This window comes from Drosophila mojavensis, unplaced genomic scaffold (assembly GCF_018153725.1).
Source record: "Drosophila mojavensis isolate 15081-1352.22 unplaced genomic scaffold, ASM1815372v1 contig_231, whole genome shotgun sequence".
Lineage (NCBI taxonomy): Eukaryota > Metazoa > Arthropoda > Insecta > Diptera > Drosophilidae > Drosophila > Drosophila mojavensis.
In genome coordinates this window covers 4,962,442-5,027,059 of record NW_025318772.1, presented here as the reverse complement: position 1 = coordinate 5,027,059, position 64,618 = coordinate 4,962,442, and the positions used below count along the sequence as shown (strand labels likewise).

At 42.2% G+C, this 64,618-nt stretch overlaps 15 protein-coding genes, 1 long non-coding RNA gene and 3 other non-coding genes across 27 annotated transcripts; 12 read left to right on the top strand and 7 right to left on the bottom strand.

Annotated features, from left to right (window-relative positions):
- Positions 1-233: 233 nt before the first annotated feature.
- On the top strand, positions 234-3,972 carry LOC6574996 (tetraspanin-13). 2 transcript variants are annotated; one of them, XM_002000984.4, is made up of 4 exons: positions 234-411; positions 539-706; positions 1,114-1,482; positions 2,760-3,972. In XM_002000984.4, exons 1-4 carry the CDS (start codon positions 352-354, stop codon positions 2,853-2,855), a joined length of 693 nt encoding a protein of 230 aa, XP_002001020.2. In that variant the 5' UTR covers positions 234-351; the 3' UTR covers positions 2,856-3,972. The 2 variants fall into 2 exon arrangements, with proteins under 2 accessions (XP_002001020.2, XP_015023268.1); XM_015167782.3 differs by lacking the exon at positions 2,760-3,972 and adding an exon at positions 1,565-1,802.
- Positions 3,973-7,758: 3,786 nt separating this feature from the next.
- On the top strand, positions 7,759-18,272 carry LOC6574995 (uridine phosphorylase 1). 2 transcript variants are annotated; one of them, XM_015167781.3, is made up of 5 exons: positions 7,759-8,037; positions 9,681-9,746; positions 15,826-15,949; positions 16,293-16,640; positions 16,701-18,272. In XM_015167781.3, the coding sequence occupies exons 2-5, from the start codon at positions 9,694-9,696 to the stop codon at positions 17,214-17,216; spliced, it is 1,041 nt and encodes a 346-aa protein (XP_015023267.1). In that variant the 5' UTR covers positions 7,759-8,037; positions 9,681-9,693; the 3' UTR covers positions 17,217-18,272. The 2 variants fall into 2 exon arrangements, with proteins under 2 accessions (XP_015023267.1, XP_002001019.1); XM_002000983.4 differs by lacking the exons at positions 7,759-8,037; positions 9,681-9,746 and adding an exon at positions 13,728-14,003.
- Positions 18,273-18,758: 486 nt separating this feature from the next.
- LOC6574994 (uridine phosphorylase 1) lies at positions 18,759-20,856 on the top strand. Of its 2 annotated transcripts, XM_032733695.2 has the most exons (7): positions 18,759-18,799; positions 19,180-19,229; positions 19,297-19,417; positions 19,476-19,817; positions 20,127-20,268; positions 20,328-20,521; positions 20,709-20,856. In XM_032733695.2, exons 2-7 carry the CDS (start codon positions 19,222-19,224, stop codon positions 20,793-20,795), a joined length of 894 nt encoding a protein of 297 aa, XP_032589586.1. In that variant the 5' UTR covers positions 18,759-18,799; positions 19,180-19,221; the 3' UTR covers positions 20,796-20,856. The 2 variants fall into 2 exon arrangements, with proteins under 2 accessions (XP_032589586.1, XP_032589587.1); XM_032733696.2 differs by lacking the exon at positions 18,759-18,799 and having other exon boundaries at positions 18,818-19,229.
- A 40-nt stretch (positions 20,857-20,896) lies between these two features.
- LOC6574993 (uridine phosphorylase 2) lies at positions 20,897-22,345 on the top strand. The gene is made up of 4 exons (XM_002000981.4): positions 20,897-21,043; positions 21,095-21,297; positions 21,364-22,047; positions 22,107-22,345. Exons 1-4 carry the CDS (start codon positions 20,992-20,994, stop codon positions 22,248-22,250), a joined length of 1,083 nt encoding a protein of 360 aa, XP_002001017.1. The 5' UTR covers positions 20,897-20,991; the 3' UTR covers positions 22,251-22,345.
- A 430-nt stretch (positions 22,346-22,775) lies between these two features.
- LOC6574992 (sperm-associated antigen 1) lies at positions 22,776-24,842 on the bottom strand. The gene is made up of 5 exons (XM_002000980.4): positions 24,461-24,842; positions 23,971-24,404; positions 23,785-23,912; positions 23,593-23,720; positions 22,776-23,528 (listed from the first exon to the last, which is right to left on the bottom strand). Exons 1-5 carry the CDS (start codon positions 24,725-24,727, stop codon positions 23,040-23,042), a joined length of 1,446 nt encoding a protein of 481 aa, XP_002001016.2. The 5' UTR covers positions 24,728-24,842; the 3' UTR covers positions 22,776-23,039.
- Positions 24,843-25,015: 173 nt separating this feature from the next.
- On the top strand, positions 25,016-25,087 carry Trnaq-uug. Its single transcript has one exon. It is a non-coding gene; the product is annotated as a tRNA-Gln (tRNA).
- A 189-nt stretch (positions 25,088-25,276) lies between these two features.
- On the top strand, positions 25,277-25,348 carry Trnaq-uug. Its single transcript has one exon. It is a non-coding gene; the product is annotated as a tRNA-Gln (tRNA).
- A 124-nt stretch (positions 25,349-25,472) lies between these two features.
- Trnak-cuu lies at positions 25,473-25,545 on the bottom strand. Its single transcript has one exon. It is a non-coding gene; the product is annotated as a tRNA-Lys (tRNA).
- A 101-nt stretch (positions 25,546-25,646) lies between these two features.
- LOC6574988 lies at positions 25,647-28,526 on the bottom strand. The gene is made up of 2 exons (XM_002000979.4): positions 28,352-28,526; positions 25,647-28,283 (listed from the first exon to the last, which is right to left on the bottom strand). The coding sequence occupies exons 1-2, from the start codon at positions 28,430-28,432 to the stop codon at positions 25,875-25,877; spliced, it is 2,490 nt and encodes an 829-aa protein (XP_002001015.1). The 5' UTR covers positions 28,433-28,526; the 3' UTR covers positions 25,647-25,874.
- Positions 28,527-28,704: 178 nt separating this feature from the next.
- On the bottom strand, positions 28,705-31,659 carry LOC6574987 (serine/threonine-protein kinase svkA). Its single transcript, XM_002000978.4, has one exon. It carries the CDS (start codon positions 31,190-31,192, stop codon positions 29,135-29,137), a length of 2,058 nt encoding a protein of 685 aa, XP_002001014.1. The 5' UTR covers positions 31,193-31,659; the 3' UTR covers positions 28,705-29,134.
- A 220-nt stretch (positions 31,660-31,879) lies between these two features.
- LOC6574986 (CDP-diacylglycerol--glycerol-3-phosphate 3-phosphatidyltransferase, mitochondrial) lies at positions 31,880-33,815 on the top strand. Its single transcript, XM_002000977.4, has 2 exons — positions 31,880-33,161; positions 33,223-33,815. Exons 1-2 carry the CDS (start codon positions 32,097-32,099, stop codon positions 33,640-33,642), a joined length of 1,485 nt encoding a protein of 494 aa, XP_002001013.1. The 5' UTR covers positions 31,880-32,096; the 3' UTR covers positions 33,643-33,815.
- A 192-nt stretch (positions 33,816-34,007) lies between these two features.
- On the top strand, positions 34,008-35,574 carry LOC6574985 (inactive non-canonical poly(A) RNA polymerase protein Trf4-2). The gene has a single exon (XM_002000976.4). It carries the CDS (start codon positions 34,199-34,201, stop codon positions 35,390-35,392), a length of 1,194 nt encoding a protein of 397 aa, XP_002001012.1. The 5' UTR covers positions 34,008-34,198; the 3' UTR covers positions 35,393-35,574.
- Positions 35,575-35,692: 118 nt separating this feature from the next.
- LOC6574984 (oligopeptidase A) lies at positions 35,693-38,295 on the top strand. The gene is made up of 2 exons (XM_002000975.4): positions 35,693-35,902; positions 35,958-38,295. Exons 1-2 carry the CDS (start codon positions 35,808-35,810, stop codon positions 38,032-38,034), a joined length of 2,172 nt encoding a protein of 723 aa, XP_002001011.1. The 5' UTR covers positions 35,693-35,807; the 3' UTR covers positions 38,035-38,295.
- On the bottom strand, positions 38,228-40,215 carry LOC6574983 (oxysterol-binding protein 1). Its single transcript, XM_002000974.4, has 2 exons — positions 39,247-40,215; positions 38,228-39,185 (listed from the first exon to the last, which is right to left on the bottom strand). Exons 1-2 carry the CDS (start codon positions 40,213-40,215, stop codon positions 38,436-38,438), a joined length of 1,719 nt encoding a protein of 572 aa, XP_002001010.1. The 3' UTR covers positions 38,228-38,435.
- A 160-nt stretch (positions 40,216-40,375) lies between these two features.
- On the top strand, positions 40,376-45,483 carry LOC116803734. Its single transcript, XR_004363802.2, has 2 exons — positions 40,376-40,464; positions 45,214-45,483. It is a non-coding gene; the product is annotated as an uncharacterized LOC116803734 (long non-coding RNA).
- Positions 41,002-44,290, bottom strand: LOC6574982 (oxysterol-binding protein 1). The gene is made up of 2 exons (XM_002000973.4): positions 42,006-44,290; positions 41,002-41,935 (listed from the first exon to the last, which is right to left on the bottom strand). The coding sequence occupies exons 1-2, from the start codon at positions 43,632-43,634 to the stop codon at positions 41,186-41,188; spliced, it is 2,379 nt and encodes a 792-aa protein (XP_002001009.1). The 5' UTR covers positions 43,635-44,290; the 3' UTR covers positions 41,002-41,185.
- LOC6574981 (protein phosphatase Slingshot) lies at positions 44,663-51,612 on the bottom strand. 3 transcript variants are annotated; one of them, XM_015167776.3, is made up of 8 exons: positions 49,662-49,734; positions 49,324-49,560; positions 48,826-49,259; positions 48,698-48,763; positions 48,429-48,623; positions 48,075-48,344; positions 45,637-48,015; positions 44,663-44,787 (listed from the first exon to the last, which is right to left on the bottom strand). In XM_015167776.3, the coding sequence occupies exons 1-8, from the start codon at positions 49,698-49,700 to the stop codon at positions 44,733-44,735; spliced, it is 3,675 nt and encodes a 1,224-aa protein (XP_015023262.1). In that variant the 5' UTR covers positions 49,701-49,734; the 3' UTR covers positions 44,663-44,732. The 3 variants fall into 3 exon arrangements, with proteins under 3 accessions (XP_015023262.1, XP_015023261.1, XP_043863843.1); XM_015167775.3 differs by lacking the exon at positions 49,662-49,734 and adding an exon at positions 51,127-51,612 and having other exon boundaries at positions 44,664-44,787; XM_044007908.1 differs by lacking the exons at positions 44,663-44,787; positions 49,662-49,734 and adding an exon at positions 51,127-51,612 and having other exon boundaries at positions 46,009-46,077; positions 46,143-48,015.
- Positions 51,613-51,693: 81 nt separating this feature from the next.
- LOC6574980 (nicotinamide/nicotinic acid mononucleotide adenylyltransferase 1) lies at positions 51,694-54,016 on the top strand. 4 transcript variants are annotated; one of them, XM_002000971.4, is made up of 6 exons: positions 51,694-51,930; positions 52,008-52,405; positions 52,462-52,563; positions 52,623-52,774; positions 53,471-53,744; positions 53,802-54,016. In XM_002000971.4, exons 1-6 carry the CDS (start codon positions 51,828-51,830, stop codon positions 53,847-53,849), a joined length of 1,077 nt encoding a protein of 358 aa, XP_002001007.1. In that variant the 5' UTR covers positions 51,694-51,827; the 3' UTR covers positions 53,850-54,016. The 4 variants fall into 4 exon arrangements, 2 of the variants coding, with proteins under 2 accessions (XP_002001007.1, XP_015023260.1); XR_004363801.2 differs by lacking the exons at positions 53,471-53,744; positions 53,802-54,016 and adding exons at positions 53,000-53,181; positions 53,335-53,420 and having other exon boundaries at positions 51,695-51,930; XR_004363800.2 differs by lacking the exons at positions 53,471-53,744; positions 53,802-54,016 and adding exons at positions 53,000-53,181; positions 53,325-53,420 and having other exon boundaries at positions 51,695-51,930.
- Positions 54,017-54,105: 89 nt separating this feature from the next.
- On the top strand, positions 54,106-56,466 carry LOC6574979 (sodium-coupled neutral amino acid transporter 1). Its single transcript, XM_002000970.4, has 5 exons — positions 54,106-54,902; positions 55,018-55,127; positions 55,343-55,483; positions 55,548-55,754; positions 55,818-56,466. Exons 1-5 carry the CDS (start codon positions 54,256-54,258, stop codon positions 56,291-56,293), a joined length of 1,581 nt encoding a protein of 526 aa, XP_002001006.1. The 5' UTR covers positions 54,106-54,255; the 3' UTR covers positions 56,294-56,466.
- Positions 56,467-64,618: the final 8,152 nt, after the last annotated feature.

The following is a 64,618-nucleotide window of genomic DNA, read 5'->3' as shown; positions in this document are numbered from 1 at the left end:
AAATAATATGGCCATGGTGTACTATATCGGAATGAATTAGAATTAGAATTGAAATGGCGTAACATGCCGATTTCAAATTCACAGTGGCTTAACAGTAGTGTTGCCAGATCTTCAAAACACAGTCTACACTTGCTTTGTGTCTCTCTCACCTGATACACTTATCTCTTCCTGGTTCACATTTCTGGCAATATTTAGGACATTTTTCAAATAGCTGCTGCGCATTATTTAGTGTATTTTATATGTGTATTACAGTGAAAGTGAAACCTGCGCCATAGCAAACAGAAAACACCAGCAGTTTTTTTTTAATATTTAAGAATTAAACATAAAGTATAAATTATCAAGCAAAACAAAATGTGTGGGGGCTTTACCTGCTCGAAAAATGCGCTAATTGCGCTTAACATTCTATATGTGGTAAGTAGCAGGAACAACAAAATGAAACTATGCATTTTCAAAGAAAAAAAAAAAACATTTCTTAGTCTCTATGCTGCAACAATATGTATATATATATTTTTTGTTGTTTCGCATAATTTGTGTACAGATGATTGGTTTCTTACTGATTGGCGTTGGGGTCTATGCTCGAGCGGCCTCCGTTGTCACAAATCTACCAATCGTTGGAGGAATCCTCGCCTGCGGCGTTATACTCATCTGCATATCTATGCTGGGCCTTGCTGGCGCCGTCAAGCATCATCAAGTGATGCTCTTCTTCGTATCCTTTTTACCAACAATAAAAACTATAAGTGTGTATGCGAATGTGCAGGATGTATGCAGTGTGCTCCGACAACCACAAACCTGAAGGTCAATGCATGTCGATGGGACTGACATTGTTCTAACAGCACAACAAATCCTCAACAATTCAAATACATGCATGCATATGAGTATGTGTGTGTACTGGCCTGTATGTGTGTGACGTAGCAGCTGCCGTGAATCAAGCAACTTGACTAATTAGCTTGTCTCTGGCTTCCGTATGTTTGGCAATTGCGTCAGCTGCAGCTTATCTTCCAGGCTGTGCATAATACCAGTATTCACTGATTACTTATTTAATATTTGCGTTTATATTGAGATAACAGTTTCACGACTTGGTTTTGACCTTAACCCAATGCTCTCTCTCCTCAGTACATGATCATTCTGTTCATGCTCTTCCTCATTCAGTTCTCCATTGCCAGCTCGTGCCTGGCCGTCAATTCGATGCAGCAGCAGCAGTTCGCTGAGCATGGCTGGAAGACGGTGCCACCTCAGTTGCGCAAACAAGTGCAGGACAGTTTTCTCTGCTGCGGCTTCAATGGCACCACCACCAGCGTCGCCAACATCAATAGCAACACCAATGACGAGGAACCCAGCTGCGAGATAATTAACCGAGAATGCTGCGTGAATTCGAAGGATCCGCTCTGCCATTGCGAACCCTGCGGCCCCTTGTTGGAGGGTAAAATTGATTATGCATTCAAATTGTGCGGCGGTCTGGGCATCTTCTTCAGCTTCACTGAGGTGAGTGTGACTCGTAGCTATCTTACGTTCGGCCTAATTTATAATCTCTTGCAATTGTATTTTCTCAATGACATGCATTCAGTTCGTTGGTGTTTGGCTAACAGTGCGCTATCGCAATCAAAAGGATCCGCGCGGCTTGCCCAGCGCCTTCCTCTAAATTGCACAACTAACCCATACAAACTTAAAAACAAAAAAACACCCACACACACAAAACAGAAAACAAAATAAACAAAAATAGATGTATTTATTAAAATAATACTAGTTGCAGACGCACAAGCGCTCAAATCGCGTGTGTCGCTGCACTAGAAAGTTGATGTCAATGTAAATGTAAATTTCATGTTCATGCAACAATCGTGGGTCTATTAGATCAAATTTATGGTTAACTGTTCTATTAGACAGCCAACATACGTATACACAGACACACACACACACATCTAATATAGACACATATTTATATTTATATACAAGCATCTCTACCTTATACACATACATAACCGCATGCATAACACAGATACATATATACATTTAAATATATTATTAAAAAACTAAGTACGTAATGCATTAGGCCATACATACATATATACTTACATTTACAACTCTAGTAATACTTCATATACATATATACTTCTATATATATACACATATATATACAAATTAACGCAAGTGTTTTTCGAACTAAACATATATACACACACATCCATATTTCCAACACACACACACACACACTTTTTATAAAATACCTTTTGGCGGCGTAAACTTAAATATCTTAAAGAAAATAAGTTCGGCTAACGCATATGGTGAGACATTCATTCATCTTCTATAAGTACATTCTGAGTTTGATTTCTAATTTCGTTTTATTGTAGTTGAATTGCTTGTAGAGGACATTATCAAAAGAAATTTATTTTAATGCTGAGTACATACCTGGGGATTTATTTCGAAAAAAAATCCGAACTAATATCCATAAATCACGAAGCACATGTTAACTGAAATTATTCTTCGAAATTCGTTTCGCGTAAGACTTAACTACAGTACACTCTACTCTGTCACAACATTTTCTTCATTATTCATCACTGAACTGTTCTAAAGGAAAAGTAATGAAATGATTATATTGTATTATGTTTCATACAAGAATAACTGTTTCGGATTAGACCTTTTGTATAATGAGCCTCTGCAGCAATATTGAAACTTTGGCATTTCAAAGATAACTTGGTTTTTTACATTTGTTTTTATTTTTTATCAAGTTTTTAATTCGGTCTTTTTAAAACAATTTTCCACAGGTCCTGGCTGTTTTTCTCGCGCGTCGCTATCGCAACCAGCACGATCCCTGCTATTTGCCCGCACGCGCCGTTTTTCCACACAACTATCAGTACTGAGTGAAGATGGTGAAGGAGCTGCAAAGAGATCAATGAACCGAGGCGCAGGCAACTTTTAGTCAATGGGAGGAAGGCTGATTTATCACATATTTTATAGAAATCTCCTAGCCTAAACTGAAAATAACGAACATTTCAGAGACATCCTAAATAGGCTTTAGTAAAGGTCTTCGAATAGGTGCATTAGGTGCTTGATTAGTTCCTCGCTTAAATTGTTATGGAGAGATTAAGTATCCCACACTTGAGATTATAATTGGTTTGGTGTTCCATATGAATACAATATTTGTAAATTCTTATATAAATTGTACAATTTTTATTTTTATATATTTTAGTTAGCTTATTATACGTATTTTTAATTTGCAACTGGCAACAATCATAAAACTCAACTCAAACTGCTGTACCACAAAAAGATAAACAAATGAAAGGAAAACCAAATTAAAAGAAAAGAAAAACTATAAGTCATTTCGAACCTGATATAAGTGTAGAACCAAGTCAAATGTAACTAGCAACGGTAACTGTGTTTTCAAAAAAGCGTAACATATACATAAATGCAACTTATATACATCTACATATATAGATATATATATATACATATAAAATATACAATTATTCAGATTGACAACTATAAAATCAAACTATAGATGTTAGATGTGTGTTAAAATTTTGAGATTGCGCTAAAATTGCAACAGAAAAAAAAAAAAAAAAAAAAAACTCCAGATACATGTCAACAAATATTAATGTATTAAATTATCAAACACATTTCCGATGAAAATCTATCCTAAGCTTTGCTTTTCCTCTGTTGCTTGCTTTTCTCATTTTCCTTTACTCTCTGAGGAATATATCAATAAATTTTTCAATTACTCAGCGGCGCCTGCTGCTGCCTCCTTTGACTGCACCCACGCAGGCAATCAGAGAGTGTCTTTCTCTTCTTTTTACACTATATGCAACACATACACACACGCACACCCACACACAGACCACAACCAACATGTTGAAATAGTTTTTCCTCTTGCTTTTCGTTTCGTATTTCCTTTCAAAGCTACAAAGAAACCATTAAATAAAATTTCTCTGTATTCTGTGCTGTGATTGAAGTAAATATGATCTTTAAAAACCAAATAAATCCTCGAGTTTCATTCCCCAATTTATCTTGACTTAATTAAGAACAGACCCGTCTGCCGTTAGTGTACTTCGCGCAAAGTTTCAGCTTTCCAAGTGGATGCTGCGACCATCTTAATTGTTGCTAACGGACCGCACAGTGGATGGTAGTGTTGCAAGGACGCAGGCTTTGAGCTTAACAGCTTAAAGGATCTTTATTCACAAATTAAATGTCTCTAGATAAAGTAGAGTCGTTAGAGTTAGGGAGCTGAGCAATTAAAATGCTAGCAAAATCAATTAATCAAACCTGATGGAGCATCTCAGGTGACAGCCTCAATCGGGCTTAGAAAATATGAATAAATTGCTGTGCTTAATAAATTAAATGAACTAAGTACACTTCTTAAACAGATTTACAGGCATTACAGCTTCAATTAAACAAGGTGCAAATGTTTAAAATGATCAGCTCTCAGTTTATTCCTGTTAGTACTTATGGCTAAATCCATTATGGAAAATAGCCCCACGGTGCGCCTAGCCGCATGCCACAGGCCACATGCCGCCCCCAGAAGATTAACGCACGCAGTTTGTTTGACACCTCCCCGGGGAACCAGTCTGGGTGGCTGGGCGACATCTTTGCAGACTTGAAGGGGATGAAGCATTGGTGCTCCAAACAAAGGCCCAACAAATTTTCGGTTGCCAAATTCGTTTCACTCGAACTTTTGAGCCAACTCAGCTCAAACGAGGCCAAGTTCAACGCACTCGCGCTCAATGGAAATGCGAGAGCGCTCTATTAAAAGAGCATAGAGAAATACATACACAGAGCCAGAGAGCAAGAGAGAGAGAGCGAGAGTGGCGGTCAGAGAGAATGCGAACTGAGTGAGCGCAATTTTGGTGGGCCAAGCAGGAACTGTTTGGGTTATGTAACGGATGCGCAGTCAGGTGGCCAACTAGGGTGGTGTAGACCCAGCACACAAAAAGTGGTTGCGGTGGTAGCGAGCCATGGCATGTGCGTCTCCAGACGAATTTGTTGTTGGCCAACGCAGCGGTCGCCGCTGTTTGGGACAACATGCGACCTAGCACAAGTTCTCGGTGTGTTAGTTTAACGGACAGAACACGACATGCACACTTGCAAGTGCGGATAAGATAATGTATTATGTATAGAATATAAATATATAGAATAGATATAAATATATATGTATATTTATACATTGTACGCCAGGAGACTTGCATGTCCTTTGCGAACCCATGTGTCTCGAATTAAATTGTCTTGCGTTAACAGACTTATGGGTATCGGATTATCAACTGCAGCTGCTCAACAGACCACATTATTGATTTCCATTGAATACACTCTATTGTATGACTACAGGAATAACTCAAAATTGGTATACATATATGTATGTCTATGCTATGCATACATGCTATGCATGACAACAAGCCACACGAATTCCTGCACGAATTTCACTTCTTAAATAATAAATGAAATACCATTAGCTGCCACAATGCTCGAGATCCTTAAAGCGTGTTGCTGGTTTATTACCAGCTTATGCGTAAGATGTTGGCAACGCGACGTGTGAGCAATGCTTTACGTTTTTATTTGATGGTGACACAGCTGACTAATAAACGCTCAGTGGGCGTGGCACTTGTCGGAGCTGCTCAACAACAAAAAAAAAACATAGCAAACAAATTAAGCTAGCAAAACAGAAACGAAACTTGTTTAACTGAACGTGGACTCTGTACTCTGCTCATAATTTAATAGCTCTAGAATATTTTAGACAACAAAATTTAATTATAAGATGAGCACAAAATGTAAGAGCTATGCTTTAAAATGCCTGTATCATAATAGAGAATCACAGAATCGATCCAAACCCATCCATTTCTTGAATACTAAATATGTAATCCTCACAGTCTGCAACATAATATATATCAATGCATCCTCAAGCTGAAACATAGTTTACTTATTACTGATAAGTCAATTAATTCATATAAAGAACTAATTTTGGTAGACTGATTAAGTCTAGTCTGACTGTTTACTTGGCTATCGCACATCTTAATACAACGAAATATATATTCCACTACACTGCCTACCGTCTCTGTCTTAGTATTTCGTCTTTACACAGATTCACGTACATGTATATCTATATAATTAACAGATAAATTCACATCAAGCCCATCGCCTCGTAAATCGTATTTACTCTCCATAACGGTGTCGCCGTCTGTCCGGCAACCTTTGAAGCGTGACAAAAGCGTGGGCGTGGATGTGGACATTCGACTGGGGCAAAGGCAAAGTGAAGAGCAGAATAAAATGAGCAATAAATAAAAATGAGTCTAGGAAAAATTTGAATGTCAATGTCAAATCAAAGTCACACAAATAGTTAACCTGACCAATTATTTCCAATGAATTTTTAATGAAACTGAAAACTAAAAGTGGAAGGTAAGCAAACAAACGAAACACATCAGAGTCTATTATTGTGATCGGTGGCTCAGTAGCTAATATTGAAAATGAGTAAAATAAAGCCACTATTTGAATTTAATTTTCGCCCATATAGTGAATGATTTCTACTTTAGCATCTTAAAAATTAAAATAAAAACTGTTGCACTTAATGCCAAAGATGCAGCTGCCAATCAATCTATTGAAAGGCTCTCTATAACTTAGTTGAAGGCGATATTTGAAGTTGCAACGGTTGGCGATAGTTTATTAGTGCTTTTTATATGCATCCACTGGCATACAATAGAAATAGGTTTCAACGACTCATACTCGGGATTGTAAAAAACCGACACTTGATTCATGTTTTCTTGCAGGTCATACAATATATATGTATGTATTATATTATTATAAACAATTGAATCATGCTCATGAACGATATTACTAAACAATATTTGTTTCTAATTAATTGTATATTCTGTAAACAGAGACAAACAATGTATTATTTCAAACAAGTGCCCAAATACATTAACGAAACGCCAGAGTAAACACGTAAAGGTGCAAGCAATGACTCAAGCATATATACAAAGTATGAATATTAAATTCTCTGGAATGTTTATCGTTTTATTTGAGCAGAGCGCATAAAAAAATACAACCATTTTCTGTTTTATGAGCTGAAAAAAATGTATTTTCATTTAACGAGCGGCCCTGTTTAACTCAACAACGCTTTCAATTATAAGTACTTGAAAAAAATGAAATTACATGGCGTATGCGCAACGCATATTACGCATACGCATCTTGGGCAAGCGGACAAGGGTCAGACTAAACTTAAACGCTTTGGTAGCTTAAAATTTAATTCAATAAGCGCCACATTTGGCGCTTAAATGAAATGCTTTAACGCATTAATGGGACGCTCTAGAATTAGAGAAGGACAGATTTTGCAGAGGAAACAGCCGACTCGCTGCCAGTTGCGCAGCTGTTGCACGCAGCGCTGCGCTGAGTCTGGGCAGCATAGCAACAGCCACACCCCCTTTTCGCCTCAGCTGCAATGTGATAGAAAGCGAGCGAAAACTCTGAGCACAAATCGAGCTCAGAGCATGGCAAAAATAAAATCATTTTGTTTTTCTTTTCTGCGAACATACGTGGTAATTGTCGGCTCGTGTTTGTCGATTACAATTAACTTTTTACTTTAGCGCACGACAATTCAATAATTGAGCTGGCTGGCTTACACGTTGCCAATTGTTTAACATTTGGCGCCGTTTGAGTGAGTTTCATGACAATGAGCTTCCTGTGGAAAGTTGAGTTGAGTTCGCTTCGCAGCAGCAGCGCAGCGCAGCAACTGCGAGCAGCGGGCAGAACATGAGTTTTTACTCGTCCATTCTCACATTCAGTCTACGTTGAACTTCGCGACGCTGCGGACCTCAACGCCTCTGCAGAGTGTACTAGTGAGCGTGTGTGTGCTTACCCTACTGAGTGCGACAGAGACACAGATACACAGAAAGAAGGCGAGCAACCGTTACGTTGTGCTTGTTACACGTGAGTCGCAGCAGACAGGCAGATAAACAAAGCAGCAGCAAAAGCGCAAGGAAAACGGGACACGCTGCTAAAAGTCAAATTACGCGCGTTTTTCGCCGCAGTCAACTCGAACAAAAGCAAAACTTTTACCTTTACGTAAGTGCAAAACATTGTAGTGTTTACATCCTTCTATTTTATTTTTATTTTGGGATATTCACACTTTCCAGCTACCAGTATTTATTTGGCCCAACACACAACAATATGTATTCGTCACTTTGTTTGATTTACGATTGAAGTTTTCACGTAAGAAAATCAATAGTTCGTTATCCTGCCAAAGGTTAGTTTCTATGGTATACTACATAGATATGTGGGCTACTCATTATTGGGGGCCAGCAGCAGCAATGAGCTCTCCTCCTTATAATACTAATTGAAAAAGTTTTTCTGCTCAATGCTTCAATGTGCGCCTATGCAGCAACAACAAATGGAGAAATTTGCATTTGTTGATGACTCTGCAAATGTTCATTGAACGGTTCAGCAAACTTTTTCAAGGCTACTCGCCTTTATTGGGTCACCCAGCCAAAGGCTTGCAAAGAAAGGACCCTTTGGTGCACCATCAGCAGTTGTGCGTATGTGTTAGGAATAATATGGCTCAAATTACATTATGAATGCGCTCACGTTGCCAAGCGCATAATTAAGTCAGAATATTGATTAGGCTTCTACTACTTCTAATTAAAAATGTCAGATATTACAAAAATATGTTGTGAGTCCTGCTGGTTCGCTGGGTAAAGAAAATCTAAGAGGGGAAAGCTTAAATCAGGTCATTTAGAGATATTATCTATAAAAAAAATTAAGAAACACTTCAAAGTATGCTATGTTTATTGGCCATATCCTAAAATGCCTTGGCATTGCCAGCATTTCGTTTGATTAAGTAGGCGAAAAGCCGTCAGTCAATGACACCCAATTTCCTGCTTCACTTCAGCTGTCATCAGCCGTTAATTGTAGCCTTGAACTTTGGCACTATAAGGCTCAGCACTGACAGCCGCTGCGATGGGAAATCATAACAACTAGTTGAATACCCTGCAGATTAAAGACTGAATCTATAATCATATAATCTTAAAAGAAGTATGTACCAGGCTCTTTTTACTGGCTTTACAGGGTATATGAGCTCTCTTGGCACTCTGAAACTGCTGCCACTGTGCCTATGGCCTAAGCAAAAGTTTATTCAGGCATCTGTGCTTATGCTCTACAGTGTATAACTGCTCTCTATATAAAACTGTTGCCCAACTTTAAGCGCGTGAGTCGCACGGCTTAATGATAAAGTTTTCGCTGGCATACAATGTACGTCTTCAATCTAGCAGAATCGTGTTTGCGCAGGCAGTGCCACAGAATAAAGCTGCTGAGTGTGATTACCCTCAATGGACGGGCCGAGGGACCCGTAAGTCCGGCAAGGCGCGAGTAACTGGCGCAGCAGCTGTAGTTATTTTCAAGGACTTTACTCCTGTGCTGGCAGCTGTGGTCAGACGCCTGCCACTCAAACAAACAAACAAGCAAACACACACACACTCACATACACACACACTTGTACACACGCGGCTGGTCTTCGTAGTCCTTTGTTGCGCGTGACGTTTTGCATCGTTGGTTTTTAATTAAAAGCTGTCAAAACGGTCGTCGCTTTGCCCTGGCCCTAAGCAAAGCTCATTAAGTTTATTTATTCCTTTTTTTTCGCCAAGCCCTTAGTTTTTTGCACTCACACATAAAGCACTCAAAAAGTTTTCCTCTGCTTTACTTTCTATTTCCAGCGCCCACCGCAAGATGTCGCTGCTAACAGCCAATAGTCACTCGCTGTCCGAGGAGGAGCTCGATGAGTGAGTGTGCAAATCTGAATATATATCATATCTAACTTAGACTAGAACTTGCAGCGATCAAATTAAATTGCATGCCACGAACTTGATTTACTCAATTTACGGAGAACACGAAACCAGCGAAACAATAGCAGCATCAATGTCTTAGTTATACGCAAACAATGTGCACTTTGAACTTTTGCGTTAGCTTTTAACGGTGGAGGCCCAGCTGCAGCTAAAGTTTCCCCAAGTTGCTTCTTAGTTGCAAAGACAGAGTGCCGCTGAAAGATAAGAAAGATAAGAAGGACGCCTTTAAACTCCATAGCACACTTCTCAGTGTCGGCCAGGCGAATCGGGTTAAATGCTTAACCCAATTATCTCAACAGCTGCCTGACGTACACATCGAGTCGATGTCTAAAAATACGCATGCCGCAAAACAGGTCGCTCCAATATTGTCAGCAATTATTGCTGGGGGTTTGCAAATGTCTGTCTGTGTATATGGGTGGGTGTATGGATGTGTGTGTGTGTGTGTGTGTGTATATATGTGTGTCAGTGGAGCCGAGTGCGTGGGAAGTGTCGAACAAGCATTGATAATCAAATATTGCGTCGCCTGTAGGCTACACACACAATGGCGCAGACATTGCTCATACGCACAGTAGCCCGCAACTGATTAGAAATTTGAGTGTGCGACTATACACTACCCTGTGCAAACAATTACAACACTAATTAAGTTGGTATATTACGGAAGCAAATGAATTATTAATTAATCTATATAATATTGACTTTTATTTGATTGACAATATTATCGAAATCGGATAATTTAATTATATGTTATATACATCTATTAGCACAACTCATCATGCCCCATTCTGTGTGTATTTCTATTATGTCTAAGAATAGCAACATCAATGACAATGCACATATCACTGCGCCTAGGCTCGTAATATAATTTGGGCAATATTGATTGGCCGTTTGGTGGAGTATTTGAATTTTGACCACGTTCCGACAGGCCGAACTTAATTCTATTTTCGATTTGACATCAGTGACGCGTGAATAATACAGAATTTGGTTGACAGGATTACGACGTGCCCCTGACATTTGTTACCCCTGGCTCTACGTATTGACTTTCAGCTCCTCTAACTGCCACTGACATGATACATACTTGCATATAATCGTTTTAGCCAGTGTGTTTGTCAATTTTTATTGCTTTTTCGTTCCTCGTTTTCGTCTCTTTTTTGATATTTTTATCAAATGTTCACACACCTTTCCTTTCAACTTTGACCTTAAGCAAGCCTTTGCTTACATAAAGCAAGGAATTTACATTGCATTTGCAAGCCAAGCTACCAAGGGTTGGTGAAGGTGCGATTTCATTTATTCAGATATTTAAGATTTTGGGATGAGCTAAGAATAATAAAATAGTAAGAATTTTCCTACTTAAAGTAGCTAAAGTATGAATACTATAACCATATATAACAGTTTTTGTTTTTTTATAATATAGTTTTATTGCAGCTTTTGTCTTAAACTCTATAGCGCATTTATAAGGATACCTTAACTAATGAAGTGGCTAATTGCCTTTATTACTACGAATTACGTTTACTAATTTAGGTCACTTCTCGGGTCCAGGGGGTGTGATCTTTTCAGCCTTCTGTTGATGGTGTTGGTGGATAAATTGGCTGCAAGCTGGTTTGGGTGGGCGATATATAACAGGTATTTCCATTTCTCAGATCAATAATTCTCTCATCCTAAAAGTATGCCACGGTAATTCACTTCAGCTGTTGCCTTCTTTGCTTCCACCTGTTTTGGCAATCACAATGCTATGGCCCTTTGTCCATTTTCCGTTTGCATTAAGAGCTTTTGCTGCCGCTTCTTCAGCGTCGTGGAGCATCGTCTGTATCATTTATTAAATGTAATGCGGACAATGTGATTTATGGCATGTAAACGGCAGTTACATAAGCCCCATAGAATGTAATGCCAAATGAGAGCTCAAGCGAACTGGCAAAGGCTTTCATTTTTATTCAGCCAAGTCGTGATAAATTTGATTTTTATTATCAATGTCAGCTGGCCCAGTGGGCGTGGGTGGCAAATGCAGCAAGTGCTCATATGAATGTGCATGTATACGTATATATATATATGTGTGTGTGTGCATGGAAACTATGTACTCCGACGCATACGATTCAAGGCCACGACTATCGAGCGTTCTGTTGACAGCTTGCACAGAAATTGCAGTGCACTTATGAGACCCAGTGGCTCAACGGCTCCAAGGAACTGCAGCCAGTCAGCAGCTCAAACAATGCAAACGGCCATTAAATACCAATTACGCACTCTATCGAGGGGAAAAGAAAGTGCTTGAGCCGCTTTGTACACGCGACAGTAAAAGTTAACTTTTCTCTTTTTCGTACGGCTCTCGTAATGCCATATAATTTTTGTTAATTGTCTTCACTCTTTGCTCTGCTTGGCTTTTCCAAATGAATCTTCAGAAATTGTACACTTGTTGCAGCATATGAAGAGTTTAGAGGAAAGGCAATACTAGAGAATTTCAGAGTGAGTTGAGTAGCTTAGATATTTTATAGTACCCCTTAATCTCAATCAGTCAGCTCAGTCAGCTAAAGCCCTTATTTAGTCTTTTCGAACAGTGAATGTGGTTGTTATCTTAAAGTACCGCAGCAACACTGAATCGATTTAAATGTAAATACTCAAAAGCAAATATCAATTGCCCAACTGGACTTATTGAGCGACCTCGAACTGTGGTCGCGAGACGAAGCACGTAGCTGTGGCAGCTCCACTTTACCAGATGCTATGACTAACTCTTACGCACACACACCTGCTCTCTCCCTCTCCCTCTCTCCTTCTTTCTCTCCGTTTCCAGCTAACAGTATGGTCGAGCCCCCTTTTGCTGCTCATTGACTAAGTTTTTGCTGTTGCTTCTGTTAAACACATTTATTTCTTTTTTTTTTTCGTTTCGCCTGTGTTTATGTATTCGTATTTCACTTCGAGTTTGGCATAGTCTTGTGTACACATGTATGTATGTATATATGTTTGTATATATAAACAAGTATATGGGCTTTTAAGCTGACTTAAGAAATAAATAAAAGCCACAAGCGATGACGCAGACTTTAATGGTTTTGGAATTTACTATAAAAAAAAAAATAAAAAATAAAAAAAAATAGTTGGCATTTAGTGATAGCAAATAAACAGTGGACTACATAGCTTCAGACAGGGCGCTCTAAAAATTAAGCCAAAAATGAATATATAAAATAAAAGAGTGCGATTTGCCAAAATGCTAACAACGAAATTTATTCGAATATTATATTTATGCAAATCATGTTTAATTTTCGGCAACTCTTTGCCAAATATCAAAGTTGAATATGCTTATTTAATTTGAATTCTGCGACCGGTTCAAATACGCTATAAGATTGATTTAAAAAAATTCTATTAGCATACACATAAATATTTAGATTATGGCCCTCATTAGGGTGGCATAAGTGTAGACACCCTGTATTATTCTGAATGTATGCGCAGCACTCAACTTTAATTGCAATTGAATTGTGTAATGGCAATTGCATTGTACACGGTAAATTACGCAAAAGAGTTATGCATGTGTGCTAATCTAGTTTAAACTACTATCAATTGCACATAAGATGAGATATGTGTAAGCATAGTCTGTTCTTATCAGACAATGTGTATGGTGACAAAAAAAAATTTTAAATGACATTTATTACACACATAAAAGACGTATGTGCTATTTTATATTTACATATTTGTATAAAAAATTGCGCTGTTAGTTTGACATATGAACTTCCGTTAGGCTCTTATCATTGGACTCGTACATCCCCACTAAGTAAACCTGCAAACAGCGCCGTTGACAGCCGACGCGTCCAGCCGCTTAACATGCCTATGTCTACATTAACAGCGAGACAGTCGCAACCGGTAGCTCTCTGTTAAGTCTTACATGGCATTGCTGTTCGTCGCCTATAAAGAGCCTGACGCGCCACACAAGAGGTTTTAGTTGTTCAGAGAGCCTGAGCGTGCACAATACGATTAGTGTTGCTGCTCTACGTGTAATTTTTCTGTTTTTGTTTGAGTGAGTTCGCGGGCAAAACTTTGGCAGCTGTCATTAACGGTAGTTAGAAGATTGATTAGTCAGGACAATTTAAGGACACAGACAGAGGCTGACATCATGCCACCCACCATAACTGAGCATGAATTTAAGGCGCATTGCCGCACAACACCGCAGGACGATGATAAGGACGAAACGGACTTGCATCTGTATCGTATAACGAGGTAAGAAAACAAGATTCCAACAAACCGGCTAACAAGGAATTCAGATAGGCAGATGCCAAATCCAATGCCAATACCAATGCGAATACGAATGCGAATGCCGGGGGTTGAAATATGTTGTTATTATTAAATTTGGCGGGCTGCCATTTGGTTGTGTCAAAGGTGAATGATTCACCGAAGCGATCCGCAGCTGAAATTCACGTGAAGATGGCCACAGCTGGGGCCAATTTCACAAATATATCAGAAATTTGTAAGATAGCTGAGTTGGCAGCTGACGCAAAAGTCTGCGTGGTTAGCAGAGCAACAAATAAACGAAGCAAAACAAACGCGAAAGACAAAGAGAGCCGCGTGAGTAAAGGAAAACGACGTGATAAAAACGAAAAACGAAAGAGATTACAGAAGCACTTGATCAAATTAATGAATGTGCACACAAACAAACATTTATTATTACGGTGGGTGTGTCGCCCATTTACCCGGATCGAAACCAAGACCTAGACCTTTTAATGCTCTGTTATTTGAACTTGGTAATCGTTGCGATATAATTAATTTTTTTAATAAAATACTAATTTTGCTGATAACCTAGCGTCTCTCGATTCTAATACATTCACACTATATAGCTAGTAAAAAAGATCAGATGTTTAATTAAAGACCTAATCATTTTTCAAGTTTTGCTATCAAGCAAGGTCAGCGTAGTACACATATATATGTATGTATGTATGTATTTGCATAAGGGAAATATGTGAATAGGAATACGTTTCAAAACATAAATAAATCAAGATTTCAGCTCTATTTTTGTGCTGCGGTGACTGTTTGACGTATGTACTTGATAGGGCTAATCAAATGACGTTTACCGTTTTGGCACTATGATTTGACGAAGGCCAATGACCATTAGCTATATTAGTTATTGGCTCATTGGCTTCATATCAATTTACATGGAGTTTGTGTACCTATTTATACCATATAATATTATTCAGCTAGCTACACGAATCGGGCATTGATTGTTTGCTTTGTTAATAAATGAGAATGATATATCTTATTCATTCATGTTTTTTGTTTTTTAACATTGCTGTATAGCCATAAAACAGCATTTATGTTGTTTACATTTCTGTCATACAACATCGAACTTCAACATGTATGAGTGATCGAGCAACTAGCTTTTGTAATGCACAAATGATGTGCAAATGCCACAGAGCATAATTGAAACTTTTTCAGCACTGTCATTTAAGCCTGACGCGCGATCTTTAAAAATAATATGTACATTATTTGTATGTTAAATTAGTTGATGAGAATTTTATTATTTTTACCAACGATTATGCAGTCATATCGAATATATACACATATATATATATATGTATGGACTAAGTGACAAAGAAGCTTACAATTTAATTCTGCTGAAATTTGTGACAGAGATTCATTAAAAAACATTCAGCAACTAGCAACTGTTTATTGCCCACAAAGACTCTAATTACTTTTATATACGTGTTATAATTAATCAACTGTAATAGCATGTGTTTCATTGAATGCAAACTAAGCAAATAGTTTGCAATCTCGGCTAACATTGTACATAATAGAATCACATTCATTAGCAATCATCTGTATTACGGCAGTTATTGAAAAGTGCAAGCATTTGCAGTTCTTAAAATCTACAATTCTCGGAAATTGAAATCTTATCGGAGCACCGACAGCTTTTAGTTTCCGTCTGTTTCAGTTTGTTGCTGCACTTTATTAATACTTGATAATTATTAATTGCGCCTATTTTTTAGACTATTTACCTAATTTACTTCCTAGTCTGGAATATAATCAATATATTTCTTAATTACTTCAGATACTCCGATGGCACCGTTAAATTACGTAACTCTAACATTGAACTTATGGATCAGGACATATTATATCACTTGGCTCTTGGCAGTGAGAGTCATGATTTACAGGAGATGTTTGGCGATGTTAAGGTGAGTCCGATTATGTTTGAAAGCTCCAACTATAAAGAGCGTAAGCCGACATGGATCGACCTGTACGATAGAATCTAAACTCTAATACTCTATATGCAATCTGATATGCGTCAATGCTAGTCAAGGTTAACATTGTTTAGCTTGGTATTTATAGACCAAGTTAAGAATACTTTGCATTCCGAATACGGTAATTTACGATCAGATCGATTATCAAGTCAGATCAGATATCGTGAGAGCTAAAAAACTAGTTTGGCGGCCATACAGTCTTTACTTCATACGTCCCTGATCATGAAAATTTAACTAATTTTATTTATATATAATTTATTTATTCATTTAAAACCAGTTCGTTTGCATGGGCGGCACACCAAAGCGCATGGAGAACTTTGCACACTTCATTATGGATGAAATTGGCTACAAGCTGCCCGCTGGCACCCAGCTGCAGGATATTAGCGCCTATTCGTATCGCTATTCGATGTACAAAGTTGGTCCCGTATTGAGCGTCAGCCACGGCATGGGCACGCCCTCGGTTAGCATACTGATGCACGAGATGATCAAGCTGATGTACCATGCCAAATGCATCGATCCCATCTTCATACGCATTGGCACCTGTGGCGGCATCGGAGTTGAGGGCGGCACCGTAATCATCACAGAGGATGCCTTGGACGGCCAGCTGCGTAACTCGCACGAGTTTGTAAGTAAATGCGATAGACTTTAGATTCTGTAACTGATTTGTATTTTCTTATTTCGACAGACGATCCTGGGCGAGACCATACATCGGCCGGCTAAGTTGGATAAGAAGCTGGCACGAGAGCTGAAGTCGCTGGCAAGTGCCGATGATCCCTATGACACCATCATTGGCAAGACGCTGTGCACAAACGACTTCTACGAGGGCCAAGGACGGCTGGATGGCGCCTTCTGTGAGTTCACCGAAACCGACAAGATGAACTATCTGGAGAAGCTGCGGGATAACGGTGTTGTCAACATCGAAATGGAGAGCACAATCTTCGCAGCACTCACACATCATGCTGGCATCAAGGCGGCAGTTGTGTGCGTTGCCCTGCTGAATCGCCTCAATGGTGACCAGGTGAATGCGCCCAAGGAGGTGATGCACGAGTGGCAACAGCGTCCCCAGATCCTAGTGTCCAGGTATATACGCAAGGTGCTGGCACAGCATGGCCAGCTGAAATCGCTCTTCGGGCATCAAGGGTCCATCAAGTCGCCTAGGCGATTTAAGCTGGTCCAGCAGGAATCTCAGGCCCACGACTAAAGCCAGCAACCAAATGCACACGATCATAGCATATACATATATCTATATATGATATTTTGATTTCAAGTTACCTTTGGCTAAATGCCAACCCAACTCGCATGTATACAACTTATTTTTGAAATATTGCTTTAAACATTCCATAGTTTAGTTCAGTCTAAGTTATAAGTTCTAAGCTCTTATTTTCCTATGTATCCATGTCAGTGTTATACTTATATAAATATATAAATACATATGTATTATATATATATTTCCTCATTAGCTTATTTAAACTCAAACGTATTGCACGTATTGGCGGCGTAACGCCGAATGCTGAAACAACTAATCGCAAATAAATATAAAAATTAAAGTAACACAATGAACAAATGAATATCTTCGGCTTGCCTAAGATAAAATATCCTTGTAGACAATTTACAGATAAATTATGAGTAGAAAAGAATATATATTTTAAAATACGAATACATAATGGTTTCCATGCTAAACTTAATTTCTTAATTGTCCGATATCGGAAGTCAAAATATTGTCTCGATTTCATTACACTTCATATGATATAGCTAAATGATTCAGCTCATGTATCATATGCAGATCAGTTTAGCTCAACTTAACAAAATTACCTTCGTACGCACCAACCTCTACAAGGTTATAAAAATGTACTCAATGTAAAGTGTTTCAAAATACAAAACTCTTTCAAATTATTGTTGATTGCATCGATGTTTGCAAAGTACATTTCAATAATGAACTAAACGAAAACAATACAAAAAAAAATTCAAATATATAACGTTGTTAATTGTTATGTTGCATAATCGAAATGAGGCAAACCAAATATTATTATATACGATGTATGTGTGTACTTCAGATCATAATATAAGATTTCTTAAATTATTCTATTATACATATTGTACTGTAATTCCAAAACATTTGTTATGCGCATTCGCAAATTAATGTTGTTAATCACGAAGCTATATTAACAATCGTTACTCTTATTCAATTCTAAACTAAACAAAAAAGAATCAAATTATACACGTGAAAAAATACATAAAGAACAACAGCTGAATAATACTCCACTCGTATTACGTACTTTATTTTGAAGTTTACTTTGGAATGTTTTGATGCTATCTACAGACGTATCAAATTTTCAGCATGGACAAGAAGTGGAGCGAAACGACCACGAAATACTCCATTTGCAGTTCAGGGAGTCAGCTGTGATCTCCGAACAAGGCGTGGCAGTCAAAATGAAAAATATCCCTCATGGCGTGAATTGATATACATTGATACATATAGAGATTTTTATTAAATACTATAAGAGATCAACATCAAGCTGTAAAATATGTAGTATGATATATACATACATATATATATGCCTGTATATGAGCAGCATTTACATGCTGCAATATATGAGAACCCGAGCAAATACGAAGTGCTTCATATTGATTGTACGGAGCTTTTAGAGTAGTGAAAAGCTCTCGAGTTGTATGTTTATTCACCCTCAGAGCATTTAGTCGATGACAAGTGTTGATCGCGATCGGAACACGCTGTGGAAAATTTATTTATTGGACAAATTTAATTTGTTATTGAATTATTTACTTGTATGTGTACTCGTGCTTAAATGAAAATTAAACAGCACCCGTATCATAATATTTATATTTCTCAGCGTGCTCAATACGCCTAAGACAACAAGTTTTAATCTATATAAGAATGATATGCACATCGAAGTCCCATTTGAATGAAATGCATTGTTGCCATACCCTGAACACATCGAAAATGGAAAATGCCTGTAACAGGCAGCAGGAGGCGTGGCAGAATCAACTCTTCGCAAGGCTCAGGATATTTCCTAGTTGAGCCATAAATAGCTGATGTGGAACTCAAACATTTCGAAAATCTGTCGTGTAGTGCTCAAGACCTTGCTGAATTCTTTTAAGATTAGCTATAAACTGATAATGATTTTCTTAGAATTATTTTCTTTCAGTCGTTATCTTGCCCCTACCATAACCGTTTTCCGCCTTGCAAAATGTCGGTGTAAGTAAAGCTGCAATTATGAAAACTTTTAATCATGCTCATACAATATTTATATTGTATCCTACAGCTCCAAGCTGAATAATCCTCACTTAGATACAATGACCTCTGATTTTCTATATCATTTGAACATTAATGTGGCCTGTAGCCAGAACGCCGCCGATATTGAGAACCAATTTGGCGACATTAGGGTGAGTAAACTAGGCGAGCATTGTAATCAAATATATTCGAGATTGACTCTCACTACAGGTTATATGCACAGGAGGCACTCAAAAACGCATGAAAGAATTGGCGATATATTTGCGGCCTATACTTGGAATAGCTGATAATAGAGAGCCGGTCGATCTATGCGAGAGCGGTCAGCGCTATGCTGTCTACAAGGTGGGACCGGTTCTGTGTGCCAGCCATGGCGTTGGCTCCTCAACGTTCTCGGTGGTGCTGCACGAGCTGCTGAAGCTGGTCAGGTATGCCAAGTGCAAAGACGTCGTATTTTTGCGCATTGGCACATGCGGCGGCGTGGGCGTGGAGCCGGGCACAGTCATTGTCACTGAAAAGGCCTATAATGGTTGCTTAGAGAACGTGCATGAAATCGTAAGTCACCCAATTACACTACACAACACAGTTGTCATAGTGCATTCCATTGCATGCTAAAAGCATCCAATCATATTCATGAAGACAAAGGAGCAACCCACTCTTTGAGCATAACAGAAAAGTAACTGATGCTCCGTTCTAGGATCAGCAAAAGTGAGTGCTTTCAGCATATGTCGAGCAGTTGGTTTTAAAAGGAACACAATACAATTATACAATACAGACTATAAGACAGAATTGCTTTAACTTTTATCTAATCTAATCGAATTGAACCCAAACTAATTTATAATATGTTTTATGTTTTATGGTTAGCCCATTTTGGGAAGGCGTGTGGTGCGACCCGCTTTTTTTGCACAGGATGTTGTCGAAGGCATTTTATGTGTTGGCAATCAACCCAATGATGTCTTCAAAACCATAAAAGCGAATACGATGTCAACAGACTGCTTCTATGAGGGTATTTTATATACAGTTTTTTAAAATTGACCTACATCTACCTAAGCATGCTTTAATCAGGTCAAGGACGCACCGATGGCGCTGTGTGTGAATATTCCGAAGACGATAAAATGAAGTTCCTGCAGAAAGCGCACGATCTGGGCATTCGTAATATCGAAATGGAGGCCACCATGTTTTCCTCGCTGACTAGAAAGGCGGATGTAAAGGCTGGCTGCATTTGCGTAACATTAATCAATCGACTGAAGGGCGATCAGGTGGATATTATGCACATATGTATTTAATCTAATCTAATTTTCCAACATGCTGAGGAAAGGGTTTCATACTTATCTCAAATAATATGAGACTTCTTTGATGGCCAAGTTTGATGCCTTCATTCGATTTCTATATATGACTTGATATTTATATATATTATCTATTATTTTTATTTTTTTTTATGTTTAGGTGACCATTACAATGGAGCAAAAACATGAATTTGAGCAACGTCCCTTTATAATTGTTGGGCGCTACATTAGCCATCTGCTAAAATAGGACTGAATATAATATTTTTACTATTGAATATTAGATTAAATAAAAGATCGTTGAAGCTTTTCGAGGAAATGACTTTTTTGGGATCTAAGTAATAGGGAAATCATTCAAATATTTAAATTAATGTAAACTGCTCCAAATTCTGATTATTGGCAAAACTTAAAATTCAAAAAAAAAAATCACTCGATCATTGGTAAAAATGGGGGACAAATGTGAAGCGAACATGCACAAGAATGTCTGCGATCTAAAAGGTGGGTATAGGCCGTTATCCCTTGATCCCTACTCATAATGCAGCTCTGCAGCAATGGTTAACGCACAGAATAAGCGAATCGATGAGCTCATCAGGTTCATCAAGGAAGGTAGCAAAACCGATATTCCGCAGGAAATGACTTGGTGCACATGCAACTTGAACCCGTATCTTGAGTGCCTCAATCCGGATATCCTTTACCATCTCAACTTGGATACCAAGACCACCGATTTTCCAAAGGTCTTTGGTGATGTGCGCGTAAGCTGCTGAAATCTTACTTAATCGAATTGCGCCTCAACTGACGGTCGACTGCCATGCCCACAGTTCGTGTGCCTGGGCGGCACGGGAGCCCGTATGGAGAAGTTTGCCAATTTCATCATAAGTGAGATTGGCCTTAAGCTGAGCATGGCCGTCGAGCTGAGAAATATTTCCGCGGACGGCCACCGATACGCGCTCTTCAAGGTGGGTCCTGTGCTGTGCGCTAGCCACGGCATTGGCGGCCCCTCAATCAGCATAGTGTTGCACGAGCTGATCAAGCTTGTCCACCATGCAAAGTGCCAGGATCCAATCTTCTTTCGCATGGGCACCTGCGGAGGCATCGGCGTGGAGCCCGGAACCCTGGTGATCACATCGCAGCCACTGGATGGCCAATTGCGGCCCGTATACGAAGTGGTCGTGCACACACAGCCGCAGCTACGGCCAGCCTTACTGGACCAGGCCTTGGCCAAGGAACTTATAGCCCTATCCAATCCCTGTGAAGATGGCTATGATACCATATTGGGGAAGACACTCTGCGCCAACGACTTCTACGAGGGACAATCACGGCTGGACGGTGCCTTTTGCGGATACAATCCACAAAAGAAGATGTGTTTTCTGCAGCAAATCTCCCAAATGGGCGTTGTCAACATGGAAATGGAGAGCACCGCATTCGCAGCTCTCACAAACCAAGCGGGCATACGTGCCGCCGTGATTTGTGTGGCCATCATTAATCGCATGGAAGGCGACCAGGTGGGTGCACACAGCAGCTCGGTTATAGCAAATCTTCGACTACTTGATATCCCCCATAGATTAATTCGCCAGAATGCGTCCTAAAGGATTTCGACCAGAGGGCACAAATCCTAATTGCCCGCTATATGCGAAAGGTTCTCTTCAAATGTGACGAAAATAACGTAGAGACCTGCCACTGCGATGATGCCCCTGGATGTCCCTGATATCACTGTTAAATTACTTGTTTCTATATATTGTCTTTAAAGAGTGTTTTTGGAAAATACATTTTCGATTTAGCAGTCGAGTACCAAGTATTCAATCAAGCATATATTTACATACATATAAAATGGTTCGTATTGCTTTTTCTTATACGTTCGTATACTTGTATATGTAAAGTATAGTATATGTATATACAGATATGAAAACACTTATATTCCCGTCTATTGGCAACAGCCAATCAGCTCATAAATAAATAAGTTCTGCTCAACCCCACTTTAAAGTAAATTTAGGTAGGAATAACAAAGTTGCTTCAACAATAATCAGCAGCTACACTCATTCACTGATAAATGTTATCAGTACATCTGTAAAAAGAACTAACGACTTGAATGCGTTTTTATATCAGTAAATATGTTCGTATGCTACTTCAACCCTTCTTAATAAACAATGATTTCATACAATATTTTCAATATATTTTTTAATTTTCATAAGTCAATATACTTTAACCTAGTCTGTAAAGAAAAGTCATTTGATCAACTTAGTCTTTTTTATATTTCCATCTGAAATATCTCCTGGTTTTTGCATTCCCCACATATAGGACATCTTGGGACTAAAGGAATAACAATATCAATTGCTAATAAACGTTTTTTGCAATTAGCCTTGTATAAATATGTATGTTTTGTTTACAATTCTTTTTGTTGCTGATAGAAGGTGCGAAAAAATAATGTATGTATGTTGTAGCATTAAGATCTCAGATTGTACAAGCCCCCTTAGCAAATATAAATAAATGATTTTTGTTACTGTAGCTCCTGTATTAGGAGCTTGTTGTTTGTGGAACCTGAACAAGTGCTCTGGGGCAGACGCAGCTGGCTCTGTGCCGAGGCCACCTTCTGCATCATGTGTTGCATCTGCTGCTTCTGCGCGTTGGCAATGGAGTTTGTGTTTTTCAATGTGCCACCCAGGGCTTCTGCAGCAGTAGCTATTTTACTTTTAATCACACGATTCGGCTTGACCAGCTCGGCCAGGTCATAGTCCTTGGGCAGCTTAACAGGCTCCACAGTTGCTGGCTTTGGAGTTGCTGGCTTTGGAATAGCTGGCTTTGGAGTAGCTGGTTTTTTTGGTTTCTTGGTAGTTGGAGCTGTATCCGATGGAAGCTCCTCAATGATCATGCGTGTAGCATGCGCGGGAGCCAGCTCGCCCACCTGTTGACGCAATTGCTCCAAAGATTTCTTCGCACTTGCATTATTGGGCTCCAGTTCCAATACACGTTGATAGATGCCATATGACTAGCAGTAGATCAATTCGAATATATTTTCAATAGATTATCCCGTTTGCTACTTTACCACTTACCTCACGACGATATCCCTGGTTGTAGTTGGCATCTGCCAGACGCAGAAGCGCCTTCACATTGTCTGGCTCGAGCCGAAGACATGCTTCACAGTCCTTTATGGCTAGTAAATAGTTATTTAGCTTTAGATCTGCAGGACGAATGAGAGCATAGATATTTGAAATGGGTATGAGAACTTTCCTTCGATTACTCACACGAGATGGCGCGGTTGTTATAGGAGCGTGCAGCCTGCGCCGGATCGAAAGTTATAGCACGAGTGTACTCCCTAACGGCATTCTCATATTCCTTGGCCTTAAAGTACTCGTTACCGCGCAAGCGAAATCTGTTTCAAATAATGCTATTATAATGTATATCAATAAGAAAGAGATTGTTCTGCTCACTTCTCGGCATATTGCTCGCGTTCGACCTGACTTAGTTTCGCGATTTGTGCGTTCAGACGCTGCTGCTCAGTGATCTCCTCACTAATCTCCAGCTGGTCCTCTTTTTTGGTGTTAATAATATTTTTGAGCTTTATTTGTGCCTGCTCCTTTTCGCGTTCCTGTTCCAAGTCCATACGCAGTATTTCCTCATCCGGATCGTACTTGTCCCATTTGCTGTAATCTGTCGACTTGATGCGCTGTTCATTCGTTGATTTCGGTTGCGGCTTTGCGCTTGGCTTATGCGCCGGTTTATTCTTAGATGTCTCAGTTTCATCCTTGTCAATATCTATTTTGGTAGTCTTTCGCACGGGTGGCAGATCCAGCGCCTGAACAGTATCTTCCTCCTTGAGCTCACTTAATACATTGTCCTTGTTCTTAATTTCATTCGTCCAGTCCTAATAGTAAGTATGAAGGTAAATTGAATGGCTAATAATCATCTCTATGTACATACATATATGGGTTTTAATTCGTGCTTGGCTAACACGTTGCTTTGTTGTATTTTCTCCTCGGTGCGAAACAATTTGCTATCCGGCTTGAGTTTTTTAAGCTTCTCCTCGGCACAGCGCGTCAAGTCTGGAAAGTAGCCTTCTTCGCCGGAACGCAAAATCATCACAATCTTTTCCATTTCGCGTGCGTTTTCACATTTTTCCACATAACCAAAATCCAAATTGCTTATTGGTATGTTATATTTCTGCAACAGAGATTTGCCTTTCTCCATGATTATTTAATTTTTGGCACTCTAGAAATATAATGCAGTTAAGTTATTAAATTTGTTGTGATGTATGTTTCTCTGCTAGTATTGATTAAATAAATTTTGTACATCATTTTTCCTTGCTTGACGACGGATTTGTTTAGTATTGTTTTCAGTTACATTTAAACGATAAAATACCAAAAATAATTGTAGTCATTTATTAGTACCAACTATAATGCTACCCAACCATCAGCTTACAACACTGAATAACACCAAAAACAAGAAAACTATGTTTTGGCAAACATTTCCCATCGCGGTTCTATGGTGTAATGGTTAGCACTCTGGACTTTGAATCCAGCGATCCGAGTTCAAATCTCGGTAGAACCTGTTAATAAATATTTTTTTCCATTTTTTTTTTTGTAAATATTTAAGTACTAAAATTTAAAAATTCTTCAGTATAATTTGATTCTAACAATTAATGACATCCAGAATTGTATTTCTTAAAAAGTTTTTTCTACCATTGCCAACATACCTGACACTTGGAACTTATTTTAATAAGTTCAGCCATGACAACACGGTTCTATGGTGTAATGGTTAGCACTCTGGACTTTGAATCCAGCGATCCGAGTTCAAATCTCGGTAGAACCTTTCGATAAATTTTTTCTTAAAAATTTTTTATTTTATTTTTAATTATACATAGAGGTGTCCAACAATTTATGTTAAATATTTAATACAAAATAAAAATTAAGAAAAAAAAGAAAAAGTTTACTCTCGCCCAACGTGGGGCTCGAACCCACGACCCTGAGATTAAGAGTCTCATGCTCTACCGACTGAGCTAGCCGGGCAGTTGCTGTACATATGACAGATAATTTAAAAGAATAGCATCTTCGGTCAATTTCCACCACATAACAATCGCACCTTTTCCGCTTTAGGCAAAAATATTTAATTCAGTTTTAAAAACTAAAATGTCTGTATTAATAGACTATTTATTTTACATTATTTAATAATTGAAACTTGTAATTGTATTTGAGTTGATTTCAAAGATAATTTAAAATTATTCGCTTAGTACAACGTTGCGAACTCTTCAACTATCCCCTTAATAATATTCCAAATTTATTTTAAGAATATATATGCAATGGTTGCCTTAGAGCTACTACCAACAAGTTAACGCGAATCAATCGCTGTCGTTGTTCTTTTCCAAATAAACATCACCGTAACGATGAAGACGATCGAAGATATCGGAGTCGCTGCCACTGCTACTGGAAGACATATAATCCACAGACTTGGCGCCTGCACTCAACGCATTTGCCATCTTCTCTGTGGGCCGATAATACACTGAATAGCGATTATCAAAACTGCGAGCGCCCGTGTAGTACTTCAGGAATTTGCGGGCCTTATTTTGTCCAATGATGGGGACTAGAGTATGCTCTGTAAGCGTAAAGTTGCCAGAGCAGCTCTGAGAACGGTCGGCTGGTCTATACAGTAGATAACCCTTTTTAGTAGGCTTAATATTAGTTGGAGGCTGAGGCACGTCTCCAGCAGGCTTCGCAACTGCAGCGGCTGCCTCGCAGCCAGTCGTTGAAGTGACGATGGTGCAGTCGCCGTCGCTGTCTGATATCTCCACGCTTTGCTTGCAAAAGCTTGCAATCGTATTGGCAACATCATTAGTTGGCTGCATATTCAGATTTTTCATAGAATGTGCACATGCCGTATCAATAGACACGGCCGTTGAGTTGCAGGCCACACTGTTATTATTAAAAGTCGATTGTTCCGGCAATTTGGACGATGAATCTGAATCCTCATCCATTTTCGTATCAGCATTTTGAATCGATTTCTTTTGCTCACTCAAAAAGGTTTGTTTTGAAAGCGCAACAGCTAGCTTAAAGTCTTCATCGGAATTTTCCGATTCCTCGGATTTCTGTTTGGCTTCACTTTTTTGTTTCGAGCGAGCCTTACCGACTGAGCTGCTAGCCACAGCACTCTTCCCATTTTTTCCAGCTGCTGAACCTTTTTTTCCTGATTTCACTGCCTTCTTTTTCTGGCCTTTGAGTTGAGTACCTTTGAGTTTACTAGATTTTGTAATTCGCTCATTTTTCGTCTTCACAGGTTCCTCATTTATTTCTGGCTTACTGATCTCATTGGATGGCTTATTTTTTGATGCTTTGTCTGAATTGTTGCATTTTTCTAATCGTTTCCTCTTAGGCTTATCTCTCGGTAGGTGTTCCTTGTCTGTATTGCTCTTTTTCTCCAACACATCTTCTTCGGTGTCTTCGTCTGTTTCTTCAGCAAGAACATCAATTTGCTCAAGTGCTGGTGCCATTTTCGACTTCAACGTTGAGTTTGTTTTGAAGCGACTGCTGGTCGGTGTCTGAGTTTGCGCTTTTAAATTCAATAGATCTGGACTGCTTCTATTCTCAACCAGCCACTCCTCTGTTGAGCTATTGGCAATGTGCACCACATTCGAGCAGAGTCGATCTTTGTTACAACACTTACATTCACTCTCCAACAAACGCGGACGCAAATCGTCCTCGAATGAGTGCTGACGTCGCACGTGGCGCACGCTACGCTTAAAAGTGCTGTGCGAAGTCCTCGATCCCATTTCAAGTCGCTGATGATGATATAGGCTATGGCTCTGGTAGCTACGATAGCCACAATAAGGATGGGACGACATGGAAAAGACGCGTCTCATACAGGCATTGCAGTCGCAACGACTGTGAGCGGTCTCATCCTCGCTGGAGGATGTTGATGGAAAATGTGGAGAGCTGTCCCGCCGCTTACGCAGCTGCTTACGACGCTGCTGGCCATGGAAACTGGAAGCAACCCTGTACGGATAGTGCCTAGGAGTCGGGTGATATATGATTTCATGATCACGCTCACGTTCCCGCTCACGGTTGCATCTGTGCAGCTGGTCACGTCTATGGCGTAATGCCTGCATGTGGTGCCGATGCTCTTGATCCTCATTGTATTCATTGCAGCTGTATTTAGCACGCAGCTCGTCGCGCATGCGTGGCAGCGTGCGATACATTTTGATTGTTGTCATGGGGCTGCTGCATTTAGTGGCTGTCGACACAGTCCGCTTGCGACTGGCGCGTATATAGCGTGCTGTGTCCACAGAATGCATTGACTCGGTCTCGCTATCGCTGCTGGCCGCCGGAGAGAACACATGATCGGTTGCCTTGAAGTGCCTGTGACACTGTTTTGTCTGCGACAATGGTTGCAGAGTCTTGTCGCCATATGCACTATTGTGACGCCGCAGCCAATCACCCACATGCTGTTCTATCTTCTGCTCATCGAATGTGTTTAGTATGCGATCTAGGCCAGCAGCCTTCCATTTACGTACGTGTTCTTGAACAATTGGTAGCGTTTGATCTAAAATCTCTTTATTATCGCCGCTGCATATCATCAAGGTAAGTTCTGCCTTGCTCATAAATGCCGTAGTATTGTGTACTTCCTCCACTTTGTCCACCACATCTTCTTCTATAGCTTCTTCTATATCACCAATACTTTCTTCATCATCATTTTTATATACTTCTTCGATACTACTCATATTTAATTCTTCGCCATCTTCCATATTCTCACAACGCTTAGTAAAACAAAAAAAAAACCGTGAAAATTTAAATGGCGATCGTGTAAATGTTTTTAAAGACCTACCTTAAGAAAGTTTGACCATAATTTCGAACGTTCATAGGTTAACGTTTCCAAAGATTCTTCATCTACTAGTAAATGCGACATTTTAGCAGGGTATCAAACTTAAACGCCGCAACAATTTCTCCTTACTATTTCTAATGAAGCTTCCTTTTTTAATAGGGTTGCCATACTACTTACGTGATTCAGACATACATTTTGGCTATCGACCAATCGATATTTGACGCTACGCTCGAAATTTAATTGGAGCGTACATTTCGATTATTATTTATAAGCTCGCTAAATTTTGATACGTTTTCTTTTATTTTGTGATAAACGCATTTAAAATAATTTATTGATTTAAAATTCCAAAAAAAAACTTTGGGAAAGCTGTCAAAAATAATCGATTAGCCGCCACGATTTAAAGTCACACTGGGCGGCAGATCAAAAGTAAATGTAACCTTTTTATTTTGTTTTATTTTAAAGTTGCATATGTTTTACATTATATTAATAATATTAATATTGCAGATAAACAAACGAATACATATTATATGCCTAAATAACTGTCGGATAAACATTTGCCACATGGCTCAGTTGAAATACGTAATGTACAACTACATAAGTATATATAAACTTTCGTTTTTCATAAGTCTAACGCTGCTTGCTCCATTGGCCACTATGTCGGAATATGTTGGTTACTGCTGCTGCTACTTTTTTTTGTTGCTGCTTGTTGGGTTTTATTTAACATGTATAGTATTTATATAGAATATATATGTTTTGTTTTGGAATATGGGCAGGCCGTTTCACCGTCTATTTGCGATTGCGTATGGCGCGATCCATAATGTTATTGATTCGCGTCTCCGAATAGCCCGGCATCAGCATATGGATTAGCTCCTTCATGAACAGGTCACTAACTCCCGGACTGCTGCGCTCGGCCAGCTCAAACACAGACTTCAAATCGCCAATGTCACTGCCGACGCCAACGCCGTGCATACTCTGCAAATTCTTGCTGCTATTGCTATATTTGCGCTGTATGTCACCCAGCACCGGGAAAAGCAAATTGTTTAGGCATGCGCTGTTCGTGTGATATGACACGCGCTGGCCCTGCCCGGTCGCAAGCTTGCCGTGGTTGGATTGATTGGAAGCCAGTGAATCGTTGTGTTCGGCAACGTTCATGCCACTGCTGCTGCTGTTGCTCACATTATTGGCGCTTGTCGCATGGAATGATTCACGGTTGTTGCTACGACGTTGCTGCTGCTGCTGCTGCTGTTGCTGCTGGTGGTGGTGGTGCTGGTGCTGTTGTTGATGCTGGTCCATGCTGAGTGGCAGGCCTAGGGAGGCACGACGCTCTTCAACTTGGTCCAATGTAGCAACCGAACGTGACTGACGCAGCTCTGGTTTAGAGCTGGCGCGTTTCTGCATTATATCAGTGGCCGAACTGGATGTGCTGACCGGCAGCATTCTTCCACCGCCAGATGATGAATTGCCAGCTGCTCCTGCTCCTATTCCACCTCCACCTCCTAATCCTCCACCACTCAGTGGCGCATTCAGCATAGTTGTTGTGGCGTGCTTGTTGCTGTTCAAGTTGTTGTTGTTACTGTTATTGTTATTATTGTTGTTGCTATTGCTGTTGCTGCTGACCATCGCCGGCAAGTCGCTGCCAGACGCCGACGTTGCCGCCGCCGTTGCAATCGCATTACCCACGTTAGTTGCACTCGCAGCTTTGCTGGGGCCTCCAATACTGTTACTAAGGTTGCTGCTCGAGGCTGATTGACTGCTGTTGCTGCTGACGCCCGTCGTGGGCGAATGTGTCGTGGCCATAAGTTTCTGCATGGTCAGCTCGTGCTCCTGCAGCTGAAAGCTATTGACTCCGGCACGCGGTGCACTATTGATGTGTAGTCCCTTAACGGTCATTATCCAGGGTTCGTCGTGACCGCTGCCGCCGACGCCGCTCTGCTTGGCATCCGAATCGGAATCAGAGTTCTCCGACTCAGTTTCGCTCTCATCGCCCTTAGAGAGTTTCCATTTCTTGAAGCGATCGATTAAGTCAATCAGATAGGCATTCTTTTTTGCCTTCTTAATGAACGGATACTTAAGCAGTTCCTTGGCTGTCGGTCGGTTCTCTGGGTCCTTGTTAAGGCACGCCTCGACAAAGTCCTTAAATGACTTGCTATAGTTACCAGTCAATTGGGGCGGATTGTTTTTCGGTATTAAGAAGAGCACACGCATCGGATGTAGCTCAGAATTAGGCGGCTCGCCCTTGGCCAACTCGATGGCCGTGATGCCCAGCGACCAGATGTCCGCTTTCGAATCGTACTGTGATTGCTTAATAACTTCTGGTGCCATCCAGAAGGGGGTACCCACAAATGTATTTCGCTTGGATGTCGTATTGGTGAGTTGCCCAGCTACTCCAAAATCGGCTAGTTTCACATCGCCCAGCTCGCTGAGAAGCACATTGGCCGCCTTGATGTCGCGATGCAGCTTGCGCTCCGAATGCAAGTAGTCGAGGCCTTTGAGTACCTCTCGCAGTATGATGCCAATGTGCATCTCTTCGAAGGATCCCGCTTTCATTAAGTCTAATGCAGAGCCGCCACCCAGGTACTCCATAATTATCCATAGTTTGGTGCCTTTCAGAAAGGATCCATAGTATTTGGTGACATACGGCGAATCGCACTGGGAGAGCACCATGATCTCCTGCTGTATGTCATCGATCTCATCCTCAGCTTCCTCCAAGTCGATTATCTTGATGGCCACCACCTGCTGCGTTCTATTGTCAATGCCTTTGAAGACCTCGCCAAAAGAGCCTTTGCCAATGCGCTCTTGCTTGGTGAAGATCAACTCCGGGTCCACTTTCTCAGTCCAGGACATGTTAGCTTCTGTCACTTTTCACACCAGGCCAGCTGACTTCAAATTTCGGTTCGTCTATAAAATTTTCAAGCAAAAACAAAAGCAAGAAAAGGTAGCAACAAAAAATCCCAAAGCAAAGTGAGTTACGGCTAAGGCTGGCTATCGCTCTTGCTCTCTCTTTCTATTTTTTTTTTTTTTATTATTTGTTGTTGTTGGTGTTGCTGCTGCTGCACGCACTTGAATCTGGTTGCGTTGCACTATTGTAGAGACTATTTTGATATCATACACAACACATACAGTTGCACTCATCAACTATTTGTCGTATTTTAATCCTTTGCGTTCACATTTAAAAGCATTTGAGCAACGTACGAGCTATGTATTGGAGGAAGGCACAAAATTTTCGCAGTTGACTTCGTTGGCTTTTCTTTTGCTTGACTCTTCTTCTCTCCTTGCTTTTTGTTGTTGCGTTGCGCTGGCTGTGTTAGTGACGTACGACGGAAACATCGAAAAGTTTTTTTTTAGTATTATATATCGATATTTAAATCAGTACTAGATGGATCATATAACAGGCTTTTCCATGCTTTATTGACAGTTTTATTTACATGGTTATAGCACAAACGATTTTCAAACCGATTTATATGATGGTTACAGACTGTATGGCTAAATACAGTGCTTTAATTTTCATATGTTGATTGCGAAGCTGAAACGATACAAATATATTTATCGATAGTTTTCTTTAAATATCCAGCGCAGCAACAGCATGTAATTTTGATATGATTTCATAAAACCAGTTCAGTTTATTTAAATACTCAATCCACCGATCAATGAATGAAACGAACATTGCAATTAAGGTGAAAACTGCAAAAGAACCTGGCCCAGCCAGAGTAGCGTCAGCAGTGGAAGATTAAGAAAGCCCCAAACGAAAATGATGTACCTGCGCCGCCTATTCACCCAGGAACTGTCACCCGTCACACAGAGCGACCTGTTGGGCTGCCTACAACACGCGCCCCAACAGCTGTTGTGTGGCGGATTTACGGGTGCACCCACTTTGGACAGTCTATCCTGGTTACACAATCTGGCGCCCTGTTTTCCGCTACGTGGAGAACAGATACAGGTTATCCATGAGCCGCATCACTTCTATCAAACCTTAATACAGCGCATCGCTCAAGCCAAAAAACGTATTGTGCTGGCCAGTCTGTACCTAGGTACGGGTCAATTGGAGAGCTCCTTTGTGCAAACGTTGCGTCACAGCCTAAAAGCGGAATCGTCACTCCGGCTAAACGTTCTCTTGGATTTCACGCGAGGAACACGTGGGGTGGCCAACTCTAAGACCATGCTACTGCCTCTGGTACGAGAGTTTGGAGAACAGGTACAATTTTCGCTCTACCACACGCCGGATTTACGCGGTATGACCAAACGATTCGCGCCACCGCGCTGGAACGAGCTGTTTGGACTGCAACACATGAAGGTGTACTTATTTGATGATGCAGTCATCATTTCGGGCGCCAACTTGTCCAATGACTACTTTACCAATCGCCAGGACCGCTACATACTAATTGAGGACAAGCCGTTGGCTGATTTCTATGCGCAATTAATTGAACGTGTGCAGGAGTTCAGCTTGGCTGTGGGCGCTGATGCGGCCGAGAGACTGCATCGCAACTGGCGCATCCTACCCTACGAGGGCACTAAAGACCAATTCATTCGGCTGGCCAAAGAGCGTATAACAAATTTCGTACAAGATGCATACCAAAGACAACTTCAAATCAGAGAGCAGAGTAGCCAAGCCGACACGTGGGTCTTTCCCTTGTTAGAGATGGGTCAGATTGGTATTCACCATGACAGCGTAGTGACCAAACAGTTGCTATCCAAATGCATAGCCGGCTCACGCCTTAAACTAGCCACCGGCTACTTCAATCTGACCCAGGAATACATGGACACCATTACGCACAAGTGCCTGGCACAATGCAGCATTCTCATGGCGCATCCAAATGTAGGTATTGGCTAAGAAAGAAACACAATTTTCTAATATTATTTACGTTTTTTTGATGCAGGCAAATGGTTTCCAAGGCGCCAAAGGACCCGCTGGCGGTATTCCTGCTGCCTACACACTGATTGCGAAGAGTTTTTATGAAACCTTAGTGCGACGACAGCAAAATCATCGTGTAAACTTTTTTGAGTACGAAAAGCCTGGATGGACATACCATGCCAAGGGCCTCTGGTACTATTTACCTGAGGCTCGACTGCCCAATTTAACACTTATCGGTTCCTCAAACTTTGGCGAGCGCTCGGTCAATCGCGATTTGGAGACCCAGGTCTGTTTGGTGACTGTCAACAAGGAGCTCAGTCAGCGACTTCAAGAAGAATCGGATCGGCTCTTTGACTTGTCTACTACAGCGGAGCGGCAGATTGTTCAGAGACCTATACCGCGCTGGGTACAGGCAGTAGTGCGCATATTTAGAAATTTCTTTTAGCTTTAAATTCCGAGTCACATGCTTAGTTCAATTTGTTGATGTTAAGGGTTAGTTACTTTACATGTATGTAGTCTCCAATGTGTGTAGAGTTTCGAGTTTGATCTTGTATATTGCTGTAAATTTATTTTTTACACAGTCATACAGTAATAATTAAAGAACAAGTTTTTAAACAACATGCCTTTGCATACATATTTTATTGAAAATTTATTCTTATCGGCATTTGTCTTATTGGTTATGTTTATTTAACCCAATTACATCATGTCTAACTTTTCTCATGATAAGCGGGTTTGAAAAAGGAACTAGTACATTTTGTTCGGTTCGAAATGAACTGGGTGGCAACTCTGTATAACGGCGCTGGCTTTGGCATTTGTCTTGTTCTTGTTATTCGGTTTGAAGAGAAATTGAAAAAAGACAACAAATTACGAATTGGAATTGCGAATAAGCATTGAGTAACATTTAAGTGCTAAAAAAAAGAACAACGAAACAATAGATAATTGGAATACGAGAGTGGAGTTGCGGCTCTCAGTTTCTGTTCACGATACAAGAAGGCGTCGAGATGACCAAAGTCGCGGATCAGCGCGAACCATGGATGGTTTCAAATGTTGAATATGGCAGCGGGGTAGCCGCACTTCATCAAGAGATCGAACATTTCTACAACTATATGGTTTCGACGCCCACGGAGTATATGATGCGCATGGAGGCTGTGCATCGGATTGAGCGTGTTGTACTGAGTATTTGGCCCGATTGCTGCATTGAAGTCTTTGGTTCTTTTCGCACCGGTCTAAATCTGCCCATCTCCGATATCGACATAGCTGTTAACAATTTCTATTGGCAAGGCTCGCCATTGCTTGAGTTAAAAGATACACTGATTGCACGAGGAGTGACCGATGATGTCAATGTCCTGGACAAGGCCTCGGTGCCGGTTGTTAAATTTACAGAGCAGATATCACGAATAAAATTTGACATTTCATTCAATACGACGTCGGGCGTTAAGGCGGCCGAGCTGGTGCAGCAGTTTATAGAACAGTTCCCAGAACTACCCAAACTAGTCATAGTACTGAAGCAATATCTACTGCTACAAGGCCTAAATGAAGTATACAGTTCAGGCGGTATTTCATCATACTCCGTCACACTCATGTGCATCAGCTTCCTGCAGCAGCAGTCGCTAAGCGAGGCCAAGAACTGCAAGAATGATAACAAATTGGGCAAGCTACTGCTCAAGTTTCTGGACTTTTATGGACGCAAGTTTGACTACTTTAAGTATGGAATCTCTGTTCGTGGCAGCGGGGGCATCGTGGAGAAGTGTGTGCTGCAAAACTCTTTCGCTGATGGCAGCTGGCTATCGGTTCTGACTATTGAGGATCCTATTACGCCGACGAACGACATTGGACGCAGCTCGTTTGGAGCACTGGATGTGAAGCAAGGCTTTGAAGTAGCTTTTTTAAAGCTGTCGAAGCAGGTGGACATGGACGCCTCGAAAAGAAGTGGATCTATTCTGGCCAGCATTATCAATGTGCCACAGTCTATGATGAGCTATCGAAATTGGGTGCACTTCAAGTTTCGACATTTGACCGACATCAGTGCGGAGCCTGTCAATGGCATAGAGCAGTATTTTGATATTGACGTCAAATTGCAATTAAATGCCACCACATCGGAGGATGAAGAGGAAGATAAGAAGGAGATAGGCAGCAATCTCAATGACATGCCTCTGACCCACAATGGTTGTCAATACAAGGGCTTAGGCTGTTAAGTTTAGTCATATACAATAATTTTAATATAAACATATATGTCATATATGTCTTTATTAACTGCTCGAATTTTACAAATAAGATTTTTTTTTTTTTAATAATTAGCTTGCATTATTCTGAATTCATCTTATCTGTACATAAATAAATAATAACATATAACTGTAGCGAGAAAGCGCTACCAAAACTGAAGAATCTTTTTATTTGGCGCCATATTATCGATACCAAAACTGTGTTAATGTGTGCTATCGTTTTCAAAGTCGCCGATTAAACCAATAGGACTGAACGATATATATCGTATACCGGCTAAGAGGAAGCAGAACAGCTGGGAGTGTTGTGTAAACGCAGGCCGTCAAAAAATTTGGCCGCATGCATTTTTTCATAATTGTAAATAAGTAGTTTTAAATTCGTAATTAAGACATGTTGCACATGTTGCGTCAGCGTCATTGGGCATTAGCAAATGCCGCTCAACGTTGCCTACACACGACTACAAGCCGGCCGGGCTATATTGTTCTGTAAGTGTTGAATTCTTTGTTGCGGAACAAGTTAACACATTTTTTGTGCCCATAGTGTGCCTGAAATCGGTGAGGAGGGTCAATTGGGTGAAGGCTTGCTTATGCCAAATGGCTTGCCGGCATTTACCGACATTACTATCGAGATGTGCCTGGGAGCTATTGGACAGCAAGCGGCCGCCGTGGAGAAAGCGGTGAAAACTCTGGAGCTGGATATACAAAATGGGAAGCAACTAAAAGGCTCTGATATATACAGTGAACTGGATGCAGTTACAGCCCCGTTGGAAACCACCTGGGGTGTAGCAAAGGCACTTTATCTGGGTAACAGCACGCTAATACCCACCAAATCCTATATGAACATACACGAGCGGGCGCGAAACGCGCGTGCTGCCAAGTTCTGCAACAAAACGGTGTATACAGCCTTAATGCAGCAAGAGGACCAAGCCGGCGAGGCAGAGCAACGATTGCGTCAAAAGTTCCTGCTTGAGGGCAAATTGAATGGCCTGACGCTGAGCAAGGACGGTCAGGATGGGCTCAAAGAATTGATTACACAGCTGGGACGGGAGCGTGGCAACTTTAAGAACAAAGTTAATATGGCTGTACATGCATTTGCGCATGTCGTCAACGATTTTCAGCTAGTTCGGGACTTTCCGGACACCCTACTGGAAGCCACAGCGCGAGATCCTAAGCAAGCACTCGAAGGCCCTTGGAAAATAACTCTACAGCAGCCAATTGTAGAGGGCTTCCTTAAATACTGTCCAGATCGTCTGCAACGCTGGAATGTGTGGCGCGCCAACGTTCTGAAGGCATCCCAGCAACAAGACAAAGCATTGGAGAATAGCACGCATCTGGAGAAAATTCGAGGCTTGCGCAAGCGACAGGCGAATCTCCTGGGCTATACCAACTATGCAGACATGTCCATGCAAACCAAAATGATTGGCAGTGTGGACAATTTAAAGCAGATCTTTGCCCAGCTGCTGAAATTTGCGGGTCCCGCGCAAAGCGTTCAGATAGAGGAGGTGCAAAGGTTTGCCAGTGCTAACGGTGCAGAGCATAAGCTAGAGGCGTACGATGTGAGCTACTGGGCACGCAAACAACTCATAGCCGAGCATCAGCTACAGGAAGACAAGCTGCGAGAGTATTTCCCACTGCCACGTGTGCTCTCCGGATTGTTCGCCCTGAGCGAAAAGCTGTTTAATATACGCATTGTAGAGCAGTCCAAGACTGAAGTCTGGCATCCTGCTGTCAAATTCTTCAATGTGTACGATAATGATGTGAGCTCGACACCGGTCGGTGGCTTCTACGTCGATTGCTATTCGAAGCAGCACAAATTCGGTCGCAACAATGGCTGGATGGTTGGCATACGGAATAGAAACAAAACAGCTGACCTTACTCCGCTCTGCGCACTTATCTTTAATTTTACAGATCCGACTCCGGACAAGCCCACGCTTTTGAGCTATGACGACTTGCAAATGGTATTCAAGACCTTTGGAACAGCGCTGCAGCATCTGCTAACCCAAGCAGGCTACAGTGACTTGGCAGGACTCTCTAACATCGAGTGGGATGCCTCGCAAGTGTCGGGCTATGTGATGAGCAATTTCCTGGACGACCCTGCTGTGCTTCAGACTTTATCTGGTCACTATGCCAATGATGACATAATTGATATAGAGCTTGCGAAGAAGACGCGTCTGCTGAAAACACAATTGGCTGGGCATAAACTATGCAAGGAATTGTACTTAGCTGACTTGGATGTGGAGTTACATCGCTCGAGCGCCTTTTGGCTGGATGTTGTGCGTAAGATTTGGCCAGTCTATCAGTGTATGCCGTTGGACAAGAAGGACGCTCATCCTTGCTCCATGACCGACATATTTGCTGGCGACTGGGCGGCCGCACATTTTAGCCATTTGTATTCCAAGCTGATTGCCGCTGATATCTCGAGTGGATTCGCAGAGGAACGCAGCGATGAAAACTACGCTACAGTGGGTAAACGGTATAAACAAACATTTCTCAGCTATGGCGGTTCGGTGCCTACGGCGGAGGTATTCCGCCGTTTCCAGGGTCGCGATCCGTCAGTGGTGGCACTACTTAAATCGCTGGACATATTTATTACTTCCCAAACCACGGAGCCCAATTAGATCGTGGCCAGATATCACTGTTATCTGTTGTTAACCATTTAGTTTAGAGAATGATGACATTATTAAATCGATTTGCCACGTTAGTCGCGTTGGATTAACTGATTATCGAGTCAATAAACGACATCTTATCGTGCACATTGGCATTGAGGGCGATATCAGCTCAGGTGTTCTTTAATGTTCATGACCGATTGGATTCTTTTCTTTACTGGCAACAGTTGCTTTATTTAAATAATACTTTACTAATAAACTGAGTAAATTTTATAACATTGCTCTTTGGATTGCTCACGTCTTTTTTTTAGCGGAAGACAACGATGATAACACAGAGTCAGCCACCTCTTTGTTGAAAGGTTAGATATTGCGGCTTCATTTCGTATTGAATGTTGTTATTGTTAGCGCAGCTGTTAAAATATATTCGGACAACCGCTCCAGTCTTGGGCCGCCTTGGCCTGCCAATAGGTATTCTTAGACATATGCATGAATTCTGTGCTGCCCTCCACTCGCTCCCGCTTGAACCACATGGGCTCATAGGCCGGAATGGGCCGTCCTTCGGCGATCGCTTGTTTTTCCTTTAGCTCCTGCTGTTTTCGCACCGCTCGCTGTTTCTCCTCGAGACGTAGTTTCTCTCGATTGCTCTCATCCCAGGCGCCCTCCTCCATGCAACGCTGATCGGGTCGAAAGCGTGAATCCGTTGGCGCAACACCCTCCTCCGGCTCGTTCAGCTGGCAGGCAAACACGGGCAAGTTGTAGTACTTGTCCGAATCAGGGGCAGCTGGACGTCGCTGCCAGGCAACCCTGTACTCGCCAGCCGAGTAGCTGGGGTTCTTTGCCGGCCCGCTGGTGTGCAGCACAGGAGCAATTTCGATTTTGTCATTCCACCTGCCACGTAGCAACCACTTGACTTCATTCTTCGGATTGAGCACCACCCCTTTGACGCTACGCTGCTCCTCACGACCGAAATATGAGTATGGTATATAGTTGAGGATGCACTTGTAGCCCTTTGCTGCATTGCTGCCAACGATCTCCAATTGGCCTTCCAGATCGACCCACAGCTTGCCCACGATTATATTGTTTACAGTTGTTGTCACGCGACGATAGAAAAAGCGACGCCCCGTGGCGGGGAAAGAGACGTAGGCCCCGCCAACTGGATTTACCTGTTCCATTTAGAAAGAATGGTTGAGTAACTCAGATGAATCAGCTGCGCCAATCACTCACCTGCAAATACTTTCCACGAAACTTGCTTGTCAACGAGAATTCTTGCCAGCTTACCCATTCTTTGCTCTCACAATGCAAAGCCGTAATTGGCGGATGATGCGACACTTGTTCGGTGTGACAGCGCCAGCCGAGATCGTCAGTGCGATCGCATTCGTAGGTCTCCCCCAGCAGAGGATTGAAAGGCTTGTTAATCCGGGTCTCTGCCGTCGCATATGCAGAGACCGTAAACGCTGCCAAATAGGCCAGCTGTTCGCATATATCGCTGCGGCTGGCGGCGATATCGAGCACGTCGGAGTACTCATAGTCCTCGACCAGGCGCTGCAGCATCGAGATCGGCTCGTTGAAATTTATGGGCATGGGTATTTTAGAGAGATCCTTGCCAATGCAGTTCTTCATGAGCGTCCACAGGCTGAGCGGGTAGTTGGGCTTGTCCGGCACACGGGTGCGACGATTTCTGATCATTTTAACCTCAGTTGGGGCAGGACTTACTTTATCAACAGCTGGCATCTTCACGCCTTTGGCCAGCTCTATCGACGTAATCCACGTCTGTCGTTCCGCCTCAGTTTCCGCCTTGATGCGAAAGCTCAGTTGCTTACTGCTATCCGAAATCGCAAACGTACAGGGATCCACGTGTTCGATTACGGCTGCCTTGAGCGTTATCGATCCGCGCGACGCCAGATGGACTTCAGACTGATCGAGGTAATAGCTAAGCACGCCATTCGAGAGCACAAACCAACGTCGCTGATACCCCTTCACATAGTTGGTCCATTTCAGTAGCCAGCCCTTCATTTCCGTGTTGCTTTCGCTGGCAGTGCGATTTTTCGAACGGTTTCGCCTCTTTTTCTGCGACAATCGTAATTTGTTGCTCGGAGACGAGGCGCGGGAGTCGGGCGCGGGTGCGGGCGCGGAGTCCATGCTCACACTTGAGCTATTCCGTCGCTGTCTGTGGTGCGCTCGCTCGCCAGACATATTCAATTCCTAGCGAATAACTGAACGCAATTAAAAACGTCGACTCCCTGGTTGAGCGTTGCGACCGCATTTTGCTTGCGTTATCGTGCGAGCATTTCGCTAGTCGAACGACACAGATAAGGTATGGCAGCATTACGATTCGCGTTCGGCTCAGTTTTTTGACAGTGAGTCAGTCAGATAGTACATTATCGCGGACGGTGAGAAAGGTGGTGCCATAGGTGTTTCTCTTCTCGTCGTCTTCCTAATTGCGTGAGTACATTGCCTAAATGTAGTTGTTGGATTAACCACAACACAATTCTTTTCTTTTATTTAAAATAATACTTTAATAATAAATTGCATAAATTTATAACATTTAACATATACTCGTTGCATTGTTTAGAACCTCATCATATATGTATATATATGTACATACATACATACAGCGAAGGTGAAAACAATTTTCGGTGAGGGGAACACACGTTTCTCCTTATTGTTGTTGCTGTTGCTATTATTGTTTAGAGTGAAAAGCTGTTTAGACTTTTCACTAGAACGAATATGTCTACATATGTATATTGATTAGATATATATATATATAAATATATATATAAATTATATATATATATGTATATATGTGTGTTTTAATGGATGGTAAGGTCTATGTGCCATAAGTATTTAACTGATTAAAGCAAAGATTAAAATAAAACCCGAGCAAGGGAAAACAATTTTGATAGTCGCAATCAATGCGATGCGAACTTGAGATTGAGCTCGCAATAAAATCATTTCAGTATCAGTATCAACATTCGCAGCTACTTTACAGTAATTAATTTATATATGCACTAAATAGTGAAAAAATGTTATTACATCGATTAGCTTTATAGTTCTGTAAGTTATTGATCCTCGCGAGGAGTGGCTCTTTGTTATTAGTGGTTGACAGCGGAGTTTCGAGGCTTGCATATTCAATTAATTCACATAAGAGTGCGGCGTTTGTTTCTTAATAGATATCTGGACAGCCATTCCAATTCTGGGCCGCTTTAGCCGCCCAATATGTGTTTTTCGTGACGTGCACAAATTCATCGCTACCCTCCACCTTCTCGCGCTTGAACCACATCGGCTCGTACACGGGGTACGGCCGTCCCTCGGCCGCTGCTTGCTCGGCCTCGGCTTCACGTGCTCTTCGCACCGTTCGCTGTTTGTCTTCGAGGCGCACTTTCTCCTTGTTGCTCTCATCCCACCTACCCTCCTCCATGAGACGCTGATCGGGTCGATTACGAGAATCCGTTGGCGCTACGCCATCTTCCGGCTCATTCAGCTGACAGGCAAGCGTGGTAAAGTTATAATACTTTTCCGAGTCCGGTGGAGGTGGGCGACATTGCCATGCCACTTTGTATTCGCCTGTGGTGTATGTTGGATTGTCCGCAGTGCCACTCGTTTCCAGCACTTGCGCTATTTCGATTTTATCATCCCACGTCCCGCGCACCACCCATTTAGCTTCATTATTGCGATTGATAACCACGCCCTTCACGCTGCGCTGCACCTCACGACTGAAGTAGGAATAAGGCTTATAGTTCAGGATGCACTTGTTTCCATGCGCTGCATTGGAGCCCACTATTTCCATCGTTCCATGCTGATCCACCCAGATCTTTCCAACGATTATGTTGTTCACAGTTGTTGTCACTTTGCGCCAGGAGTAGCGATGTCCACTTTTGGGGAACAAAATGTACGCCCCGCCCAGAGGATTCACCTAAACAAGAAGTGAATGTGTGAACGGTTAAAGCTTTCAAGACTACAAAGGAAAATCTCAGCTTCCTTACCTGCAAATACTTGCCACGGAATTTGCTCGTCATGGAAAATTCTTGCCAACAAACCCATTGCTTACCCTCGCAGTGCAGAGCGGCTATTGGCGGATGATGCGACACCTGTTCAGCCAGATAGCGAAAGCCCAGATCATCCATGCGATCGCACTCGTAAGTCTCACCTAGCAATGGGTTAAACGGTTTTCCCGTACGCACCGCTGTTGTCGCATATGTGGAAACAGCAAATGCCGCCAAATAGGCCAGTTGCTCTGACTCGTCTGTTAGCGTAGCTGCATGATCCAGCACTTCGCAATACTCATAGTCCTCCGCCAAGCGTTGCAGCATGGAGAGCGGCTCATTGAAATTGATGGGCATGGGTATTTTGGACAGATCCTTGCCAATGCAGTTCTTCATGATGGACCACAGGTTAACCGAGTGATTTGGCTTATCCGGGACTCGCGTGCGTCGACTGACCACCTTATTGCCCGATTTGCTAGCTCTGTTAGTTGACGCCCTTCTCACAAGATCTGTTTGTGATTTCGAAGCTTCATCGACCTTGTCTCCATTATTGTCATCGCCTCCGGAGGCAACGCGTGCGGCGCTAATGAGACACACCTGCTGCACGGTCTGGATGGTTCGTCTTTGCTCGTCGCTTTCCGAAGAGCTGCCTGTATGGCCCTCGGAGCCAACTTGGTCCTCGGAGCTGCTACGCCGCTTGTTAAGCTTCAGTATGAATGTGCTGTCTATGGGCGAGTCGCCTGTTCGATCATAGCCATATTCCTCGGCGTCATAGAACTCAGTTTCATCGTCGGAAGTCAAGTTGGTGCCAGGAGCTCCTGGAGTCATGCACACCATTGTGCTGGACGATGACATTGGCAGCGGCTTATTGCGGCGTACGAATACGGCAGCTTGTTCCATTTGAGATTGCTGCTTGGCCATCTGCTCGATGATCTCCTCCAGTCGCTGGCGCTGCTCACGCTCGTGGTGCAGCATTTTGGACCATTTATGGCCTTGTGATTCAGCTGAGCGTAAATAGTCGTTGCCAGCATTTATCATTGCATTTGATGTAATCCTAAAAAGCGTGGCCCGCTCATTGACAATCTTTGTGCGACTGGCCAGAGATTCCTCTTCGTTAGATTCTAGATCATTTAAAGCACGCTGGAGTGCTGCACCATGCTTCGTAATTAGGTCGTAGCAGGTACGCATATTTTCCAGACGTTCGGTTAGATCGCGCACAACAGTGCTGATCTCTTGGCTAGGCACCACCTGTGCCGTCTCCTCTTCCTCCTCCTCTTCACTTTCAATAGCACGAATAGCCTTGGCTTTGGCCAGCTCCAACGACGTCACCCACGATTGCCGCTCCACCTCGTTGGCTGCCTTAATGTGGAAGGTTTGTGTGCCACCGTTCGAGATGACAAATGTGCATGAGTCCACGGTGTGGATGAGCGCTCCATGGAGCGATATTGTGCCGCGACAAGTGTGATTGATCTCTGATTGGTTGCGATAATAGCTTAGGACACCCTTCGACAGAACAAACCAGCGACGCTGGTAGCCTTTGATATAGTTCGTCCACTTTAAAAGCCATCCCTTCATTTCGGGATCGCCTCCGCCCTTTTCGGCGGCAGGCTTTGCCGCAGCGTCCGCCATGCTAGCAATCGGTCTGCCCCGCAGTCGTGGCCGTGCCCACCGTGACAATAAAAATCTATTAGCACTTGCTTGCTTACGACCTCGACCGCTTGTTGACCGATTCAGACTCAGATTCGGTTTGGCAAACGCCACGTACAATCGTAATGGGAGGGCTGGGTATGACAACAACTCCAAATTCAAGTCCGTAACAATAACTTTAATTAGCTGCTGTTTTAAGCAGCTGCTAGCATTATAAAGTACACTTTTGCAGTATTCGTAATCGCGTACACAATGAATTTCGTTCGCTTAGCGGCAATACTAAGTACTTTTTTCTGCACAAAATAAAGAAACTGTGGAAGTCAAGTGCGCATTTGTGTGCGTGTGCATAGGCGTATGTGTGTTGCGGTGTTGTGTGAGTATTTTATGGTGTGACCGACTCTAACAACTGCAAAGTGGTGGTATTTCCACAATATGCATTTTATTGGTTGTCAATAAATAAAAATAAAAAATCCTTTTTTTTATATTAAAAACACGCTTACTATGTAAGCAGAATATTTTAAGCCTAATTATGGCATTATATTCTTTTCACTTTTTCTTTCTTTTTTTCATTAAATACTCCAACTAGCGCTGCCAACTGCTCAAAAAAATACTACATACAGACACAACGTTTCACAAGACCCGCGACAATTTAAAAATGTTTTTTTTTTTTTTTTTTTTCTGTTAGTGAAAATAAGTATTACAACGAAATGTGACTGTTCAAGATAATTGAAAGCTGCCATTTGCCCAATTTATTTCAACGTCAGTGAGCGGTGACGCTAAGCAGACCGGTTTAATATTAGAAAAAAAAGTTTAAGCACTTCAGCTTATATGTGCCGTAGGCCCGTTGATTGAAAGTTGGCTTTTGCAACCAACTGCCCTCTTGCAACTGCATGTGCTTGTCGCACACTCCCACATACAGAGTAAGATAATGAGTCACCCTGCTTGGTGGCAATACAATAAATATATTAATATTGGTATCGAACATATCAAATTTTATAAGTTAATTAATTAAATTTGTGTTTCGTGGGTAGCACATTGATAATAAAATATAGGTGGGGTGTCTCATCAAGGTTTGGTGGCTCACTTCTTGCAGTCGGCCCAGGAGTAGCGAAACTTGGCTATCATGCGGTAAAGGCTGCAAATACAAACTTGGTCGTAAAAGCTGATGGCAAAGTTCATTGGACGACACACACACACACTCACGCGCGCTTCCAAATAGACAAACATAATGTCAGCTGAGTCAGCTTATCGACGAGACGGGGCACAGGTGGAGTCAGAAACGAAAGAACGGATGAACAACACACAAATCACCACATGAAATACATACATATGTGTACACATATAAATATGTTTATACACATCTCTATATATATTATGTATGTACATATATGTATATTCGTATATATACATATATATATATTCGAATATATACAATAAATCATTTATTCGTAGGCAGTTCTTGCATAATATAAAATAAATATATGTATATAGTTACAAGTAATTTAAAATACAAAATACAGTTTCATTTTCATAGTTTTTGTTTTTTCTTTTTTTTTTTTAGTCCCTGACGGCACTTTTCACAAAACATTTAGAAATTGGATGTTGTGATGGATGGATGGGTGGACTGTTTTAAGGATTGCTGAAACAAATGCTTTACAAATAAACAAACAAATTTAAGGCGTATCGCATAGTGCTTTATAGATTTATATGAACAGACACTGATTGATTGTGGACGAGAAGGAGGCGGAGGGGCGGGATGCGGTGAGAGAGAGACATATGTAAGGCAACGTAACAACAATGATGAATAAAAGCGAAAAATACATAAAATAAATACAGAGTAATAGGCAAGTGTCGAGCTGAAAAGCAAAAATAATGAAGTGCTTTATAGGCCTGCTTAGTTATTATTACGAGTTTTGTGTAGACGTGTTTTTGTGAGACTGAGTGTGTGTGTATGTGTGTCTAGTAAGAAAGATCATTCCTTTACATGGTATTGTATGCAGCGGTGTTGAAGCTTTGCTTTGGTAAACTTAGCCTAGTGAGTGGATGGGTCTTTCCATGCTGCGCTAGACGACGATGCTGCACTTGCTGCTGCTGCTGCTGTTCAGATTGTTGCAGGTGAGTTATGGTGTTGTGCTGCTGCAGTTGTAGCTGATTTAGGTTGCTGGCAATGTGTCGGGCAGGTGCGGGCGGCGGTCGGTTCTCACTGTAATCGTGTGCTCTGTTTGACAGCGATCGATCGTAGTAGGAGCGCGGGCGTTGCCGGAAGCTAGTGACGCTTATGGTGCTGCTGATGGCTGAGCTGGCTGCTGTATTGGCAGCGGTGGCGGTGGTGGTGGTGGTGGTGGTGTTGGTGGTGGATGCTGTTGTGTTGTTGGTGGGTGGCGGCAGTATTGTGGCTATCGGCGTTGCCGCAACAGGATTGTTACTACAGGAAGTGGTTTGATATTTATGCACTAGACCTTTTACATTACGATCACAAGATTCGCTTACGCTGGAGTCGGATGAGGTGGCCGATGTACTCGATGAGGACTTGGCCGCTGATGCAATTGCAACCACATTGTCAACCAACACATGATCGGCATGCTGTGCAACTGGTGATGAGGGCAGTGATTGATGTGTCGCCTTCTTGCTTGGAACAATTGCAGTCACATTTGTAGCGCCGGCAGCTGTGCTGCCAATGCCCGACACACCCACCACGCCCGCTTTGGCTTCAAAGTTCTGCTTGAGTATTTGCACATTGCCCGAAATGCGCTGATCCTCGGCCACAGCAACATTGTGTGCACGCAACACCACAACCAGGTCAGCTGCAGTGTTCTTGTTCTCAATATCGCTGGTGTGCATTAGCTCCTCGCTGTTACAGCGCAACGGCTGACGCGGGCGAGTGGTGCTAGCGGAGGACACACTGCGAAACAGATTGGCACACTTCTTCTCACCCGCTACCGTTGTTGCTTCGCCTGCCACTGTCGCTGTATCCAGGTCATCCAGCTCGTTCTCCTGGCAGCGCTTTTTGAGGGAAGTATTTTCTTCCAACTTCTGCTTGGTGCGCTTCACGGTGCCCAGCTGCGATTCGCTGGTATTGCAGTTGCTCGCTGTTGTGCTACTGCTACTGCGCTTCAGATCCTGAATCTCACCCTCAAAAATGGCTGTGGTGTTGCGGTTGCTGTCGTAGTAGCTGCAGGAACTTGTACGCAGCGGCAAGCTGCTGCGATTGTCACCCGATCCCCAACTGGCATGCCGCGAGGGCAGTTCGCGCTGTCGTGGACCGCGCGTGCGAAGTACGGCACTGGGTGTCACATTGGGCTGTTGCAGCGGTGCATCGAGGATGATGCCACCGCTAGGTCCAAACGATTCCGTCCAGGATTGCGTTTTTCGCCGTTGACGCTTCTCACGCTCATCCACTTGCCCCACCGCTGTGGTAAACACATCCGATGAGCCGGAGTCGCGACGCGAAAACGATGTTTGCGTAATCAGCTTTGATAGTGAAGTCCACACGGGTCCTTGTGACTGTGCTGGTTGCGTTTGGGCTGGAGCCTGCGACTGTAGACTGCGACGTGGTGGCTCTTGATTAGCCTCGAGATCATGGACGCGTGTACGTACCGACGGCGGAGTATTTTTCTGGATGTGTAACACCTGATTCTGGGTGACGCTATAGTTCTCACCATTGCTTCCCGGATAGCGCATATTTTTCGGCTCCTCTGCAACGCTTCGCTCTGGGGTTAAATTCTCCATAGATTGACTCTGCTGCTTTATCACCTCTACGGCACATTGTGTTTTCGGCGATGTGCTACTCGAACGACGCATCATGCGACGCTGCTTTTGTGCGCTGCTGCGACGATAAGGACCATGATCGCTGCCTCCCTGTTGCTCACTGCCCGACTCGCCTGTGGATTTCGATTTGGCCTGATTGAGCGCCTGTATGAGTGGCGTTGGCTCACTTCCCGGCAGAAGGCGTGCATCCTTTGTGCTCTTCAAGTTAGTCTCACTCTTGCTACGCTGGAGCTTTTCCTTGTTCTTCATTGCATCCAGCATGCCGCTGTACGTTTCCAGCTGATTAAGAAAATTCTTGTTTGGCTTTATGCAGCTGCGACGCATCTTTACATGCTCCAGGGCACGGTGGAACTCCCATTTGTATGCCTTCATTGCATAAGCAATGACCACAGAAGCAGACCGACTTACGCCCATTTTACAGTGCACCAGCACCTTAGAGCCTTCGGCCTTGGCGCGCGTGATGTACCGAAATGTGTCATCCCAGTATTTGAGGAGATTTGTCTTCTCATCATCGTAAACGCGCACATTGAAATAATCAAAGGTGCCCGGAAAGAAGTTATCAATCTCCCGCGTAACATTTAGAATGTGTCGAACACTGCATGAAAGAGAAGTTGAATAGATATATAAATGATTCGGTTTACTTAATGTACTTACCCATTCTTTTGAAGCTCCTCCAAATTGCTCGCATTCCATTCCGAGCCCAAATAGACGTGGTCAAATATTTCTGTAGGCGCATCCATTTGGCCCAATATACGTAGCATTTCAGCATCTATAAACGATTTGTATTCGCCTAGATCCATATCTAATAAATCTTCTAGGCGACCGCGTATATACTTGGAGGTTACTTCGTCCAAATCTACTGACATCATGATTGCTTTGAGCTTCATTTTAATGACACTTTCAGTTTCCTCCTTGGCGGTTGGTCTGCAAACCGAACAGATAGACATAAATATATGAAATATTGTCTTATATATTGATCGGCATTGTCAGCTAGCAACAACTTCCTACTTGTTTCTTATGGCATCTGGTGAGGGCGGGCGTCGGCTCTCGAGCGCATCCATGGCATTCCATTCATTTAAACACGACTGATCTGACTCAATGAGACTTTCGTATATGGATAACCAATCGTGGGATGGTCCGCTTGGATAGAAGTTGTTTTCACGAGCCTTTCGAGACACTTTGTGCAGCGTTTGCAGCGCTGACCTATAAGAGCAATCAGTAAGCCATATGTCAATGGACATAAGGAAGATCTGCGCATTTAAAAAAAATGTACTTACCACATAGCTTGCACCGATACGGGCTTGAATATGTGGGTCTTCTCGTAGACGGCGACACTAAAGCCGCTGCAAAAATTGAATTCGATTAATTACAATGATTAAACTGAATGCCACTATTCGACACCCACCCGTCGCCATCCAGGTGAATGGTGGTATCCGCGAGTATGGGCACGACTAGGCCGATGGTCGTGCGCTCGTTGCAATCAATGCCCAGCAGGCAGGATTCCTCCATGCCTGGGGTATTCTTGTTGCTGTCGCCGGCGCCACCAGCAGTTGCCGTTTCCCGACCATCCACATCACATTTTAGGCTTTGACGATTGGCGGCGTTACCTGAAAGACGCTTTGCCGCTTCATCTTGGACAAGTTGCTGCGTTTTGTGGCTATCCACGGATAGCTGGCGTTGCGCAACAGGTGTCCCAGGCGGCGCTGTCGTCGACTTAACAGAATTGTGACGCATGATTTTGGAGCGTCGCTCACTGCTCGCCGCCGTGCGGCAGCAGTTGCGCGAGGCGATCACAAGGTAGCGTGTCCGATTCGGATGTTGCGACTCCAGTTTGACAGCCTGCAAGGATAAGTACTTTGTGAGCAATTGATTGTATAATGAATTGATATCTATTGTGGCATACCATTTTCAATGTGTCCTCACGTTGTAGTAAGTAAAACATTGATTTTAAATGCAGCTGTATGTCCGAGTTATTGCTTTGCGTACTATTGGTGGACCGTGTGGAGTCGGTGCTAAGACGTCGCTCTGCATGCTGGGGTATATCTTTGAGTGCGAGCACCAGAGCGGTGCCCTTGCCAGCAAAATAACATTCGCTCCTTTCGCTTTTGTTGTTACCCTCTTCGTCCTCGGCCTCGCCATCCTGTAAACGATATTCCAAACGTTTATTTTATGATTATTTCCTCAGTCAATTTCTTTTTCTTCCGCGAATCGCGACTGCTGTAAAGAGTGACTCAGACTCACCCAACGGTGTATACAAAATATAATATCTGATTGTGACATTTTTGGAGTTGAGTGAAATTCGTAACCAAACAAACTTGATGATGAATTGCTTTGCAAATCAAAAGAGAAGCAGACGAGAGAGCGAGCAACCGAGCGAGTGTGCGTCGCCACCTACATGGTGGGAAGCTTATGTTTACAATATTGTCTAATAAATACAAATTCCAAGGGCAGGCCGTATCCAAGGTCTTGAGAACTATTTGTTGTTGTTTGTGTTTTTGTTTTTTTGGGTGGGGGCGAGGACGTTTTCGTTGGCGCGCTAACGGAACCAGCCAGAAAAATCACAGAGCGACGTTGACAAAACTACAAATAAGGCAATGCAAAATTTTCAATTTATTGAAAATGGAAGAGAGCGCGCGATGAGGCGACATAGTGTGGCAGCTGCGACGTCGCGAGGTCTGCTCGGATTTGCTTCAGTTACAACAATAAATAAAAAGAACAAGATGTGGGCTATCGAGAGTGGCCGATAAGTGAATACCCTATACCCTATTGCCGTTGTTATGCCAAAACAAACATTGCGATAATAACTGTAAATTCTAAAGAGAGATTATAAACTATACCAAATATAGATATAGATATGGTTTTAGTAAAGCACCACAACTGGTAATCTATACAATGGTTTTATTTGTTATTTTATAAATGAACCATTGAATCATTAACAGGCTAAGAAATAATTTCTATATTAAAGTATATAAATAGTCTCTATCGATGACTCCTTCGCTCTGCCGTAAATATTTACACAAACTGTTATATCCCATTTTAACCTTTTGCACTGTGTACAGGGTATTAATATAAAAACAAAAACAACAACTATCACAGCAAACAACAAACAGATGCGCGAATCGTGGCGCGACTGATGATGACGCTGACAAAACGCCCACAACAGAAACGGTAAGAGAGTAGCGCATGGAGCGACGACAGTGGAGAGAGCCTTTGCATGATATTCGAATTAAACTAAATTGGCCATATGGACTGCCCGTCCGTCACACGTATGTGTACACAACAAAAGGATCACTGACTAGCACGGAACACGCACAGGAAGCGTTTATAGGCGGTGGCTAAAGAACACAGACGTAAAACCCCCTGAACTCAAATAAGCTCCATTAACAACGCGTAACCAAAACAAAGCAAAATCATAGAGAGTCAGCGAATGTGAGAGAACATGAGGTCGAGAGCGACGAAGTGAGTGAGCGGGTGAGTGCTTGATTACAGCACACACACACATACACGCGCGTACACACAACCAAACAAATGCGTAGCTGGTTGCAGCTGTAAAATTGCACCTTACATAGAAATGGGGCAACTCAAATATTTCGCAGGCCGCCCGTTGCTCCCACTTCCTACTTCACATTAACTGCACACATACGCACACATATATTTATATACATACAATTTTATTTATATATGTATACATGTATGTGCAACTCACCGAATTCGAGCATGAGCCCGCCACACTTGGTGAACGCTGCACTGTCACTAGAGCCATTGAGTTCTGTTTAAGTCTTTTGTTGTTTCTTCTGCAACGAGTTCGTATCCAAGGCCTTCGTTGTGGCTTATGCTGGCCTTTTTCCTTTGCCTATCCTTTGCTGAGGTTCGTTGGTCTAATGTGCGTGTGTGTCAATGTCTGTATGTTGAGTCAAGTGTTGGGGCGAAAATTCACAAATGCATTTTCATTTTGTCGACGTCGTTTCCTCTCTCAGTTGTTTTTGCACTCGGCACTTTGTCTTCTCTAACTTAAAATACTAAGATTATGTTGGCGCGTTGCACCAGATTGTAAAAACAGCACACGCCCGTTTAAATTTTTTATACTGCACAACGTATACGAATAAATATGATAAATGTTATTACAAAAAGGTTTTCAAAGAGCAAGAGCTAAAGGCAGTTTAGCACGACGACGCCATATTTAATTTTATAGTCGATAGCATACACTCTTAGTTCTGAAACATATCGAATACGTGCCAAATTGTTGTATTTTGCACAGGTTGGCAGTTCTGCAATATTTATATCGGCTGTCGCGGCGAATTAGAGAGGTTGTGGTGCGGCCTAAACAGATGGCGAAATTACTTACGACAGGAATTGAAATTAAATAAAAATAACATTTCTGGTGAGCCCAGGCAATAATTTAGGCAAATGTCCGGATTTATTGAGGAAAAATCCTTTATGTTGCCCCGCGTGGCGCTCATAGCATGTGGATGCTTCAGTCCACCAACGCCAATGCATATGCGTTTGTTCGGTAAGCATTTTGTTTACGAGAGCCCGGTGATAATCGATATTGACATTGACATTGACATTTTATCCTAATTTAAACAGAGATAGCACGCGATTATTTTGAGCTTCGTGGTACGCATAAAGTTGTTGGCGGTATAATATCACCCACACATGACTCATATGGCAAGAAAGGACTGGCCCCAGCATTGGATCGTTGCGCCATGATAAAGCTGGCTGCTCAATCCTCAAATTGGATACGTTTGTCCGATTGGGAGGTACATCAGCCACAATGGATGCGCACAAAAGCGGTGCTGCAGTATCATCAGAACTATTTGAATAACTACATTAATTCGCCATACGATGAGGAGCCAAATGAGCTGCTACCGGGCTGGCTGCCACCTGGATTGCGTGAACGACGGGATCCCATTCGTCTCAAACTGCTATGCGGAGCTGATTTATTAGAATCTTTTGCTGTGCCCGGCTTGTGGGCCGATGAGGATGTAAGACAATAATGACATAGCTAACCTAGGTCCGGGTTAACAATATTTCGTATTAGATTGAAGAAATTGTCGCTAACCATGGATTGGTCGTCATAACCCGTTGTGGCTCTAATCCTGAAAAATTCATATTCGATTCGGATATTCTAACAAAGTACCAGGTAAGTATATATAGTAGTATCGCGGAATGTTTGTATTATAAGGAACATTTCATTTGTAGCAAAACATAACGCTTATTACCAACTGGGTGCCCAATGAAGTGAGCTCTTCTCTCGTGCGTCGTCTTCTAACTCGCGGTGAATCGGTGAAGTATCTTTTAGATGATATGGTACTTAATTACATCAAGCGCCAGGGCTTGTATAATGTAAAATCGTAAGTGCTAACGTTCGTTCAGTTAGAAATGAATTCATATTCGTGCACCCGCGCTTGAAACTTGATACGTACACTGAAGGGGCTAAGCTAACGCCGCCTGCTACATCCAAACACTGCCATCGTAACACTATAAATACTTCACTTTGTCAGAACATAGCCAGTATGCAATTGCACGCACGACCAACAATTTGTATCTCTCTCTTTTGCAATGACTCCAAACTGAAGGCTGGATACGCCGCCTGAGGGCAGAGAATGACGTTGCACGCACTGCACCTTACTCCGTTTAGATGTAGCACCAAGTTATCTAGAGGCACGGCGGCAACATCAAACCCACCAACTCCACCTCTGTTCCCGCCAACGACAATCAGCCAAAAATATTCTCGTGCAGTGGCGCCTTTTTATGGAGTGTGAGTGTGTTTACACAAAAACTTTAAAACCCAAATTTTGCAAAAATTCTATTTACGTAATATCCAACTCTTGCATGTAAATATATTCACTTTTAATATATATAAGCATGGGAACACGTATGTACACTTCTTATACGCCTTAGTGTTGTACAGTTTTCCAGTGTACGTATCAGCGTAAATTGCACCTATGATCTCTAATTGAGAATAATCCATACCAATAATACGCTAAAGATCATCATTATTGTTGTTGTTATTGTACTGACACGCCTACATTGATAATGGATTTTAGTAAGTATATAACGGATGCAGTGCGTCCAGATCATTTGAATTTCAATCGCACATATATGGACAATAACGAGAATGCAATCAAACCGGAAAACGAGCAACCGGAGCAGCTAATGGAAGATGAGTCGGACAGTCCGCTCAGACAGCAGACTGCGCGTGTATTTTGCTGCGGCGAATCGTCGCGCTCCAGCACCAAGCTGCTGCTGAGTCGCCCTGGTCCCGGTCAGGCGGTGCAGGTTATGACAGTGCAGAGCAAGGACACCATCGATGGCTTGGAGGTGAGTAGAGAACAGCTAGGGCATCTCAAGAGCTAATACAAAATGCTTCATTTTCAGCAATCGCAGCCCAAGAAACAGAAGATAGCCAAAGTGCAGCAGGTCTAAGGAGTTCGAATACCAAAAACTACGGAGTGATACAGGCTGGATACCTATCCAGGATAATTAGGAATGAACAATGGTTTATCGTTGTTGTAGATATCACATTGTACCCACATATATGTTTATCAGATATGTACTGGTAAAACGTTAAATATATCCTATTTAGAGGCGTTTGCCATTCGCATCTATCTTTGGGTCAGTCTAACAAACTGGAAGGCATTGAACTTGCAACGTGCATTGACCTTGCAGCGGCAGGGCTTCCCAGCTGCAGCAATCGCTCGCTAGTTGCCATATCGAATGACAAACTGTTGTAAGCCAACTGAGTGCCACTCTCTGGTTCTTGGTGGTGCTTAGAACCACCATCAGTTGCGCGCTTTCAGTCGTCGCGTTTGGTTCGACGTAACTGGCGTGAATGTTTTTCTTTCGGCGTTCGAATGTCAAGCGTGCACAACGTCCGTCGCGTGCTCCGTCCTTTGCACTGCCCAAGCGGCGTACGTCCGTGCTATTGGCGCCCTCGAATCAACATGATCAGCTGCCGTTTCTGAGGCGCTCCCGGTTCAGCGCCTTGCCGCACTTTCGCGCCCACGAGGATGAGCCCGAGAGCCTTTCCCTGTTCATTGCCATTCTCTACGTGGTCGACTTGTTTGGCATTTTTCCGTTTCTGACGCTGCCCGCGCTGCTGGTTCGGCTGGGCTACTTTGGAGTGTTGCTCGTTCTCTCCATCATCTTCCTGCAGATATACACATCCTTTCTGCTATCACAATGCTGGACCATGGCCGAGTATCTGGATCCCTCGATACTGCAGAAGCGCAACTATCCTTACGCTGCACTCGCCGAACTGGCCTATGGACCCTGCGTCAGCCTCTTGGTATCTGTACTACTGGACCTGAGCATCTTTGCCCTGGCCGTGCCCAGCATTGTCATGGCAGCTGAGAACCTGGAGGCTGTTGTCTTACGCATGAGCGCCGGCCTCTATAATTTCTCCTACTGCTACTGGGCCATTATTGTGGGCCTGGTCATCTGTCCACTCATGTGGCTAGGCAGCCCCAAGCACATGCGGTTAGACAATGTTTTTTGCTTGAAATTATTTTTAGCGAATATCATCTTTATGATTAGGATAGTCTAACCCATCTGGCAATATATATATATATGCCTATATATTTGTATATTTCAGAGGCCTGGCCATTACAGCCGTTTGCGTCATGATAGTAATTGTTGGCCTGCTTTGGTATTGCCTGCTCGATGCACCGGCCATTGGAACGCCCTTTCAAGGAGTCTCGCTGGGTGTGTAAGCTACGCCAAATTTTATAGGAAGACCTATAGATATAGAGTGTTTACATTTTATTGCATAAATTTCACGATTTCTAATTAAGAGAGGCTCTCTTCTTTGTGACAATAATGGAATGTAAACAAGTATTACGCATCGGTTAAAGTCGGCTGGTTAACTAGTTTTTTTCTGGTTTATAATTTTGTATATTTTGGCTGTATTTTTGACACAGAACTACCTGGTTTTCTGACCATCCTGAGCAGCTACAGCATTTTGGCCTTCCAGTTCGACATACATCCCGTGCTGCTGACCCTGCAGATAGACATGAAGCGCAAGTCTCAAGTGTCCTGGGCGGCGCTCAGCGGCATTGCCAGTAAGTGGAGTTTGCTCTTATGTACTGTGGATGTCGAAAGACGAGTATATCTATTTCTGTTTAGTCACTTGCAGCGTGGCCATTGTGGGTGCCGGCATAGCTGCCTACAAGTTCGGCTCCATGATTTCGAGTAATCTGCTGCTCTCGCTGCCCACCAGTGTGCCCTTCTTTGTGATGCTCATACTGATGTCGCTGCAGCTGTGCTTCTCCGTGACGGTGGCCAGCTCGGCTATGTTTATGCAGATCGAGAATTTCTTCAAGTTGCCCGAGAGTAAGTCTGCGTCTAGTCTCTATATATGTATATGTGTGTGTATTTGTCACCCTCCTCACTTAGCTCTGTGCTGCAAGCGCATTCTCATTCGGTCCTGTGTCCTGGCTCTAGAGGTGCTCGTGGCGGAGTTTGTGCCCAGCTTTGACGCGCTAATGAATGTGATCGGCGGCACCATCACTGGCCCATTGGTTTTCATACTGCCTCCCTTGCTGTATCGGCGCATTCGGCGCATGGAACGTGTGCATCAGCGCATTGCCGCCGAGGCCAGCTATGGCAGCCTGCCTCTGGATCTTAACTATGCTCCCGTTGAGCTGGAAATGGAGCCGTTGCTGGTGGCCAAGAAACCGCATTCATCACCGGGCTGCTGGTTGCGTGTGGCGCGTCTGCTGAATCGCTTGGAGTGCGACATCTCGTGCACCATGGCCGTCCTAATCTTTGGTGTGCTGGCCACCTTTCTATCCACCTATCTCAATTTGTTTACCCTGACGGATCTGTTCAAGAACAATTCGCCCTGCCTGAGTAATCTAACGGCGCATTAGTCAAATCCATGCTTCTCCCTCACCCTGAGCTGCGAAGATTAAGATTCAGACATCTCTATAAATATAATCTACAGCTCATCAGAGTTGATGTGCTGAGCTTTTGGGTATTCTATTTCCGTCCTTCGATAAGTTCAGAAACCTCAATTACCAATTTCGATGCAATATTTGTTTAATTAATATGTTTTTTATAATCTAAACTACAAATTTAATAAATTTATTATATTATATACTAAAGGCATGCACAGATGTACTACCTTAAATTTACCCCCCTGTGTGGGGCTGCGTGTGTGTGTGTGAGTGTTTAATTAGTTAAGCTTTATTAAAACATACGTAAAACAACTATTTTTTGGGTAACTGCACAACTGCGCATCATTTATCATGTTTTGGTCGCGTCGCAAATGCTTTGTTTGCCAAATTGTTGAAAAACAAAAAATAATAATCAGAAAAAGGAGTTAAAAATAAACAATTGGCCTGAATAGGGGGCAGTAATCGATCAGCAGATACCCTGTAAACAGCAAGACTCAACTGTCTCTGTCTCTGAGGTTCAATGTATCGATATAAATCGACTTTAAGGAAACATAAATTAAGGGTAAAATGTGAGAGTCGATAATCTAAATTTGTAATCTTCAGCAGTGCGAACAAGGCAGTTTCAGTTTTAGTTTAGGCCATTATTTATGGTATCAGAAATTAGTTGTGAAATTTGATTATACCCTATCGCTGGCAGTACAGGGTATATTGAAAATCGTACACTGTTCGCTTTGCAGTAATTTGAGACCAGTTCCAGTTCCAGCTACTACGACCATGCTCGGTATGAAAGTAAGCCCCGCTTTATGGAAACAGTCGTAAGCTGATAAGGCATTTGGCAGCTATCGTCGGGTTATGATTCTGGCCTAAGCACAATCGCTGAGCTCAGTGTTTAAATTTAAACACAGCTGCGTTGATGCTGATGTTGATGTGTAAAGATTCTTCTTCCACGTAAGAATTTTCTGCCTGCCTAGACCCCCACCCCTCGCCACTCGGCTCCACACCTGCCCGGTGTTAGGCCAGCGCCTGTGCCTGGGTCTTATAAATAAATTTAATTTATTCTTTGGCTGATGTTTAGCTCCATGCATAACGTTTTTTATTTTTATTTGCGTATTTGTATACAATTTTGTTATTTCTATTTTTTTTTTTAAATTTTTCCCCTGGCATTCATTTCCGTCTTCAATAATACGTTTTTAACCATGTTGAAGATGACTCAAGCGTCTGTCTAGATAACCCATGCAAAAGCCACAACAGCAAAAACAACACAAATAATCAAATCTTATAAGTAATATTTTTAATGTGATTATTTATGAAAATTAATACTCATTGTTCATTGATAGCAACGATGTCGACACGTCATCAGCCGCAACAATTTTAATGTGCCAACTCTGCCCTTACAGCGCACACACTCACACACTCATACACTCAGACACTCACTCACACACACCTGTTGCTGTGGCACTTTTATTAGCTCGTTATTTTTATTCAGTTTTTACTGTGGTTGTTGGAATTCACAGCTCAAGTACACACAAAAGCCCACTGAACTCCACTGCCGTTCTACGCACCCTTTTTTTTTTTTTTTTTTTTTTAATTACGTCGAACTTTGGGTTTACATGCGAGTATTTCCCTATTTTTTATGTGATTTGCCATGCTCTTACGAAGAGCATTGTGATTTCGCCAGGCAGACTGTAATGCGACTATAATTATATAATATTATATATAACCTTTTTTTTCAATTTATTTTCTTCTTTGTGTATGTAGTATCTTACAATAATTTAAGAGTTTAGATTAAGAACTAGGTTTTTCTAAATATAACTTTTAGATCAGTTTATAAACTGTTCACTCATGAATTTTCATATAGTGTTGTCATATATTATAATATAGGCAGGTCTTTTATAAAGCAGGTTTTTTTTTATCGAAATTCTTAACATGAATTTTGTCATGCACGAATTTATGATATGCGTAATCTTATCAACATTCGATTTCTATATTGTATACTATAGCAAAGTTATTTGTATTTTATGGAAAGTTGATCAGACTTTCTAATCTAAGCAATTATGAGTTTTTAAAATTCTGCCTAACATATATTTTATAGACTAGCATAGATTAGAGCATTGAAAAGCTCTTCAAAGCTCTTAGGGTATAGGGCTGTCGGCTAGCAAATAAAGCCGTTAATTCTACTTATTTTTTTGTTTCTTGTTTTTTTTTTTTGTTACTTTTTTTATTTATGTTCATCTCAACTGAGTCGCAGGTTCCAATGCGTCAACCCAAACTGCAGAAGGTCTCGTTTAGCACGAACTCTCTGTTTGCCCATGGATGCTGTACATCTCATAGATGAGTCACGCTCGTGCCTAGTCCAGGCAGAGTTGCTGCCGCAGCTGGATGGAGCGGAACTGCCGCCGGGTGGCAAGCTTTGTGGCAGCAAGTGCAACATAAATCGTGCTAATTGATTATATCGTAAAGCGTTTGACAAGCGTTTTCTACAATTTACACAAAACATGCATAATTAATAGTTATTAACTTTTATTACTTATTCAAATACGTAGAAAATACAAAAATTATTCAAAGAGCTTATTGAGTAGCCTCGTCAGGCCATTCTTATTTACATACTTATTTCTGATGAGTTGAGGATTTATTTAAATATATACATACATATGTATATATATATTTATAAATTATTATCTTAGCCATAGACAAAATATTTAAACATACTTTGCAAGAACCTCATAGAGAATTAAGAAATAATTATTGCTATGAAAAACACGTCAAGGTCGATAATGATTAGATTTTTCAATTTATTTTTAATATCGTCCCACTATGTGAATCAAGTTTTCAGAATATTCTAGAAATTATTGAAACTAAAAATCAAAACCTTTAGAATTTCTTTATTCAACTGAAAGAAAACTTTCATCGACTCCTTTTATATGTATGTATATCAGGTCAATTTGAAATAGAGTTTTATACTACATTGTATTGAGCGTAATCATGGGTTTGGCCTGTCAAATATATGCATAGGTAAAGACATATTGCTCAGCTATATCCAACGCTGTTCGATTTCTTCACACGACTGATTGGATTTGAGCGTGGTCATCAGATCAGCTGAGTTGGTGCCTGGGGGCGCTCTCGTTGCTGTCAAAGACTGATTACACGGTGGCAATTTTCAAGTGCTCGCCACAAAGGCTTAACCCAGAAATTAATGATATTTAAATTGCCAGTTCCTTTTGCCAATACTACAATAAAGGTGTACGCGTGTGCGTGTGTGTGTGTGTGTAACAAAAGGCAATTGGTCTCTGGCGAGGTTTAACTGAAATTTCACTTTTCATTTCCTATTGACCCCGATTCATTGGCGCACTTCTTTCTAATTTCGCTGAGCATGCTTCTTCAGTTTGCTTTTCAAGTGCCCCGCAGTTCTTCAAAAATTTTTCTATGCGATTCTATTTTATTTCTATTTTGCTCATTTTTGCTAATCGAATTCGGCATCCATCGATCGATCTGTAATGTCTTTCGAAATGGCATTTATGCGCCAAACTCTGGCTGCTTTCTGCATCGATTGAATGCTCATTAGGCACATTCACACGTGCAGGCTGACCGAGATCTCGCTCTGGTACTTGAGGCCCGGGAAGCTATCGCGCGATGATGACTTTTTGATTTCGTTTGTCTTGGCGCACAGAATCCGCGCACAAAGTGCTTTTGCCGATTACCCGATTACCCAGTTTACCACTCTATATATAGACTATAGCTCTTTTCTATTGGATATAGCTGCCGAATATTGTTATGCTGCTTTTTGCATATACATATACGATTTGGTTGTCTCCCACAGCCCGGAGCACTCGCTATTCACGGCCCGCCTTTTGTTCCACTCTGTGCTGGGCACTTCAGCGTAATTGCCCCCTGTCCTTGGGGCACAGCTACTAGCTTGGCCCATTTAGCAGAAGGTATACAACTCTATACGCATTTTCACATGCATAATAATAAATGAACTAACTAATGTATTGGGGCGTCAATAATATTGTTTATAAATAAATCGATGACGCTAGCTGTGATTAACTATCAGACAATACAAATTGTTTGCTAATAGTTAGATCTGGTATGGCCAGTGTCTGAGAGATTCGCATCGCATTATTCACAGCAATTACAATATTCGGTGAGGCGCTCAAAACGTGAGCTATAAAGGCAATAAAAACAACAACAGCAATCGAGATGCTCAGATGCTCAATAATAATAAGCAAATAAATATAATTACAGACCCGTTCGATAGCTAAATGCACAGTCAAGGACGTTGAAGGCCATTCAACGGTGCTTTTTGCTTTTTGGGGGTTGAGGTCGTCCTCCCCCTCGCCCTACGCCGACTCCTTCTCCTTCACAGTTTACCCACACCAGCCAAAGTCACAGCAACCCGTTACGTCTGCCCGTGGAGCATGCTAATCGAGACGGAACAACAGCATTAAGCCAATAGATTGATGCTGGTCCATAAATTTGCTCCGGGCCAGCGAAAGGGGGCGGCAGCCATAGCCACAGCAGCTGCAAGGCCGCACGGCCAAACTGTAAATAGCCTACAGCTCATTACCATTAGCCGTTGGATGCGGCTGCTAGTTGCTGGCTTCTGGCTGCTGGCTGTTGGCTACGCTGCCGCATCGTTTAGTTTATTGTCTAAAAATAAACGTCCAGACTATGTCGACATGGCCCAAAGCCTAAGCCTCTGTACGAGCCCGAGCCTTGTCTTCCTGCTCCTCGTAGCAATTTTTGTTCTTTTTTTTTTTTTTTTTTTATTATTAATTAGCACAGCTCATTGGCTTGGCCAGAAATCTGAGTGGAATGCTGAGTACGTGCGGTGGTGCGGTGGTGCAGTGGTGCGGTGGTGCGCAGGTTAAGGCCATGCAGCATATGGCATTTATGCTATAGAGCATATATAGCATGGGGTGTTGGCGCTTTGGCGCCTCTCATCAAGGGGCCCAGACAGCGTTTGGACAAAGCCTTGTTGGCCAATTAATTGCCAATAGCTTCGCCTTGCCAAAGACAGTCAACGCAGCCGGGCAGAAAACTTTTAATGGCAACACTTAGGTGCTGCTATAAATAAAACTACCTTTGCATGGTTTAGTCCGGCTTCTAGTTTGTACTTCATTTTCATTGTCAATCCTTCTGTGTGTTCTAAAATCAAGAATTTCCCCCTGCTCATTAAAAGCAATGAACGCCAGACCGGAGCGGACCGATGCTGAATGTTTTTATTGATGTAATCAAAATGTGGGAATTGCCTGGAAAAAAAAGAAAACAAAAAGGAATCGACAAAAGAATACACAGCAAAGAAGCTCTTTCGAAATGCAGCCAACAGCAATGGATCTTCTTGAAACTCGTAACGCATATAATGTCCATCTAGGAATTGGCAAAAAGCCCAAATGCTATGCTAGTGCCATCTAGTGACTTTATGTGGTCAGGACTCATAAAACCGTAAGTTCTTTTCTCTCTCGGCTATTGCTCTTAATGATGTTGATGATGGAGAAGACAGGAAATGCCTATTCTTTGGCCAAAGTGCTTAAAGTCGTCGCAGAGAGAGATAGATAGAGAGAGAGAGAGACACTGTGAAAGAGAGAGATAGCAAGAAAACTAGGAGAGTAAGATAGTAGGGGTAGGTCAAAAGGATATTGATAAAGAAATTCAGTATGAGGGAAGGCGAGAGAGAGAGAGAGAAAGAGAGAGATAGAGACAGAGAAAAAGGTAGACAGACAGAGGTAGAGAGCGAGAGAGACATAGAGAGTATATATACATCTAGAGATATCCAGGATGACGACTAAATGTAAGTTATTATATAGAAAAACAATGTGATAGAGAACAACGCATCAAGTTGTAAATGACTCACTCTAAGTAAATATATCCAAATGAATGGGGCGAGAGTAGGTCTCCCACCTTTTTATATAACTATTATATACATAAAGGTATACGATCTTAAGCATTAAGCATTAAAGTAACGAAGTTATAAACTAAGAGACCAGCTCACAGATTATATATGGCTGAAACTATTCCGGTTGAAGTTGAGCTGAAACTCTGAATTATTGTCGCTCGTTTCATCAATGATTTATAAAAGCTGTGGGTATAATATGTGGGTACACAGCAGCTGCCGGTGCAAATCCGCTGGGGTCTGAGAACAAAGCGAAAGAATAACTAAGAATGGAATAGAACACTTTGGCAACTTAACTACCCCAGCACTTTATGTAGTTGCTTGAAGAAAACTATAAACGCTCTTCTAGGGAGTTCTCCAAATTAAGCTCGCTTATTCATAACATTTATAGCCAGCTGGCCAGTGGCCGAGCCGTCTGCCTGTCTGTCTGTCTGTCTGTCTGTCGGCCGGACGGCTGGCGATCGCATGCTGATGATTAGATAAAAACGCCGTCGTACGGTGACCGCGACGAACGCAACAGGCCCGAATCCAAAGTGCCCGCCCGGCCCAGACCCAGAGACGACACGCAACAACTGAACTGCTGTCGGAGTTCACTTTTCTCAGCTCTGAAGTATTATAATTAAAAGTAAAAAGACACTCCCGACAAACGGTCTCAGTCGCAGCGGAATTAGAATTAGAATTAGAATTATGTTTCCTTAATGAGTGCCACCAGCTGCCGCTGCCGTTGCCGTTGCCGTTGCCGCTGCTGCTGCTAAACATCATTCGATATGAGCGAAAGGTTCACTGAACTGCGCACCCGGCTTTGGGGCACTTTCCCAACTCAATGCAAAAATACAAAAAAAAAAAAAAACTACAAAAAATTAAATAACAAAAAATAGAAAAAGACACTCAACGCAGCCGCCTTTAACTGTAAATATATTTAAAGATTTTGTTTTTCCCTGGGTATTTCGGATCGACTAGGGCTTGGTTCTGTTGGCCATTAATGAAATTTGCATAAGTTGGGATCTTGCAGTCGAGAAAAAACGCTGTGCGAATTTGGATCTCTGTGCTCGAATGTTTACATAACACTACACTCGATATTCCATGAATGAATCTGAACCGTAAAGCAAATAGCTACGGGTTTTGCGATGCCGCTAGCTAAACACACATCATGAATTTGCATCAGTTTCGACAAGCCAAATTAATCAAATGCCCCAGGTTGTTGCCAAGTGACAGGTAGAGTGAGAGAGAGAGAGGGAGAGAGATAGGGAAAGATGTAGAGGAGGTGTAGAGATCTACAGTGAGACTGTGTGCCCCACGGTAGCTTAGCCGAGTTTACGCCCAATTACTCAAAGTGCTGGAAGCCCTTCTAAGGGTTATCCATGTCGGGTCTGACATATTTACTCAACAAACCAGCCGCAAGCGTCGCTCCATAGAGTTCTACAAGTTTGTTCTAATCAAAACTTTTCAACCATTTGGGGCGTCTGCCTGCGTATATGTATGTATGTGTGAGTGTGAGTACGCGTGTGTGTGTGTGTGTGTGTGTGTTTGTGTGTGCTAAATGCCCAAATAGCTTCGTGAATTACTTGGAGGCGCCATAAATCAGCCAAGTGGCTTGGAATCTGGCAAGCGGCGACTGCCAGCTGTAATTGTCGCATTAGAAACGCCAGCAAAACGCGCGAATAAATCAACACCTACGCGAGATCGTAAGAGCCGCGCTATGGCGCGGGGCGTGCGGGATGGGTGTTTGGTACGTGGACAGGCACTACCGTTTTACAATTTAACGCGACTCGCAGCCATTTGGCAGGCAAGCAAAACGAGCATAAATGCCAAAGTGGTCACGCCTCTTTTCATTTTGGCATAATTTGTCGCCCATTTGCCACAGTCTCGTAAATTTCGTATGGCGCTGCGCGTGCGCAAATGTCGGCCGAAAAAAAAAAAAAAAAAAAAAAACCAAACGCAGTAGCTGTGCGCGTCACGTAGCAATGGAGCAGGAGGTATTCTAGCCACAGTTGCAATAGAATTGCACTTCCGTCTTCCGGTTTGACACGACATGAACTTCACACTCACACACACACACACACACACACACACATACAGAGTTAGATTCAAGGAAGCAATTAGCCACCGGAGCAACCACAACAAAAGCCACAAGCCGTTTGCGCTGATCATCTTTGGACTTTAGCTTTGAATTCGACGGACGGTCGGACGGTCGGCTAAATAAACCCGGCTCAATGCAAAACAAATACGGGGTAAGTGTGTTTAACAGTTAAAAAATAAGAAGAAAAAACAAATCATGTTTGAGGCAAATTGATTCGACAAGTATTTAAGTTTAATTGAATTTGACGATAGTTTTTCGGCAAAACGCTCCAAGGCTGCTGATCTCCAGCTTCACAACATAATCATCGTCAGTTTGCGCACGACTTTAC

Excerpts from the sequence above, each read along its gene's own strand:
- LOC6574980 (XM_002000971.4), top strand. The coding sequence starts at position 51,828 with ATGTCCGGATTTATTGAGGAAAAATCCTTTATGTTGCCCCGCGTGGCG. Across the intron at positions 51,931-52,007 it reads AATGCATATGCGTTTGTTCG|AGATAGCACGCGATTATTTT; the intron begins GTAAGCATTTTG and ends TAATTTAAACAG. Across the intron at positions 52,564-52,622 it reads ATATTCTAACAAAGTACCAG|CAAAACATAACGCTTATTAC; the intron begins GTAAGTATATAT and ends TTTCATTTGTAG.
- LOC6574993 (XM_002000981.4), top strand. The coding sequence starts at position 20,992 with ATGGGGGACAAATGTGAAGCGAACATGCACAAGAATGTCTGCGATCTA. Across the intron at positions 21,044-21,094 it reads GAATGTCTGCGATCTAAAAG|CAATGGTTAACGCACAGAAT; the intron begins GTGGGTATAGGC and ends GCAGCTCTGCAG. Across the intron at positions 21,298-21,363 it reads AGGTCTTTGGTGATGTGCGC|TTCGTGTGCCTGGGCGGCAC; the intron begins GTAAGCTGCTGA and ends CCATGCCCACAG.
- LOC6574995 (XM_002000983.4), top strand. The coding sequence starts at position 13,900 with ATGCCACCCACCATAACTGAGCATGAATTTAAGGCGCATTGCCGCACA. Across the intron at positions 14,004-15,825 it reads CATCTGTATCGTATAACGAG|ATACTCCGATGGCACCGTTA; the intron begins GTAAGAAAACAA and ends TAATTACTTCAG. Across the intron at positions 16,641-16,700 it reads TGCGTAACTCGCACGAGTTT|ACGATCCTGGGCGAGACCAT; the intron begins GTAAGTAAATGC and ends TTATTTCGACAG.
- LOC6574994 (XM_032733695.2), top strand. Across the intron at positions 19,818-20,126 it reads TAGAGAACGTGCATGAAATC|CCCATTTTGGGAAGGCGTGT; the intron begins GTAAGTCACCCA and ends TTTTATGGTTAG. Across the intron at positions 20,522-20,708 it reads ATCGACTGAAGGGCGATCAG|GTGACCATTACAATGGAGCA; the intron begins GTGGATATTATG and ends TTTTATGTTTAG.
- LOC6574983 (XM_002000974.4), bottom strand. The coding sequence starts at position 40,215 with ATGTCTGGCGAGCGAGCGCACCACAGACAGCGACGGAATAGCTCAAGT. Across the intron at positions 39,186-39,246 it reads TTCGTGGAAAGTATTTGCAG|GTAAATCCAGTTGGCGGGGC; the intron begins GTGAGTGATTGG and ends TAAATGGAACAG.
- LOC6574985 (XM_002000976.4), top strand. The coding sequence starts at position 34,199 with ATGACCAAAGTCGCGGATCAGCGCGAACCATGGATGGTTTCAAATGTT.
- LOC6574984 (XM_002000975.4), top strand. The coding sequence starts at position 35,808 with ATGTTGCACATGTTGCGTCAGCGTCATTGGGCATTAGCAAATGCCGCT. Across the intron at positions 35,903-35,957 it reads CGGCCGGGCTATATTGTTCT|TGTGCCTGAAATCGGTGAGG; the intron begins GTAAGTGTTGAA and ends TTGTGCCCATAG.
- LOC6574992 (XM_002000980.4), bottom strand. The coding sequence starts at position 24,727 with ATGGAGAAAGGCAAATCTCTGTTGCAGAAATATAACATACCAATAAGC. Across the intron at positions 23,721-23,784 it reads TAACAACCGCGCCATCTCGT|ATCTAAAGCTAAATAACTAT; the intron begins GTGAGTAATCGA and ends TTCGTCCTGCAG. Across the intron at positions 23,529-23,592 it reads ACCAGGGATATCGTCGTGAG|TCATATGGCATCTATCAACG; the intron begins GTAAGTGGTAAA and ends ATCTACTGCTAG.
- LOC6574988 (XM_002000979.4), bottom strand. The coding sequence starts at position 28,432 with ATGTCGCATTTACTAGTAGATGAAGAATCTTTGGAAACGTTAACCTAT. Across the intron at positions 28,284-28,351 it reads TATGGTCAAACTTTCTTAAG|CGTTGTGAGAATATGGAAGA; the intron begins GTAGGTCTTTAA and ends TGTTTTACTAAG.
- LOC6574987 (XM_002000978.4), bottom strand. The coding sequence starts at position 31,192 with ATGTCCTGGACTGAGAAAGTGGACCCGGAGTTGATCTTCACCAAGCAA.
- LOC6574979 (XM_002000970.4), top strand. The coding sequence starts at position 54,256 with ATGTTTTTCTTTCGGCGTTCGAATGTCAAGCGTGCACAACGTCCGTCG. Across the intron at positions 54,903-55,017 it reads GGCAGCCCCAAGCACATGCG|AGGCCTGGCCATTACAGCCG; the intron begins GTTAGACAATGT and ends TGTATATTTCAG. Across the intron at positions 55,128-55,342 it reads CTTTCAAGGAGTCTCGCTGG|AACTACCTGGTTTTCTGACC; the intron begins GTGTGTAAGCTA and ends TTTTTGACACAG.
- LOC6574982 (XM_002000973.4), bottom strand. The coding sequence starts at position 43,634 with ATGGCGGACGCTGCGGCAAAGCCTGCCGCCGAAAAGGGCGGAGGCGAT. Across the intron at positions 41,936-42,005 it reads TCCGTGGCAAGTATTTGCAG|GTGAATCCTCTGGGCGGGGC; the intron begins GTAAGGAAGCTG and ends CTTCTTGTTTAG.
- LOC6574996 (XM_002000984.4), top strand. The coding sequence starts at position 352 with ATGTGTGGGGGCTTTACCTGCTCGAAAAATGCGCTAATTGCGCTTAAC. Across the intron at positions 707-1,113 it reads ATCAAGTGATGCTCTTCTTC|TACATGATCATTCTGTTCAT; the intron begins GTATCCTTTTTA and ends CTCTCTCCTCAG. Across the intron at positions 1,483-2,759 it reads TCTTCTTCAGCTTCACTGAG|GTCCTGGCTGTTTTTCTCGC; the intron begins GTGAGTGTGACT and ends AATTTTCCACAG.
- LOC6574981 (XM_015167775.3), bottom strand. The coding sequence starts at position 51,183 with ATGGCTCTAGTGACAGTGCAGCGTTCACCAAGTGTGGCGGGCTCATGC. Across the intron at positions 48,016-48,074 it reads GAGGAGCTTCAAAAGAATGG|TGTTCGACACATTCTAAATG; the intron begins GTAAGTACATTA and ends TCTTTCATGCAG. Across the intron at positions 44,788-45,636 it reads ACCGCTGCATACAATACCAT|CCTTTACCGCATGATAGCCA; the intron begins GTAAAGGAATGA and ends TTGTATTTGCAG.
- LOC6574986 (XM_002000977.4), top strand. The coding sequence starts at position 32,097 with ATGATGTACCTGCGCCGCCTATTCACCCAGGAACTGTCACCCGTCACA. Across the intron at positions 33,162-33,222 it reads TTCTCATGGCGCATCCAAAT|GCAAATGGTTTCCAAGGCGC; the intron begins GTAGGTATTGGC and ends TTTTTGATGCAG.